Source organism: Arachis ipaensis, chromosome B9 (assembly GCF_059453495.1).
Source record: "Arachis ipaensis isolate K30076 ecotype BB chromosome B9, ASM5945349v1, whole genome shotgun sequence".
Classification (NCBI taxonomy): Eukaryota; Viridiplantae; Streptophyta; class Magnoliopsida; order Fabales; family Fabaceae; genus Arachis; species Arachis ipaensis.
Window position 1 is genome coordinate 99,831,117 of NC_142444.1, and position 72,089 is coordinate 99,903,205.

General features: G+C 35.2%; 4 protein-coding genes and 1 non-coding gene across 9 annotated transcripts; 4 read left to right on the forward strand and 1 right to left on the reverse strand.

Moving 5' to 3' along the window:
• The first annotated feature begins 7,171 nt into the window (after positions 1–7,171).
• Positions 7,172–7,279, forward strand: LOC148545616 (small nucleolar RNA R71). The gene has a single exon (XR_015901523.1). It is a non-coding gene; the product is annotated as a small nucleolar RNA R71 (small nucleolar RNA).
• Positions 7,280–20,731: 13,452 nt separating this feature from the next.
• On the forward strand, positions 20,732–25,629 carry LOC107619026 (Glycosyl hydrolase superfamily protein). Of its 2 annotated transcripts, XM_021111600.2 has the most exons (6): positions 20,732–20,975; positions 21,196–21,239; positions 21,349–21,758; positions 21,942–22,667; positions 23,983–24,156; positions 25,359–25,629. In XM_021111600.2, exons 1-5 carry the CDS (start codon positions 20,818–20,820, stop codon positions 24,058–24,060), a joined length of 1,416 nt encoding a protein of 471 aa, XP_020967259.1. In that variant the 5' UTR covers positions 20,732–20,817; the 3' UTR covers positions 24,061–24,156; positions 25,359–25,629. The 2 variants fall into 2 exon arrangements, with proteins under 2 accessions (XP_020967259.1, XP_088356671.1); XM_088500545.1 differs by having other exon boundaries at positions 20,787–21,239.
• Positions 25,630–26,049: 420 nt separating this feature from the next.
• On the reverse strand, positions 26,050–34,324 carry LOC107618026 (ubiquitin carboxyl-terminal hydrolase 10). Of its 4 annotated transcripts, none has more exons than XM_016319948.3 (14): positions 34,013–34,324; positions 33,736–33,924; positions 32,525–32,779; positions 31,293–31,437; positions 30,828–30,887; positions 30,603–30,698; positions 29,955–30,320; positions 29,714–29,854; positions 29,267–29,437; positions 28,631–28,888; positions 28,401–28,546; positions 27,194–27,736; positions 26,820–27,090; positions 26,050–26,708 (listed from the first exon to the last, which is right to left on the reverse strand). In XM_016319948.3, the coding sequence occupies exons 2-14, from the start codon at positions 33,885–33,887 to the stop codon at positions 26,544–26,546; spliced, it is 2,769 nt and encodes a 922-aa protein (XP_016175434.1). In that variant the 5' UTR covers positions 33,888–33,924; positions 34,013–34,324; the 3' UTR covers positions 26,050–26,543. The 4 variants fall into 4 exon arrangements, with proteins under 4 accessions (XP_016175434.1, XP_088356670.1, XP_020967257.1 ...); XM_088500544.1 differs by having other exon boundaries at positions 33,736–33,912; positions 34,013–34,320; XM_021111598.2 differs by having other exon boundaries at positions 28,374–28,546; positions 34,013–34,305.
• Positions 34,325–41,422: 7,098 nt separating this feature from the next.
• LOC148545617 (uncharacterized) lies at positions 41,423–42,034 on the forward strand. Its single transcript, XM_088499074.1, has one exon. The coding sequence runs from the start codon at positions 41,423–41,425 to the stop codon at positions 42,032–42,034; it is 612 nt and encodes a 203-aa protein (XP_088355200.1).
• A 4,506-nt stretch (positions 42,035–46,540) lies between these two features.
• Positions 46,541–46,906, forward strand: LOC148545618 (uncharacterized). Its single transcript, XM_088499075.1, has one exon. It carries the CDS (start codon positions 46,541–46,543, stop codon positions 46,904–46,906), a length of 366 nt encoding a protein of 121 aa, XP_088355201.1.
• Positions 46,907–72,089: the final 25,183 nt, after the last annotated feature.

Here is a 72,089-nt window from a genome sequence, read left to right on the forward strand (position 1 = left end):
CTAAACTTGTTAATGGCATAACCCACTGTAAGCAACTACTTTTCTGTGGTTGTGTAATTCTTCTGTGCATCATTCAGAACATGGCTAGCATAGTAAATGACGTGCAGAAGCTTGTTATGCCTCTGTCCCAATACTGCACCAATGGCGTGGTCACTGGCATCACACATTAGTTCAAATGGTAATGTCCAGTCTGGTCTAAAAATGACTGGTACTGTGACCAGCTTAGCTTTCAGAGTTTCAAATGCCTGTAGACACTCTGTGTCAAACATAAATGGCGTGTCAGCAGCTAGCAGATTGCTTAAAGGTTTTGCAATTTTTGAAAAATCCTTTATGAACCTCCTATAGAATCCTGCATGCCCCAGAAAGCTTCTGATTGCCTTAACATTGGCAGGTGGTGGTAATTTTTCAATTACCTCTACCTTAGCTTGATCCACCTCTATTCCCTTGTTTGAAATTTTGTGCCCAAGGACAATTCCTTCAGTCACCATAAAGTGACATTTTTCCAGTTTAAGACCAGGTTAGTCTCTTGGCACCTTTTCAAAACAAGTGCTAGATGGTCAAGACAGGACCTGAATGAGTCTCCGAATACTGAGAAGTCATCCATGAAGACTTCTAGAAAATTCTCTACCATATCAGAGAAGATAGAGAGCATACACCTCTGAAAGGTTACAGGTGCATTGCACAGACCAAATGGCATTCTTCTGTAGGCAAATACTCCAGAAGGACATGTGAATGCTATTTTCTCTTGGTCCTGAGGATCTACTGTAATTTGGTTGTAACCTAAATAGCCATCCAAAAAATAGTAGTATTCATGACCTACTAGTCTCTAGCATCTGGTCTATGAATGGTAAAGGAAAATGATCCTTTCTGGTGGCTGTATTGAGTCTTTTGTAGTCAATACACATACGCCACCCAGTAACTATTCTTGTAGGAACCAGTTCTTTTTTTTATTATGAACCACTGCCATGCCTCCCTTCTTGGGGACAACTTGGACAGGGCTCACCCAGTAGCTATCAGAAATAGGATAAATAATCCTAGCCTCTAGTAACTTAGTGACCTCTTTCTGCACCACCTCCTTCATGGCTGGATTCAGCCGCCTCTGTGGTTGCACTACTGGCTTGGCATCATCTTCTAGTAGGATCTTGTGCATGCATCTAGCTGGGCTAATGCCCTTAAGATCACTTATGGACCACCCAAGAGTTGTCTTGTGTGTTCTTAGCACCTGAATTAGTGCTTTCTCTTCCTGTGGCTCTAAGGTAGAGCTTATGATTACTGGAAAAGCGTCATCTTTTCCCAGAAATGCATATTTCAGAGATGGTGGTAGTGGGTTGAGCTCGGGTTTAGGAGGCTTCTCCTCTTCCTGAGGAGTTTTCAGAGGTTCTTCTGTTTTCTCTTATTCCTCCAGATCAGGCTAAACATCTTTAAAAATGTTCTCTAGCTCTGATTCGAGATTCTCAGTCATATTGACCTCTTCTACCAGAGAGTCAATGATGTCAGCGCTCAGGCAGTCTTTTGGTGTGTCTGGATGCTGCACAGCTTTGACAGCATTCAACTTGGACTCATCCTCATTGACTCTCAGGGTTATCTCCCCTTTTTGGACATCAATGAGGGTTCGTCCAGTTGCTAGGAAAGGTCTTCCTAGAATGAGAGTTGCACTCTTGTGCTCTTCTATCTCTAGCACTACAAAGTCAGTGGGAAAGGCAAATAGCCCAACCTTGACAATCATGTCCTCAATTATGCCTGATGGAATCTTAATGGAGCCATCAGCAAGTTGGAGGCATATCTGGGTTGGTTTAACCTCATCAGTCAAACCAAGATTTTTGATAGTGGATGCAGGTATTAGATTGATACTTGCCCCAAGATCACAAAAAAGATGTCTTGGTACAGGCACCCCCTAATGTGCATGGTATCATAAAGCTTCCGGGGTCTTTAAGCTTCTCTGGTAAGCTTTTCAGAATGACTGCACTGCATTCTTCAGTGAGGTAAACTTTTTCAGTTTCTCTCCAATCCTTCTTATGACTTAAGATCTCTTTCATGAACTTAGCATAAGAGGGTATTTGCTCAAGTGCCTCTGCAAACAGAATCTTTATTTCAAGAGTCCTAAGATAGTCTGCAACGCGGGCAAATTGTTTATCCTGTTCCGCTTGGCAGAGTTTCTGAGGATAAGGCATCTTGGCTTTATATTCTTCAACCTTAGTTGCTGCAGGTTTATTTCCTACAGAAGGGGTTGGAGAAGCTTGCTTAAGGGGGTTGTTATCAGCACTTGCAGGTGTCTGATCCCTTATTGGCGTTTGAACGCCAGAATTGGGTGCTGCATGGGCGTTTAACGCCAGATTGCCACCCTTTTCTGGCATTTGGACACCAGAATTGGCCATCCCTTGGGCGTTTAACGCCACTTTCTTTCCCTTTTCTGGCGTTTGAACGCCAGAATCATTCCTCTCTGGGCTCTTACTGTCCTCAGAGAGATTTTGGGCAGTGGGTTGGTCATCCTCTGTCAGTTGTTCCTTTCTTGGCTTTCTGCTACTTTGAGTTGAGACATTCAATATCTTCCCACTTCTTAATTGAACAGCTTGGCATTCTTTTGTTATCTGTTTAGATAGCTGCTGTCTTGTCTGATCCAATTGTGCTTCCATATTCTGGTTAGCATCTTTAGTGTCTTGGAGTATCTCTTTGAATTCTGCAAACTATTTTGTTATAATAATCAATTGCTGGTTGAGTTCAGCAACTTGTTCTCGAGGACTAAGTTTAGTGGATGCTGCTTTAGCTTATTCTTTCATGGAGGACCCACTACTTAAGTATATATATTGATTTCTAGAAACTGTATCAATGAGCTCTTGAGCCTCTTCAATTGTCTTTCTCATATGTATAGATCCACCAGCTGAGTGGTCTAGAGATATTTGGTCCTTTTCTGTAAGACCATAGTAAAAGATATCCAACTGCACTCATTCTGAAAATATTTCAGAGGGACATTTCCTTAGCATCCCTCTGTACCTCTCCCAGGCATTATAAAGGGATTCATTATCCTCTTTTTTAAAGCCTTGAATGTCCAGCCTTAGCTGTGTCATCCTTTTTGGAGGGAAATATTGATTCAAAAATTTTTTTGATAACTATTTCCATGTTTTTATACTTGCTGTGGGTTGGTTATTTAACCACCTCTTAGCTTGATCTTTTTACAGCAAATGGAAATAGCAAACAGGAAAACTTTGAATGTCAAGATGAACACCAAGAACAAATTTTAAAAATTTTTAAGAAAATAGAAACACAAAGGACACCAAACTTAAAAATTTTTATATTTTGGACACTAATAATTTGAAAATGCACAAGAAAAACAAGAAAAGACACAAAACAAGAAAAACTAAAGATCAAACAAGGAAAATAAACAGGAACAACTTGAAGATTAAGAAAGAACTAGGAACATATAATTAGAAAAATTGAAAGAAAAATAAAATCATGCAATTGACACCAAACTTAAAACATAAAACTAAACTCAAACAGAAGACTAAATTATGAAGTTATTGGGTTTTTTTTTTAAAATTTTCGAAAATAAATTAGAAAAAAAATAAGGGTTTTAAAATTTTTAACCAAAAATAATAATAGAAGACTCAATTTTAGCAAAGCTGAGTCAAAAACTTGGTACACGGAATTGTGATCCTACACTTTTCTTCACAACTCCGTGTAACTTACCAGCAAGTGCACTGGGTCGTCCAAGTAATAAACCTTACGTGAGTAAGGGTCGATCCCACGGAGATTGTCGACTTGAAGCAAGCTATGGTCATCCTTGAAAATCTCAGTCAGGCAGATTCAAATGGTTATAAGGTTTTGATAATTAAAAGATAAATAAAACAGAAAATAAGAATAAGCTACTTAGGTAATTCATTTGTGGGAATTTCAGATAAGCGTCCGGAGATGCTTTGTTGCTTCTGAACCTCTGCTTTCCTATTGCCTTCTTCCAACCATGTGTTATTTCCTTCCATGGCAAGTTGTAAGATCCTCTCAGTGAAAATGGTCCTCTACAGTTTCTGCACGGCTAATCAACTGTCGGATTTCTCGTCTCGGATGAAAAATACCAGGTACAGCTACCGCATGGCTAATCATCTGTCGGTTCCTACTAGTGTCGGAATAGGATCCATTGATCCTTCTTCACACTATCACCTGTGCCCAACATTCACAGGTTTGAAGCTCGTCACAGTCATTCCTTCCCGGATCCTACTCGGAATACCACAGACAAGGTTTAGACTTTCCAGATCCCAGAAATGGCTGCCAATAATTCTAGCCTATACCACTTTGATACTAATCTCATGGACTCGGTCTGTGTATTACATATCCAAGAGAATATACTCTATCTATCGTCCAATGACTACGTTGAACATCATGTAGACCGCTTTGTGGTTGTCAGGCACGCGATCTTGGCTAAGCACGTAACGAAGATTGGGTGATTGTCACGGGTCACCCCTTCATTCTGACTTAACTGAATTAAGAACGAGAGTATATCTTGGAGAAGTAGAAGTGATTGAATAGAAAAACAATAGTACTTGCATTAATTCATGAAGAACAGCAGAGCTCCACACCTTAATCTATGGGGTGTAGAAACTCCACCGTAGAAAATACATAAGTGAAAAAGGTCTAGGCATGGTCGTGAGGCTAGCCTCCAAATGTGTACAATGGTCTAAAGATGGTAAAGTGATCAAAGGATGAAAAACTGGTCAAAGACGTAAAATAAATCTCTAAAAGTGGTTTTTATACTAAACTAGTAACCTAGGGTTACAGAAAATGAGTAACTAAGTGCAGATAGTGCAGAAATCCACTTCCAGGGCCCACTTGGTGTGTGCTTGGGCTGAGCATTGAAGCTTTTTCGTGCATAGGCTGTTCCTGGAGTTAAACGCCAGCTTTGGTGCCAGTTTGGGCGTTTAACTCTAATTCTGGTGCCAGTTTGGGTGTTTTACGCCAAGATATTTTAGGCTGGCTTTGGATGCCAGTTTGAGCCATCAAATCTCGAACAAAGTATGGACTATTATATATTTCTGGAAAGCCCAAGATGTCTACTTTTTAACGCAATTAAGAGAGTACCGATTGGGCTTCTGTAGCTCCAGAAAATTCACTTCGAGTGCAGACAGGTCAGAATCCAACAGCATCTGCAGTCCTTTTTCAGCCTCTGAATCAGATTTTTGCTCAGGTCCCTCAATTTCAGCCAAAAAATACCTGAAATCACAGAAAAATACACAAACTCATAGTAAAGTCCAAAAATATGATTTTTGAATAAAAACTAATAAAAATATAATAAAAATAATTAAAACATACTAAAAACTATGTAAAAATAATGCCAGCAATAAGCCTGTCCTCCAGGGTGTGATATTTTTTATGCTGTTTTTCATTCTGTTTTTTATTTTTCATTTGTTTTTGTGACTTCACATGATCATCAACCTAAAGAAAACATAAAATAACAATGGAAAATAAATAAATATAATTAAATATCATTGGGTTGCCTCCCAACAAGCGCTTCTTTAAAGTCAATAGCTTGACAGTGAGCTCTTAGAGAGCTTCACAGAGACTCAGAGCTTGATGTTGGCCTCCCAACACCAAACTTAGAAGTTGAGTGTGGGGGCTCTGTTTGAGTCTGTATTGAGAGAAGCTTTTCATGCTTCCTCTCCATGGTTACAGAAGAAGATCCTTGAGCTTTAAACACAAGGTAGTCCTCATTCAATTGCAGGACTAACTCTCCTCTGTCCACATCAATCACAGCTCTTGCTGTGGCAAGGAAGGGTCTTCCAAGGATGACGGATTCATCTTCATCCTTCCCAGTGTCTAGGATTATGAAATCAGCAGGGATGTAAAAGCCTTCAACCTTCACTAAGACATCCTCTACAAGTCCATAAGCCTGTTTCCTTGAATTATCTGCCATCTCTAGTGAGATTCTTGCAGCTTGTACCTCAAATATCCCTAGTTTCTCCATTACAGAGAGTGGCATAAGGTTTATACTTGACCCAAGGTCACACAAATCCTTCTTAAAGGTCATGGTGCCTATTATGCAAGGAATTAAGAACTTTCTGGGATCCGGTTTCTTTTGAGGTAATTTCTGTTGAACCAAGGTATTTGGTTCATTGATGAGCAATGGAGGTTCATCCTCCCAAGTCTCATTACCAAATAACTTGGCATTCATCTTCATGATTGCTCCTAGATACTGAGCAACTTGCTCTTCAATAATATCTTCATCCTCTTCAGAGGAAGAATACTCATCAGAGCTCATGAATGGCAACAGTAAGTTCAGTGGAATCTCTATGGTCTCTATATGAGCCTCAGATTCCTTTGGTTCCTCAATGGGGAACTCCTTAGGGGTCAGTGGACATCCATTGAGTTCTTCCTCATTGGAAATCACTGCCTCTCCCCCCTCTGTGCATTCGGCCGTGTTGGGTATATTGATGGCCTTGCACTCTCTCTTTGGATTCTCTTCTATATTGCTTGGGAGAGTACTAAGAGGGATTTCAGTAACTCTTTTAATCAGCTGACCCACTTGTGCCTCCAAATTTCTAATGGAGGACCTTGTTTCAGTCATGAAACTGAGAGTGGTCTTACTTAGATCAGAGACTATGGTTGCTAAGTCAGAGTGGCTCTGCTTAGAATTCTCTGTCTGTTGCTCAAAAGATTATGGAAAAGGCTTGCTATTGCCAAACCTATTTCTTCCACCATTATTATTATTGAAGCCTTGATTAGGCTTCTGTTGATCCTTCCATGAGAAATTTGGATGATTTCTCCATGAAGGATTATAGGTGTTTTCATAGGTTTCTCCCATGTAATTCACCTTTTCCATTGCAGGATTCTCAGGGTCATAAGCTTCTCCTTCAGAGGAGGCTTCTTTAGCACTACCGGATGCAGCTTGCATTCCAGTCAGACTCTGAAAAATTATATTGACTTGCTGAGTCAATATTTTGTTCTGAGCCAATATGGCATTCAGAGTATCAATCTCAAGAACTCCTTTCTTCTGAGTTGTCCCATTATTCACAGGATTTCTTTCAGAAGTGTACATGAACTGATTATTTGCAACCATCTCAATGAGTTCATGGACTTCTGCAGGCGTCTTCTTCAGATGAAGAGATCCTCCAGCAGAGTGATCCAATGACATCTTGGACAATTCAGACAGACCATCATAGAATATACATAAGATGCTCCATTCTGAAAGCATGTCAGAAGGACACCTTCTGATCAATTGCTTGTATCTTTCTCAAGCTTCATAGAGGGATTCACCTTCCTTCTGTCTGAAGGTTTGGATTTCCACCCTAAGCTTGCTCAACTTTTGAGGGGGAAAGAATTTGGCCAAGAAAGCATTGACCAACTTTTTTCCAAGAGTTCAGGCTTTCTTTAGGTTGTGAGTCCAACCATATCCTAGCTTTGTCTCTTACAGCAAAGGGGAAAATCATAAGTCTGTAGACCTCAGGATTAACCCCATTGGTCTTAACAGTGTCACATATTTGCAAGAATTCAGCTAAGAACTGATGAGGATCTTCCAATGGAAGTCCATGAAACTTGCAATTCTGCTGCATTAGAGAAACTAATTGAGGCTTAAGCTCAAAGTTGTTTGCTCCAATTGCAGGAATTGATATGCTTCTTCCATAGAAGTCAGAAGTGGGCGCAGTAAAGTCACCAAGCATCTTCCTTGCATCTCCACCATTGTTATTGGGTTCGGCCATGTCTTCTTCTTTTTCGAAAATTTCTGTCAGGTCCTCTCCAGAGTGTTGTGCTTTAGCTTCTCTTAGATTCCTCTTTAGAGTCCTTTAGGTTCTGGATCAGCTTCAACAAGAATATTCTTATCCTTGCTCTTGCTCATATGAAAAAGAAGAGAACAGAAAAGAATAAAAATTCTCTATGTCACAGTATAGAGATTACTTTATGTGAGTAGAAGAATAGAGAGAGAGAAAAGTAGTTAAGTAGTTTTGAAAAAGATAAGAAATAGTAAAGCAAACAAAAACTCAAATAGTTAATTGAGAAAGATTTGAAAATCAATTTTGAAAAGATAAGAAGTTAGAAAAAGATTTTGAAATTAAGTTTTGAAAAAGATATGATTGAAAGATATGATTGAAATTTATTTTGAAAAAGATTTGAAAAGGAAATTAAAAAGATTTGATTTTTGAAATTAAAGTTAATTACTTGACTAACAAGAAACTAAAAGATATGATTCTAGAATTTAAAGATTGATCCTTTCTTAATAGGCAAGTAACAACTTGAAAATTTTTTACTCAAAACATTAATTGTTAGCATTAATTTCGAAATATGAAATAAAAATAAGAAAAAGATTTTAAAAATCAATTTTAAAATTTTCGAAAATATTAAGAAGAAAAATGAAAAAGATTTGATTTTTGAAAAAGATTTGAAAAGATAAAATTTTTAAATTGAAATTTTGACTTAACTAATAAGAAACAACTAAATTTTAAAAAAATTTTGACCAAATCAACTCAAAATTTTGAAATTTATGTGAAGAAAAAGGAAAAGATATTTTTTTATTTTTGAATTTTTAATGAGGAGAGAGAAAAACAACTAAATGATGCAAAACATAAAAATTCAAGATCAAAACAAACAATACATGCAAGAACACTTTGAATGTCAAGATGAACACCAAGAACACTTTGAAGATCATGATGAACATCAAGAACATATTTTTGAAAATTTTTAAGAAAAGAAAAACATGCAAGACACCAAACTTAAAAATTTTTAAACTATAGACACTATGAATTAGAAAATGCATATGAAAAACAAGAAAAGACACAAAACAAGAAAATCACAAGATTAAACAAAGAAAATCATTAAGAACAATTTGAAGATCAATGAGGAACACCATGCATGAATTTTCAAAAATAAAAAATGCAATTGACACTAAACTTAAAATTTGACACAAGACTCAAACAAGAAACACAAGATATTTTTTATTTTTATGATTTTATTATTTTTTTATTTTTCGAAAATTATTTTGGAAAAGAAAATAAAGAGATTCAAAATTTTTAATAAGAATTCCAGGAATCATGCAATGTTAGTCTAAAGCTTCGGTCCAAAAATTTAGACATGGCTTAATAGCCAGCCAAGCTTTATGTGAAAGCCTCGGTCCAAAAGATTAGACATAGCTTAGCAGCCAGCCAGGCTTCACATATCATCTGAAACTCTAGAATTCATTCTTGAAAATTCTGAAGAACAAAATATAAATTTTTTTTTTGAATTTTTTTTTTCAAAAATAAAATAAAATAAAATAAAATTACCTAATCTGAGCAACAAGATGAACCGTCAGTTGTCCAAACTCGAACAATCCCCGTCAACGGTGCCAAAAACTTGGTACACCAAATCGTGATCCCACACTTTTCTTCACAACTCCGTGTAACTTACCAGCAAGTGCACTGGGTCGTCCAAGTAATAAACCTTACGTGAGTAAGGGTCGATTCCACGGAGATTGTCGGCTTGAAGCAAGCTATGGTCATCCTTGTAAATCTCAGTCAGGCGGATTCAAATGGTTATAAGGTTTTGATAATTAAAAGATAAATAAAATAGAAAATAAGAATAAGCTACTTATGTAATTCATTGGTGGGAATTTCAGATAAGCGTCTGTAGATGCTTTGTTGCTTCTGAACCTCTGCTTTCCTATTGCCTTCTTCCAACCATGCGTTACTTCCTTCCATGGCAAGCTGTAAGATCCTCTCAGTGAAAATGGTCCTCTACGGTTTCTGCACGGCTAATCAACTGTCGGATTTCTCGTCTCGGATGAAAAATACCAGGAACAGCTACCGCATGACTAATCATCTGTTGGTTCCCGCTAGCGTCGGAATAGGATCCATTGATCCTTTTGCACACTGTCACTTGCGCCCAACATTCGCAGGTTTGAAACTCGTCACAGTCATTCCTTCCTGGATCCTACTCGGAATACCACAGACAAGGTTTAGACTTTCCGGATCCCAGGAATGGCTGCCAACAATTCTAGCCTATACCACGAAGATACTAATCTCACGGACTCGGTCCGTGTATTAGATATACAAGAGAATATACTCCAGCTATCGTCCAATGAGTACATTGAACATCATGTAGACCGCTTTGTGGTTGTCAGGCACGCGATCTTAGCTAAGCGAGTAATGAAGATTGGGTGATTGTCACGGGTCACCCCTTCATTCTGAATTAACTGAATTAAGAATGAGAGTATATCTTGGAGAAGAAGTAGGCATGATTGAATAGAAAAACAATAGTACTTGCATTAATTCATGAAGAACAGCAGAGCTCGACACCTTAATCTATGGAGTGTAGAAACTCCACCGTAGAAAATACATAAGTGAAAAAGGTCTAGGCATGGTCGTGAGGCCAGCCTCCAAACGTGTACAATGGTCTAAAGATGGTAAAGTGATCAAAAGATAAAAAACTGGTCAAAGACGTAAAATAAATCTCTAAAAGTGGTTTTTATATTAAACTGGTAACCTAGGGTTACAGAAAATGAGTAACTAAGTGCTGATAGTGCAGAAATCCACTTACGGGGCCCACTTGGTGTATGCTTGGGTTGAGCATTGAAGCTTTTTCGTGCATAGCCTGTTCTTGGAGTTAAACGCCAGCTTTGGTGCCAGTTTGGGCGTTTTACGCCAAGATGTTTTAGGCTGGCTTTGGACGCCAGTTTGGGCCATCAAATCTCGAGCAAAGTATGAACTATTATATATTTGTGGAAAGCCCAGGATGTCTACTTTCCAACGCAATTGAGAGCACGTGGATTGGGCTTTTTTAGCTCCAGAAAATCCACTTCAAGTGCAGGGAGGTCAGAATCCAACAGCATCTGCAGTCCTTTTTCAGCTTCTGAATCAGATTTTTGCTCAGGTCCCTCAATTTCAGCCAGAAAATACCTAAAATCACAGAAAAATACACAAACTCATAGTAAAGTTCAAAAATATAATTTTTGAATAAAAACTAATAAAAATATAATAAAAAGTAATTAAAACATACTAAAAACTATGTAAAAATAATGCCAAAATGGGTATAAATTATCCGCTCATCAATGGCCGACAGAGGGAAAGCCAAGGTCACTTCAAGAAAGAGGAAGAAACCTCAAGCCTTTACTCTTTCTCCTTTCTATGACTATGCTAAGAACCCTCTCAATGAAGAGGAGAAAGCTGATTAGCAGCTGCCTGCCACTGACATAGATAAGTTTCCTAACCTATACTGTGAGCTCTGCTTCCCGAACTATGTGGGGAAGAACTTGAACATTGAAAAGAAGCTAGCCATCCCCACCGACCTGAGACAGTCCATTGAGGCCCGGATTGAGGGGTTGGGCCTAGCCTTTATTGACAGGGAGCTAGGCAGAGTGAACACATCATGGGTTCAGGAATTCTACTGCAATCTTTTCAGACATAACCTTGATTTCGTTTACCTGCAAGGCCAGCAGATACTGATCACAGAGGCTACCATTGAGGATGCACTCCGCTGTAGGCCTAAGACCAATGAGAAAGATGCATTTTAGCTGGCTGAGGTGGAGTTGCATTGTATGACATTCGACTATGATGCTTTGAGGGAGATAGTTGCCACTCCGGATGCCCCTTGGGTGATGGATTCTAATAACAAGAAACCCAAGGGGGTGCATTTTGTTCATCTGAGTAGGGAGGCTAGGACGTGGCAGCAGATCTTTGCCCATTACGTCATGCCGACCACCCACTTTACCGAGATTCCGGTAGCTATGCTCGTCCTGATTAGTTGCATCATAGAGGGGAAGGAGGTGTATTTCCCCCAGCTGATCAGGAGGTTTATGTAGCGGACACACATTCATGGCACACTCCCATTTCCGACATTGGTCACTCGGATGGTTCAGCTGGCCAGACTCCCCTGGCTAGCAGATGACGTATCACCACCCCCTCCCGTCCCCAGGAAGGAGGAGTTCATTCCGTGGGGACATGGGTGAACGAGAAGCTCCCATCCTGGCGCCGGTCTAGAGCCAAAGCAGCAGCAGCCGGACCTTCTTTTTCATCAGCTGCAGCGGAACCGTCTACACCAGCAGCATCCATTGCACCACCATCACCAACACCCCAGCCGGCGTATCTCTTAGTACAGCATCTGATCCGCTTCATGGAGCATAGTGAGCACCGCATCATGCGACGCCTGGACAGAGTGGATCAGATGTTTATGGCACTCGGTGTTGAGTTACCCCCTCTTCCCGACTCTTCCGCATCCGAGGAGGAGGAGCCAGCTCAGATAGAGGCACCTTTACAGACACAGGCCATCCCAGAGGCTCAGCAGCCCCCTGAGTAGCCACAGCCTCAGCCCCAGCCGCCAAATTCAACTGTTGACCCCCCCCCCCCTCCCATTCTGAGCCTGAGCAGTAGCATCGAGGACGATGCTTCATTTTAAGTGTGGGGAGGTCACCGTCGTCACTGTCGGTGGATAGCAATTTTGGGTGAACATCTCCGGACATTTATCTCCTAGTTTATATTATTTTGCTTTATTTTGCATTTTTTTAGGATTATTATATATACTAGTATTACGGATACTTATATTCTAGTTGTTGCATTTTGCACCTTAGATTGGATACATTTCATAGTTTTAGTAGATCTTCTTTACATAGTTTTTTTGTTTGTTTTAGCCTTTTGGTTGTGATTAGAAAAATATTTTGGATTGTTAAAACCTAGTTGACCCTTTTTGTATATGAAATTTGTTTTGATTGAAAAAAGGGGTAAACTAAGAAATTTTTTTAAAAAAAAAATTCTCAATCACAACGTTACATCAATAAGCTTAGTCAAAATGATAAAATTTTCCAAAGAATTTATCTATAGGGGACCATCCCATTTGATTGAGAAAAATTTTTGTGGAACTTGCTTGAATTATATATTTTGTGAATCATGTTTTGAGCTAAGAACACAAGCTTATGAGATTTGAGCCTAATGGTGTGGTTACATCTTATAACCACTTATTTTCCTTCTTGTGTGTAATTGTTCTCTTTCTATGATTGTGATCCTTGATTTATTTAATTCTATATGTCCATCATCCCTTGTATACATGCACTTATATGATTGAGGCCATTGTTTCATTAGCTCACTTACCCAAATAGCCTACCTTCTACTCTCCATTGTTAGCCAATTTCGAGCCTATACTTAACCCAATTGTTATTTATTTTAGCACATTACAAGCCTAAAGCGAAAAAAAATAAAAGTCTCTTGTTTGGATCTTTGATTAGCTTAGGCTAGTGAGAGTGTTTATTATTCAAGATTGGGGAGAATTGGGAACATTGGTTGGGATAAAAGGGTGTTTTATATTTCTATATTTGGGAATTGGGTACATGCTCATGTATAGATTAAATGTATTAACCTTAGGCATTGATGTTCTTGTGTATAGTTAAAAAAAAAATGAAAAGAAAGAAAAAGAAGAAAAATAATAAATAATGGGACAAAATGCCCCAAAGTAAAGTTCAATAAAATCAATACATAAGTGTTGTAAAATGAAGAAAAAATGCATGTGTATATGAAAAGTGAAGAATGGGTAGTTAGGTTAGCAATTAATTATATAGGTTATTATATAGGTTAGGTGGGAAGTCTAGGTTAATCAAAGATTCAAATTTTAGTCCACTTAACCATATATGACCCTACCGTGACCCTAACCCCATTACAACCTTATGAAAAGTCCTCATGATGATTGTATGCATGCATTGAATGATTGTTGATTGTTAGATGAAGAACAAATCTTGGAAAGCATGATTAGGAAAGAATTGAGTGAATCAACCCCTAAACACTTGAGTGATTAGAGCGGATACACATCTGGTGAGGGTTCGATCGCTCAATTATATGGTTTCATTATGATCATTCTTCTTCATGCAAGTTTGTAAATCTTTTTGATAATTCAATGCAATTGTGGGTTTGGTTTGGTTTGGATTGATTCCTATTGCTCTAGCCCTTATGCCTACATATGTTTTCTTGGAAGTTGAGTTGTTTTAACTAAGTGATTACATTCATATAGATAGTTACATTTAGAGGTTACATTTAGGTAGTTTACATTGAATAAATGTTAATACCCTTTGTCTCTTTCTTGATTTTAGCATGAGGACATGCTTAGTTTAAGTGTTGGAGGCTTGATAAACCCCAATTTTGTGATTTATCTTATATTTATTTTAGGGAATTTCATCACCTTTTCCCACATTTATTCAATGAAATAGCATGGGTTTGTAACTCTCCCTTAATTTGTGCTTAAGTGTAAAAACATGCTTTTTAGGCCCTTTAAATTGGTGATTTTAATTCACTTTAATTCCATTCGATGCCTTGATAGGTTGTTGAGTGATTTCAGGCTCATAAGGCAAGTATTGGATGGAAGAAGTGAAGAGAAAAGCATGCAAAGTGGAGAATGCATGAGGAAACAAGGATTGGGAGTACATCAATGGACGCGCACGCGCCGCAGACGCGCGCGTGGAAGTGAAGTTGCATGGCGACGCGTACGCGTCGATCTTCGCACGTGACCCACTTAAAGTGAAATCGCTGGGGGCAATTTATGAGCTGGCCAGGTCCAATTCCAACTCGTTTCTGAGGGTATTTGATGCAGAATTGAAGATTGAGCAAGGGGGAGCACTTAGTTAGTCATGATGAGCCTTTAGTTAGTTTTCTAGAGAGAGAAGCTCCCTCTTCTCTCTAGAATTAGGTTAGGATTAGGTTAATTTTTCTTAAATCTAGATTTGATTACTTGATTTCATCTTGTTTTCTCTACAATTCCTTATTCTAATACTTCAATTCTTCTTGGTGCTTTTGTTAATTTCTATTTTCATGCTATCTTTTATGTTGATGAATCATTGTTGGAGCTTGATTTCTTTTAATGCAATTTTAAGTTTCCATGTTCTTTTATGTCGATCTTGGTTGCTATTATTGATTTCTTGCTTATGTTGGTTATGAGCTCTTTTAATTCTTGCATTTTGTGATGTTTACTTTGATTGCACACTAGGTGTTCGATAGAATGTTTCCTCTAGTTTTTGAGTAGTTCTCTTTACTCTTGGCCTAGGCTAAAGGAATTGAGTGATCTTGAGTCATTGGGTCTCATTGGATTGGTGATTTGAGAACCCTTAGTGGTCAATTTGATAACCATTGACTCTAGCCTACTACTAAGTCAATTAGTAGTTAGGTTAGGACGTATGGATTGATGTTGATCAAGCCTATTTGACGTACTTCAAGCTTAGGAGTAGACATTAAATGTACTTAAAGCTTTAGAAGTAGATTTAATGGGTTGGTCCCTCATAATTGTCAATATTTGGTTTGTAGACAAGGATGGTGATCTCAATTTTCCATGTCTTAACCAAGAGTTCTTTTCCTTTATTTTATTAGTTCTTATCATTTACTTTCTTGTCATTTATTTTCTTGCCAAAATATAAAATCAAACTCCCTTGCACCTTCATAGCCAATAATCATTCACTCTATTGCAATTCCTTGTGAGACAACCAATATTTTTGCATGTGAGGATTCTTTGTTGGTTTAGAACTATACTTGCAACGAGCTTTTATTTGTGAAATTCTAAACTATACGAAAAATTCAAACATCAAATACCTCCCAACTATCCCAATTCACTCCTTTACTATCAACCAAGTTCAGGCCTACTTAATTTACACATTACAACTCTAGATCATCATTTTCACACCTCAATTTTATGCATAAACATTCAATGCATTTCATCAACTTACCAAGCTTACCTTTCACGGCCTTCGGCCCAAAATTCATCAACATAACTCAAAATTTATCAATGCACAATCACCAACCAAAATCAATTTCAACAATGTATCAATTTTAACATAACAATTCCATCTAATCACACAATTCAAGCTTATTTCTAGGGTCATCTAGCCTCAAATTTCATATCACATTACATGGTATTTAAGTGAAACTTAAACCATACCTCTAGGAAGCCAAGATTAAACCCTTAATTCTTGAATTTCACCAAGTTTAGGCTCCAAGTTCACCTCCACCAAGCTCAAGCACTATCAATTATCAACTTAATGCCTCTAATACCAATCTACACTATTTTCACATAACATACACAATATTCAATCACTAGGGCTTCATAAAATTTCATGAACACATGGAAAAAGTGGCTCTTATCTTTATCCACTGAAATTGGTAATGAAACCTAGCTAGAACTCAAACTAGAGCTTCCTCTAAACACAAGAATCACCAAGTTCCATGAACACACAATCCAAAAATATGATTCTCATGGGAAAAATGAAACTGGATTTTGGTGAGGGAGATTCTTACTGAAATTTTTGGATAGAAATGTAAAGGAGGAGACAGGTGATAAACCCATATTTTATGATGTATTTTGTGCTCAAATTAAGTGATTTATTCAATCCTTCACCCACTTATTCATGTAATTTGCATGGTTTTACTTTTCCTTCCTTATTGAGTGATATATGTGAAAAACATGTTTCCTATGCTTTAGAATTAAAATTAATCATCCTTTATTACCATTCAATGCCGTGATTTGTGTGTTGAGTGCTTTCAGGCTTTATAGGGCAGGAATGACTTAAAGGATGGAAAGAAAACATACAAAAATAGAAGGAAAGCACAAAAATGGAGTTTTGAAGAAAAGGGCAATGACGCGAACACATGGACGAAGCGGCCACGTGCCCAGTACGAAAAGGCAGCGACGCGGACGCGTGACTGACGCAGACGCGTGCCTTGAGCAGAACACAAATGATGCATACACGTAAGCGAAGCGAACGCGTGATAAGAAAAACTCCCAGATGACGCGACCGCGTGAACTACGCAGACGCGTGACAGACGCCACGCACCAGAAACTGCAGAAAACGCCCCCAGCGACTTCTGAAGCCCTTTTGGCCCAGATCCAAGACCAGAAAACACAGATTAGAGGTTATAAAGTGGGGGAATACATCCATTCATAGAGATTCAATCATCATTCACTTTTCATAATTTAGATGTAGTTTTTAGAGAGAGAGGTTCCCTCCTCTCTCTTAGGTTTTAGGATTAGGATTCCTCTTAAAAGAATTAGGATTCCTTATTATTTCAACTTCCTCTCAGGTTCAATATTCCTTTTACTTTATATTTCTCTTTTACTTTCAGATACTTTAATGCTTTTATTTAATTACTTATGTTGCCAAATTGGCTTATGAACCATTCATGTTAGGATTTTCTTTATTTGATATAAATTGAGGTATTTCAGATTTATGATTCTTATTTAGCTTTTTTTATATTCTTGGCTTTAATTGATTAACTGGAGGTTCTTGAGTTATCAAACTTATCGTGATTGTTAATTAATTTCTCTAATTGAATTGAATCCCACTAACTCTAGTATTTCTTTAGGAGTTGGCTAGGACTTGGGGATCTAACTAATTAGTTCACTTGACTTTTCCTTGCTTTTGTAAAGGTTAACTAAGTGGGATTGAACTCAATTCTCATAAGAGTAACTAGGATAGGACTTCTGAATTTTCATACCTTGCCAAGAGTTTTATTAGATATTGATTTATTAATCCCTGCAACTTATTTTCCTTATTCAAACCTTTCAAAACCCAAAAACACTGTTTTCCTTAACTAATAATAAGAACACCTCCCTGCAATTCCTTGAGAAGATGACCCGAGGTTTGAATACTTCGGTTTATAAATTTTATTGGGTTTGTTGCTTGTGACAACTAAAACGTTTGTAAGAAAGGATGATTGCTTGGTTTAGAAACTATACTTGCAACGGGAATTTATTCTGAATTCTAAACCGTCAAGCATCCGTTCTTTAACAGGCTTTGCGTGGCCGCAAACGATGCGGCGATCAGAGCTCCGGAGAGAACATTATGAGGGATTGAAGATCAAGGAAGTTAGGGTTTGTCTTCTTCTTTTCTCTCTTCCTCTCAACGTGCTCTCTGATGCTGGGTTTATCGTTGGTTCGGAATTTTCACACAATAATTCTGTTGAAGTATAGATCAAAACCAACAAACAACCCTCAATCAAAGTTTAATTTTGGTTGTCACAAGTTCAACCCAATAAAAATAACCAAGAGTATTACTCCCGGGTCGTTCTCCCTAGGAATTACAATCGAGTACTCAATTATTGGTTATGAGTTTCACAAAGGTGGGTTGATGATAAAGAAGTAAGAATATTAAATGGCAAGAAATTTAAATGACAAGAAAATAAAGCAAACAACTAAAGAGAACAAATGCTAAAGAGGCATTCATGGCAAGGATTGAGAATCAAGGTTTTCTATCCTAGTCATTAATTATAATGCAATAATTATCAAGAGATAATCCTATTTCGTTATCTCCAACATCGAGAGAAAATCAAATAAGACTAGTTAATCTCAATCCATAAGTCCTAATCCACTTACTAATTGAATTAGCAAAAGATTAGCATTAATGGAAACAAGATTAACTAACAATCCTAGATCACCAATCCAAATTGGGTATTAATGACTCAAGACTACTAAGCTTCTATTTTCGAGCCAAGAATGCTCAAAAACCTACTCTAAGCCTAAGTCAAGCATTTTATCAAACACTTGGTGTACATAGAAAGAAAAGCATATTAAATTGCAAAAATAATAAAATCTATTACTACCAAATGCAAAAAAATAACAACAATAACTCAAACAAACATCAAAGAAACATAAAACATCAAATTGCATTAAAGAAAATTGAAATTAACAAGAGTGTTCATAAACTAAAAAGTAACTTAAATGAGAAATTAACAAGAAGAACTAAGAAAATTAATACAATAGAACATGAAAATATAAATGAAACTAGACTAAAACAAGAATTAAAGAGTGAAATTAAAGAGAATCTTAAATTAAGAACCCTAATTCTAGAGAAAAGAGGAAGCTTCTCTCTCTAGAAAACTACCCTAAAACATGTTTCTAACCTAATCTAATTGCTACCTCCTTCATCCTTATTGATTTTGGCCTCAAATACCTCAGAAATGAGTTGGATCTGAGCCTCCTTGAGCTCAGAAATCGTCCCCAACATGTTCCTTTAATGAGGTCATGCGGCAAGTGTCACGCGTACACGTAACCAAGGTTTCTACCAAATCCTTATTTCTTCATGTATTCTCCATCTTGCATGTTTTTCTTCACTTCTTTTATCCAATTCTTGCCTTCTAAGCCTGAAATCACTAAACAAGTATATCAAAGCATCGAGTGGAATCAAAGTGAATTAAATATAGCAATTTAAAGGTCTAAAAAGCATGTTTTTATTCTTAAGTGCAAATTAGGAAAAATTCACAAAACCATGCTATTTCATTGAATAAATGTGAGATAAGTTGATAAAATCTACTAAATTCAACACAAGATAAACCACAAAATTGGGGTTTATGGCTCTCCCTCTCTCAAATGTTAAAATGTGTTGAACTTGGTTAGGTTTAAGGCTTTGTAAGTCTTAGACTTGGGCCTAACATGGGTTCGGTTCACTTGTTTTAGTTCATTGGCCTAATTTTGGACCAAAACTTTAAAATAAGTGTTCGATTTTCTATTATAAATATTTTCTTGAGTAATTCAGCAGTTTTATTTTTCTCATACGCAGTACTAGGCAGACTTAAGCTGGTACTCCCGGCTAAAATACCAGCACGTGTTTTTACACATTTTTTCACTCGAAAAGTTTTTTAATTGTGACACATAGTTTCTCAATTTTGACATCGAAATTTTTTAACTGTGACATAAGATTTTATTAAGAGAGTGAAACAAGAATTATGAGAATGTAAAAAAGGAGGAAGAGAAAAGAGAGTTTTAAATTGTGCAAAAAAAATAACATAGAAAATTTTTTAATAATAACACTGAATTTTCTTAATTTTGACCCTAAAATTTTACTATAAAAATACAGAAATGCCTTATTTAATGCTGTATGTTTTTACTTTTTATATTCTTTTTTCTTTCTTTTCTGTTACTCTTATTTTTTTTTTAAAAGCATTACTTCTCATATTAGACTTGAATGAACATGTTTGTACTATACTACAATTTTATTTAGTTAAATGAATGTATGTTCATATTTATTGGATTGAATTATTGTCAAAAACAAAAATAGTGCAGAAATTTATTTAAAATGATACCGGAATTTAAATACAACGATACAGAATATAGAAAATAAATTGCATACTAAAAAGTAAAAAAAGAAAGATGAGGAGAAAAAGAAAATGGAGGTAATGATAGTGACGATGACAATAACAAAAGAAAAAATAAAATAAAAAACAAAGAATAAAAAACTGCAATAATATAAGAAGAAAGAGGAATGCTTTAAATAAATATTTTATTTAATTGTAAAATTTTACTCATGTCATAAATCACAACACATTTGTGCTCCACCCATACTTATTTCTTTTGATACTTTCTTGCATGTCTTTAGATTTAATTTACACGACTATCTAATACTTACACATATATAATTAGGTAAACTTTCAGGTATAGTCAATTTTACGTGAAGTTGATAGTTGACTGCACATGAATTAATTTGATCGATTTGACCAAATTTTTATCTAACAACTTTCAATTATTAACTTCACGTTGACTGCACATGAATTTTTAATATATAATTATTCAAAAATATTAGCAAACAATTTGAACTCACGTCGGTTGACTGAAATAATTAACACAAGTGAATGCAACAAAAGCATATACATCTCATCTCAAGTTGTAAAATAAAATCTCCCCAGGAGGAAGGGGCGGATATTTTCATGGCCGGTCACTCTCAGCGCAACTATAAATCTTCTCCTTCCAACTTTCACTCTAATAAAAGTAATAGCATAGACAGATCACACATAAACAAATGTATAATCCAATAAATCATATGATATGATACATTATTCTATTTTTGGTTTGTTGTTTTTTTATTTGTAATTTTCTTCTTTGTGAAAAAGAAAATAAAGCAGATGGTAGTTTATGGACATGACCCTTCCTAATCGCCATTCCGTAATGAAGCATCTTATTCCCAATGTTTTGCGGCCACCTTTCCGCGTGTCCATTTTTCTTATTTATTTTCTAACGAATCTTTTTCCCCTTATCTTATTCTATTTCCCTATGAAAAAAATAAATACCATGTAAACATCACTCACTCTTTCTCTACTCTCACTTAATTTGTTGTATTGTGTTGTGTTGACGAAAACGGTGGTAGCAGAGTGACACTTTCATCATAATTGTTATCCTCATCACTTCATTGCTCCCACATTCAACACAATACTATTCTGCGTTATTATTGCAGATTAAATTAAATACTACTCTAATACTCATTGCTTTTTTATCTATGGATTATTTATTTAGATTCCGCAGCAGCTACTGTTGGATGCTTGTAATCTTCATCACAGGTGAGTGATTAATTTATTAGCTAACTAACCAACAATGTCAGTCCTTTTTTTTCACATTGTTGCGCAAATTAAATGATTCTGTGGTTAATTATTTGTAATCGTTAATTAGGACAAGTAGAATTTGGTTGGACCAATGTGGCGGCGATCGGGATCAACTACGGGCAGATAGCGAACAACCTGCCGTCGCCGGACGAGGTGGTGCCGCTGGTGAAGTCGATCGGAGCAACAAAGGTGAAGCTCTACGACGCGGACCCTCGCGTGCTGCGCTCGTTCGCGAACACAGGGGTGGAGATCATGGTGGGGCTGGGGAACGAGTACATGTCGAAGATGCAGGACCCAAAGCAAGCACAGGCATGGATCAAGTCCAATGTCCAGCCTTACCTCCCGGCCACCAAGATCACCTGCATCTTCGTTGGAAACGAAGTCCTCACCTTCAACGACACCTCCCTTACTGACAACCTCCTCCCAGCCATGCAGAGTGTCCACACGGCCCTCCAGAACCTCGGCCTAGACAAACAGGTCCGTTACAGTAGGGCACTCATTTATTTTGCTTTCCCGATCCACATTTGCAGTGTTGCGATTCCAAATTTGTACTTTGTTCTGGCGATCTACTGAGATCTGAGGGTCATTTGTTGCAACATTTTAAATTTAAATTTGTGTTTGATGTCATGATCCACTGAGATTTGGCTCCTGTGTAAACAGGTGACTGTAACGACCACACATTCCTTGGCAGTTCTGGAAAAATCCTATCCACCGTCTGCCGGCGCGTTCCGTCCAGACCTGGAACCGTGTCTGAGTCCAATCCTGAGCTTCCAATCAAAAACAGGATCGCCATTCCTGATAAACGCATACCCATACTTTGCGTACAAGGACAACCCAAAGCAAGTACCGCTGGAATTCGTGTTGTTCCAACCGAACCAGGGCGTTGTGGACTCATCCACCGGGCTCCACTACGACAACATGCTGTTCATGCAGATCGACGCCGTTTACTCGGCGCTAGCGTCGTTAGGGTACAACAAGCTTCCCGTTCACATCTCAGAGACGGGGTGGCCTTCCAAGGGGGACCAAGACGAAGCCGGAGCCACACCGGAGAATGCCAAGAAGTACAACGGTAACCTCATCAAGTTGGTGGCTCAGAGTACTAAGAAGGGCACGCCAATGAGGCCCAACTCCGACTTGAATATTTATGTCTTTGCCTTGTTTAATGAGAATATGAAGCCCGGGCCCACCTCAGAGCGGAACTATGGCCTTTTTAAGCCCGATGGAACTCCGGCATATTCTCTTGGCTTGGCTACCACGGCTTCTCCGTCCTCGTCCAGTGACGGAGTTAGTGGTAACAGCAGTAACAGTGGCGTTAACGGTGGAGCGCCGCCACTTCCTCCTAGCTCTTCCACCGGATACTTGTCCATTTCCTCTGCCACCTCACCGGTTAGTCATACTAGCACAGTAGCACTGCTTTTCTATTTTTCATTTTTCATTTTTTTTTTTCAGTCTTATACTATTATAATATTAATTATTGAGTTTAGTTTATGTCATTTAAAAACTCTTAAGAGTGGTTTTAAGATCTAGGAATTTAGAATTTAGATACACATGATATTGAGATTAGAAGACTTTATGTCACATGACATGAGCTTAGGTTGCTATGCTATTCAAGACATTAGCTGTCATATATCTTTAGATTATTTAACGTATTGATGTTGGATGAGAAATGAGGTTGTTATAGTTTAATGAATTAAGTATCAGCTAGCACATCACTAGTCAGATCTAACGAACGCGTCTTATAAATGAAGCTGCGGTATAGTACTACTCGTTATCGTAGGAATAGATATGTTTATATGAAACTCAGGAGGAGCAAATATCTTAGGGTGTGTTATGTATGTTTCATTTGGTTTGCATTTTTATTTTTATTTTTTTTTAGTATTTTTTGTTTTTTAAATTTAAAAAAAATAAAATTTTATTTTTTGTTTTTACGTTTTGTTTTTTTTTTTTACAAAATCTAAAAAATACTAAAAATAAAAATACAAATCAAACGTAACTTTAGGATTCCATTTCCGTGTAAGCTAAGGTGTAGCTTCACAAATCAAGTGTCTAGCTCCTTTATTGGTCCCAAATTTCATTATATATTGTTGCCCGTTACACCTTATAATAATTGTGTAGAGAGGATCTTAGATGGATGAGGGAAGAAGGTACCTGAGTGCATATGAAATAAATGGAGACTACATTTTCATCTAATCCAATAATACCATAATGGATTAAATGTACAATTGGCATTATTGTTGTCTATTGAATTTGTTAGTTAAGATTACAAAATATTTGTTTGACATTATTGAACTCCATTTAATAACCCCGCCTATGTTACATTTGCAGAACATAACTAGTCCCAAACTTGAATAAATGATGAGGGTTGTGTTAAATTTTCGACAACTAACATAAAAATTTAGTCAAATTTTCATGGCATGAATCAAAGATTGAACTCCATTTAATGATAATATATGTTTTATGATGGTGTTCTTAGATTAACGCCCAACTTTTTAAGTCATTCTGTTTTCCGCTGAGTTCCAAATTATAAATATTATGGGTAATAAAATAATGGTTCATTCGTAGTATATTGAATCACACCACATGATTAACGAACTGCTATAGTAGTAGTTTAGCCGTTTTGAAATAAAGGACAAGAGTTGTTACTTTTGGTTATGGAAAAAGAATGAGTGTAACTTTGATATTTTGGTTTGTGTGAATTCAGGACCAAGAGAGATACCGTTTCCTAGGAGCATCATTATGGTCGTTGGTGGTGTTGGTGACGGGGGTTTTAAAATTTTGAGGATTATTTTTTAGTATCAACCAAAGGAAGAAAGACACCATGGTAATATGGTATTGGAGAGAGGAGTAAAGGCGAACGGAATAAAAAAGAGTAAAGGTGAGTAACACCAATGACACAAGCTAAGTTATATTATATTATATTATTTAGTATTTAGTATATTTGTCTATTTGTCACTTTGCTTGTCCATTACTATTGGAATTATTAGTTCTTAGCATAGCTTGTCAAAAAGGATGCACCAATATCTGCCGTTCAAAATAAAATAATATCTTGATCGGTTCTTAAAAATTTTTGAATTTAATTTTTACTCAAAAAATTTAATTTTAATAAATTTTAACTATTAAATTAATTATTAACTTTTTATTTTTTTTAAATAAATCAATTTTCACTACAAAAATTTTGGTAAAAATCAAACAAAACAATATCTATTATTATTTAATAAAGATATACTCGTTCTTAAAAATTTTAAATTTTTAGATTAGTTTTTTTTATATAGACAAATAATTTGATGTAAAATTGATCAAATAATTAAAATATGTTAAAAAATAAAGTATCGAACTAAAATTTTTTCAAAGAATGATTTAGAGTATTGCTCTTCAAAAATTGAATCTTGAGATGAGAGCTAGAAAAATAATTGCGATTTGATAAATGTGGTGGTGTTGGTTGGCCAACTCGGTTCACACTAGATTGAGTAGATTGTAAAGCACTGCCAGTACGGGTTGCCAACTGTCAGGAATATTTGTTTGCATGAAATTACACAAAATTCTTGAAATTCCATTAGCTACTAACTTTGATAAACATGTTCTCTTTTATATTATTGAATAATTATGTCTTTCATATTGCATTTAAGATCAAGTTAAAACAATATTTCTACATCAATAGTATAGATTAAAATTGAGTTAACAAAAAAGGTGTAAAAACAATGAACCATGATCATTGTATAAAAAGGATAATCCCATATCATATAAAAGTTTCGAGAAGAGTCTTACTCAAAGGATGTAATATAAGGTTAGGAGTTTAGTACCAGTTTTATTGTATAAACTTCAAACAAAATTTTCTGGAATTGTCTGAATTGTTTTTCAGTTATATACAATCTTTATAGCTCCTACTATTTTTATTCACGCTCAAATTATTACTAGCTGGTTCCTGGTTGCGAGTTGCACCGATTGGGCACCCAAATGACAAGTCTGAAAAGGTGTGATGGTTGGGAAACAGACAGCATCATGCACTTTTTTGTAGGGGTGGTGGAACTTTGCTAGTTGGCATAAAAAAGAAAGTTAACCCTTTTTTCCATGTTCCAGGGATGTGACTGAATTCATTGTCTTTATGTATGGCTTACCGGCTTAGGAAGGAAAGCTAGTTGTCCACTTGTCGTCAAAGATCAAGAGCCTTATCCCTCCTATTTGTTGTGTATTACATAATTAGAGATGAATATTATTTTTGCTATTCTATTATATCCTACTGAGATATTCTTTCATAATATGCACTCTGCTCACATTGCTAATTCAATTGTAGAACGCAACCTCGGAGGCTCATACGTCCCAAATAGTAGTTGTGTAATAATTGCATTCACATGTCTATTTCAATGACTAACACGTACCCCAAACAAATCATGTTAGGTAGGTAATGGTGCTCTCCAATATTTGGCATCTGCCTAATGTCTCGTTCAGCGGATAATTTTTATTATTCATTTTATTTGAGCAACCGAAACAAAAACAAACACAAAACCTAGGTTGGAGAATTAAAAAACCTTTGAGCTTTAAGATCACAGCACTTAGTCGGAAGCTATATATTGCTAAATAACTGCAAACAAATCAAGCTTAATTGTGAACAAATAAAATCACGAATTGGAGAACGCCGAAATATGCCTACAGAAAATCGAAAGTACCTTTGAGAAAGAAATTTTCCAAAAATACGAGCATGTTAAGTAACGCACCAGATGTAGGGAAGAACAATAAAACAGGAAGGAACTACGAGCAATTACTTAAAAGATTAAACAAATATAATCAGCTGCTTTCTATATCTCTTCCACGCATTTTATGTAATTGTCGCAAGATATTGGGTTTAAGGCTCCTAACAACATGATAAGACAATGGCTAAAATTTCTTCACAAATTCAAATGTAGCCCTATTAGCAAATTATGAAAACAAAAATACCACTATCAAACGGCAATTATGATTAATTCATCGGTATAACATCCAATGAAATTTAATAGCAGAAAGAAATACCTAAGCAAGTTCATAGGCTGCAAAAACTTCTTGATCAAAAAATGATATATCGTGTGGAGATGAAGAGCCAATACTATTGACATGTTTTCCGGAGCCTCAAACATCTGCTTAATTGCTGTCACCAAACAGCAACATTTTGTCTTCAATTTCAGCTTGCATGTTTTGCAGGGCAGGGGAAGTACAGCTATCCAGGATATAAGCTCTGCCTATTGTGAAGCATATAATCCAGACAAAAAAAGGAAAAAGCCTCGTCACTGCCTAAAAAGAACCTGTATGAGCCACAGATGCCTCTCCTTCCATCTGCGGTTTACTCCTAACTCTCTGATAAAATAAGACATATGCAGCTGAAGATTTAATTTCGGCTTCAGTAACAGGACTGACATGACTGTCATCAAAATGGTACCATTTATTGTCATCGATCAACTGCATAAAATTGGAAGAATAAACGAGTTCAGATATTACGGACTGAAAGTTATGAGCTTGTAGCATGATTGGATGAAAAATCAAATATAATTGTGCAAGTTATGAGCTTACCTTAGCATACGCAGTGTAGTGCCCACCCCCGAGACCACCATAATGATTGCTTATAGCATAAAGTTCGTACATGTAGGATTGTCCATCCTTGCTTATAACGTACTTGGTCAAATCAAGATTGTGAATGGGAAAATTCACAAAAGTGTCAAGTTTGTTTTTCAGATATCTGCTGTATGAGAATCGTTTCAAATGAAAAACAAGAATCTCTGGCAATTTCCACAAATCTAGTTTTTTGGTTGCTTGTCTGTGTTCCTTGCATCTAGGGCAGTACCTAATTAAATTTTTATAAAGTTAAACTAAAGCGTAAATATTTCGCAGAGTAAGCATGGAAGTCTAGTATGAGGCGCATTTTAAGATTATTAAAGGAATCTTACCACATATCATCAGGCCCTAGAGGTTCTTCAGTCAAGAATGCCTCCAGGCATGAAAATAAAGAAATGGCTTCTTGCCGGGTTTTTTTCACAGTAAATCCAGTCTTGTGAACCTCAGGGAGATCCCTCAGGTAGTTGGCATCATATAAATCATGCTCTTTGTCAGTCCAGTCAAGAAAGACTCTTATATGTTGACTTTGTTTTAGAAGAGAATCCTTTTCAATGGGTTCACAGCCCAAACCACTACTGTTAGTGACGAAAAGTTGGAAAGATGAATCCCCACAAGCGGTCCCATCTTGTTCTGTGCTGGTAGTTGTCAGATTACTTGGTTCACATTGGGTATTGGAGATGTGCGATTTCTCGTCAGTGTCAACTGAGACGAAACCATTTTCCTTTCCATCATGAGACTTAGTTGAAGCAGATGCTCTTCTTAAAGGCAACAACATTTTATGTACAGATGTCTCAATGTTGGCTCCATATAGTGTGTCTTCCACCAAATAAGTAACCAGAGGAGTTCCAAAAAGCTTCCTCTCTCCACCCTTTACACTGTCCAGCAAGCATCAAAGGTAATTGTAAGTTTGAAACATCAAATAAACCAATAATAGAAAAATTGAAGTATTATCATATTCCAACTCAAATGCAACAGGAACAGTACAGTTATATCTATAGAGTCAATTGTAAATCTTGCCATGACAAACTTCCCTACACCAAGCTAATATAACCAAACGGTTGTGCATATCATCCTATGTGACAACCTGTGTAACAAGTATCAACTTGAATGGCATCTGCAAGTGTTTGAGGAGAAATTATCTAAATCCTTGAAGAAAATTATTTTCTCCTGCCTTGGGTTATGAATAAGAAAATGAGTAAATAGAGTTAATGTACTAAGTGGTTGGCAGAATTCCAGATAATTTCCAATTTCAGGAGATCATCCATTAAAGACTAGATAACATTGCAAAAATTCCAGTCCCTAATCAGTTAATTTTAAGGAGGGGGAATTCATTTAACCAGAATTTATTTCAGAGGAATTTATATCACCAAGTGGAACACTTCCGGTTGAAAAGAAACCACATGAAGAAATCTATTAAAGGCCTATATCACTCATCTTATGCAAAAAGGAAATTATCATGTGTAGGTATCCTGAATCAACAGAGATTGGTCCATTCCATATTAAGAGTATAACCTAACAGAAACACCAAAAGTGGCATACTTATCCAGCCATCGATGCATTATTTCTAGTTTCGTTTTCCGGGCTCCACTTTTCAGTCGATAGGCCACAATATGTTCATCGTCCTTTATTGATGCCAGTGGTTCCAAAGGGGTCTCTAAATATCTGTAGATCTTATGCTCATAAACCTGCAAAAGTTAGAAATACACACAAAATCAACCACCATAATAAGCCAAGGAAAGCCATCTTTAAGTTCTCTGTGAAGCACTTACCTCTGCCAGCAAAAGCATTTCATCACTCTTTAAGCAGCATGCAGCGGCCAATGCATTGGAAAGATCTCTACAGCAACCATGCTTCAGAACTGTCACAGTGTATGGCATGGGAAGACCACTCCCATCAGAATAAAAGACAGTTACTGTCATTGACCGCGTGACAGTGGAAGGCAGCGGTAATGATAAGTACATGAAAGGATCGAAAGTGATTGAAATTTTGCCACATACTGGACAAACCAATGTTGACTTGTATTGACCCTGAACATTTTGTTGCCAAAAATTCAAAACGTTAAACTCAGTAATGAGAAAATACATCCTTTCAAGCTTTAATAGAAAATCAAGTTCAGCACGATTGATAGATGGCCTTTGATGCAATTTTAAAACTCGAGATCGTATACAGAAAAAGTACTAAATGTAAGAGACTTAGAGTAAAACATATCTGAATAAACATATCAATTAACAAATTTGGGGTTTCCCCTAATTTGCTTTTCAACCCATTTTATTTTTTGGGTTGCAAAGCAGTTGGGTAGGGACACAGGGCAAAGCTAACTTTTAAGCATTTAGCTACTCAGTTCACTACTTGCATTTTAAAGGCAAAATATGTGAAACAAAATGGACATAAATATAAGTTCTTACCTGGCACACATCAACAATCAATGAATCATTCCGAGCCATATGATTTTTCCAACACTCATATGCGATTTCCTCATCTGGCCTACCATCCGAGTCCTTCATTTCAATATAAGGTTTTTGTTTCACACGATTCAAATCTTCATGCAGCCCATCCAATAAAAACGCAAGCAATTCCTAAATAAAATAATCAATCCATCACTCAATGCACATTCAACAACCATAATGTGCAAAGTTCAACAACTTTTCAATATGTTACAGAAGGCAATCATAAAAATTTAAATACACACACACACAAGCTGTCAGACAAAGAAACGGAAAATATTGCATGTGTAAACAAAGTTCCACTAAGAAATAACACCAATAATGTTTGCTTTTGGTCTTCATCAATAGTGTGTTTAATTCACAGCGCATTTCAAATATTAAGAACTTTGACAATTTAGAGAAACTAACTTGAGAATCATGCTGGTTATAACCACTGAATTGTGGGGCAAATCGAGCCAGCTTTCCCTTGAATGCACGAGGAGCAACAGCAGTTCGCCCTGCAGACCACAGTTTCCTCAACAAGTCACCAAAAGCAAGTGCTAACTCACCCTGCACATGAGATATATGTTCATTTCCTTCAAAAGTATTACCAATATATTACAAAACAGTAGAACACTAGGAACTACAAATCATGGAATTTTCTACATACACGCATTCCCAAGGGATTGTCCATGTTGATATCCTCACTGTAATCTTGTAAGAAATATTCAACAAGAGGCGGGGTGTGGACTAAACATTGAATAGAACTATTCATGAAGCAGGTATTCCCCAAGTTCTGCAGTCCTGCCAAACCACCCCTTTCACCTCTATAGTTGTCATATTTATCATCCACAGTAGTCAATGACGAACTCACAGAACTTCCCTGATACGAATTAAAACTTGACACAGATGCATGACCATTTGACAACGTAGGCCCCCCTGCAATCGACATAGATGATCTTGGAGGCTCTAATGGTACCAAAGCTAACTCGTTTCCAAGCGAATGATCTCCATCAAGTGATACTTCTAGAAGAATCTGTGATGAAGAGATGAATCAGGAGCATCCATAGAAGAACCAATACCGAGCAAAAAGTTAGGATAATTAAGTATAAATGAATGCCCCAAAGATATTCATTATGTCTCTACTTAACGACAGCCACTTTATCAAATTGGACATGAGCCTCCTAACAAAAGATCATAATTGGACAATCGGAGTACTTCAGAATATCCACTCGGTTGGTAAAAGATCGTATTGAAACTTTCTACTAATTTTAACAACATATCAACTAAAATTTCTGCACAGCTCGAGGTTACTTACATCTTGGTCCATCACCAAGTTTGCCTCCTCCAATGTCTGGTCTGACACAGCTAGCATTGTATGTTTGTTTAAATTGAAGTAATCCCAAATACAGGCCTAACATAATTTTTAACAAGCAAAAGAAAAGAAAGACAAAAGGGGAAAGCATTATTGATTACAGATGAGGGAAAAAGAAAGCAAAACATAACCACATAAGAAAAAATATAAAAATAAATAAATAAGCACCTTTTTTTGTTCTACTCCTTTGATTTTGCACACCAGTTCATATAGTTCCCTTATGTTCGCCTAAAATATATCAGAGAAACAGAAAAGCAATAATCAGAACTACGTTGGTCTAACATTTCAATTATCACATTATGCCATGTTAGAACCAAAGTAGATGGCCTTGGAAAATATGCTAATAAGAAAGAATAGAAGAACTTTACATATAATAGCAAATCATGTTCTTAACTTGCAATAGGCTATCAAGTAATGTCAGTGTTCCAATGTCTTCCTCACACTAAAATACTCAACAGTATTTTTTCTATTTGGATAAAAGATGAATATCATTGACATAGTAATGCCAATGTGTATTACATATGTTTTTAAAATTGAATAGGTTCGTACTTTAACGGATTCAATACTCATCTGTACTTAGTGCAACATAACTGCAAAACCAACAAGACAACCCCATATGAAATCAATTGGTACCTTTTTGCTTAATTTCACAGTTGACACACTGTTATCTCTGGCATCAGTCAACTTTAAAATGAGTGGGTAAACCTCAACACTATATTGCTTCTGTGCAGCACCCTGCGAGATCAACCTCCTCGGTAATGCTGGTCCACCTTTATACCTAGACCATGGTAGACAGAAATCTGTTACATATTCTAATCAAACAGTAGTGACCATCAGATGACAAAATTGAAATATAACCTTAACCGCCCAAGTTCCAAGGCTTCTCCATTTATATGTTAACTTCATGATGTCAATACTAAACCTATTAAACTAACCAGGCAAAAAAAATGAGTATACTGCCCTTGAGGATTCAGAGGAAAGTTTAAGATTACCTTAGAGGAAATACTTTTAAAATAATTGAATTGTATTTGGTTTGAGTATGTTAAAGGCAAGTCTATGAAAATAGTTTTTTATTTTTATTTAAATGAATAAAGTAAAATTACTTTTAGAGGTATAAGTTCCAAAAAGAACAAAATAGAATTCAAGAGTGAATAGATGGATGATTGTGATCTTGTGGGTAAGAGTGCCATTATACGTCAAGTTCTTTGGAAAAATAAAATGCAAATCAAAGTTTACTTCTTTCAAATCTTCCAAAATTAATTCTAGATACCGCAAAATTAATTCTGGGAGAATGGAAAAACAGATAAATAGATTGGCAGATCTCTAGAATTAATTTTGACCATCCAGAATTAACTATGGCCTTGAAAAATTACTTGTGTGCTAAGCCAAACAGGCACTTGGTATGTTTCAGGCTGGTGTTGCATGATCCATTAGCAAGTTTCTTGTGAAATTTTATGATAGAAATCTGTGTCTAAAAGAATATCACTCTGCATAATTGATTAAACGTATAGAAGCATGGGTATCTATGGCTATATGGCTCTTTCTCCAAATAATATTTGGAGGATCTAGATAATATACATTTATGTAACTTTTCCTTTATAGTTTACATATAGAACCACCAGTCACTCTCGAACCTCTGGACCATTTAAATTTCCCACAGCCTATTAAACCAACTATCGTTAAACTTTGGGAGCACCGGTGTTATTTGACCTCTCTAGAAGAGTACCTTCCATAAGATTCAAACTTATGTACTCATCCCAATTGTTAATGTTACTTACCATCTCAAACAACCCTTTTGGGTGTATCTAATTCTTTAGGTTCTCCAGACTAGAAAGTAAAAACCATTTCGAAAATAAGAAAGTTACCATTCTGAAAGTCTTTCCCACACTTTCTGAGGAACTAAAACATAGTCTGTCCCCTCCACCAACATTCGATGAATATCTAAATCATTGCCTTCGTAATTATTTCCGTTTGAGACAATATCAGAATTATCAATTGGCCCAGGTCTATCTGCATTCTCTGAGTGAACCACACCGGCATTCTGGTCAATTGAAGATTGCTCACCAGTGGAAAGCATACCACCACAATCCCCAACATACCCCTGCCAACTTGAAAACCACCTGCATGGACAGCAAAAATATATATTGATTGATTAATTAATTAATTAAAATAATAAGGGATACAAATTAAGGGGAACGGCTGAAGTTGTCAGTCTATGACCCAGAGGTTACAAGTACAAGTTGTGGAATTAGACTCTGGCAAATGAAAGGTAGGGCTGCCATCTATAGACCAATATGTGAGGCTTATGCTCTCACAGACCCTCTGGCCTGTGCATAGCTGGTTCTTATAGCACTTCCATTATCAATACAAATGGAAAGTAAAACGATGTGACTGAGAAATGCTAAGTGAACAAGTTATTTTTGTAACCAAGTTCAACCTAGTCTTTCTTCTTCTTATGCCTCTCCTCCTTCTCTTCCTTTTACTTCAACTAAAATTTCTGGTTATCAATCCTCAAGCTATTGGACCAACTTGGTTGAACTTAGTTACCAAAATGACTTGGTCATATAGCATCACCGTATTACCATAGTTCAAAGTCAGTCGATAATGTTCGGTAGCATTGATAAAACCCTCCATACACATAAATTATATGTGCGGAAAAACACCATATGAATGTCAATGGAAAAAAGCAATAAAAAAGAAACAACAACAATAACAACAGCTTTTAGGGTGAGTAAACATAAAAAGGACATGAAAGCAAAAAGCAATACTGTTCGGATTTCCGTTTAGAACTACAAAACCACTAGCTTTATACTACACCATACCCTAGTTCTATAATTTCCCAAACAGGAAACCAAACATGGTCACAACACAAGATCCATTCACCCTCCATGCTAGTGAAGTAACTCAATTAAGTGTAACCAAAATCCCCGAGGCCAAGAGTATAATAAGTGTGTAACAATCCAACCAGTATCAGTCCTTTCCCCCACAAGATAACCCTATTCAAATAGTAACAGGCAGCTAAGCAAAAGATTCAATGAAAATTACCAAAAGAAAGAAAGAAAGATGAGATTAAGACCTATTGGAAATAACGTAGTACAAGTTGCCTTCTCTCAAATTAAGCTCCGATTCCTTGATCAACTCCGACACGATCCGATTCTCCTCCTCCGGAGGGAGCGGGACGCAGCTGCCGCCATTGTCCATCGGAAAAACCGAATCGGCAATCGTCATGGCGGATTTCGTTCAAATCAAGCACCTAAATCAGCACCTGAATCAGCGCCAATAATTTGAAAACACTTAGAAATCCGCACAAAAGAGAAACCAATTGAAGAAAGAGTGAGGAAGCAGTAAGGCACCTGAAATGAAGAGATCGAGGTGGAAGAGAAAGAGAGCGAGAATGGAATAGCGAAAGGGAAACGAAAGGAATCGAATGGGAGAAAAACAGGATATTCGATGAACCCTAGCGCCTAGATTGCAGGGACAGACAGGTAGAGAAGCGGGGAAGGTTAAGTAACGGAACGATCCCCAAAAGTCTATGCGTAAATCTTTACCGTCATTTTTCAACGACCTCTTCCTCCTTCGTCTTGTTTCTCTTTCTCTCTAATATGTGGAGTGCCACTCTCTCTTACTTTCCCCTTGCTTCAAGTTTAATTTTGGAGTAAACTATCAAGTCTCTACAATATGATTTTTTAAGATAAAAAATTAAAAATAATTTATTTCGATTTCTGTTTTTTATTTTGGAAAAGTCTAGGGCAGCACTCCAGCAGTTTTGTTAAATTTTGTCCAGCATGTAATCAGCAGAGAAAGGTGAATCATTAGATAAAATCTCACACCAATCTTACATCATTAAATTATCATTAATGACTATTTGATGGCTACCAATCACAAAAGTTGCTGACCTAATATTGCTCTTTTATTTTTATGACACAATATGATCTTTATGAGTATTTTAACTTTAAACAAAAAATATTAACATGTTAGGTTCAAAAATTGAATAAAAAATTAACTGTCTTTAAATTTAAATTAATTAAAAATTTATTTATCTTTATTTTTTAAATATTATTTTTTTAAATTATTTTTTATTTATTATATTAATATTTTTTAATAAATTATTAAATATATAGTATAATAAGTATAAATCAATTAATAAATTATTTAAATTTAAAAATATTATTTATTACGAAACTAAGTAAATAATTCTCAAATATATTTTTTAAATATATAAATAATAAACATTAAAATCAGTTAATGCATTAATAATATTATTATTAATGTATTAACTGATTTTAATGTTTATTATTTATATTTATATATTTAAAAATTATGTTTGAGAATTATTTACTTAGTTTCATAATAAATAATATTTTAAATTTGAATAATTTATTAATTAATTTGTATTTATTATACCATATATTCAATAATTTATTAAAAAAAGAATATTAATATAATGAATAAAAAAATAATTTAAAAAAATATTGTTTAAAGAATAAGAACAAATATACTTCTAATCAATTTAAATTTTGAGACCATTATTCTTAAACTTGACACATCAATTTTTTTTGTTCATAGTTGACAGAAAAATACCCATAAAATTTATATTGTGTTACAAAAATAGAAGATAAGAATCGAAATTAATCATTTTTATTTTAAGATATCACGTTATTATTCTGAAAAAATCGATAAAGACCAAATTAATAGCTCACTCTTTAATTTTGACTCGGTGTAGAAACTGAGCTATGATAATTTTTCAAAAGTGCTTATAGTAATATATGGTTTGGGTGAGTAGCTGTTCAAGTAAGAAAATAATCCGAAAATTCTGATTTTTAATTTCAAGGTGGAGACCCTCGTGCACCCTCTTAAGGGTGGGTGCTTCAAGTTCCATGATCTATGCCACCACAATTGATAACGGCATTATCCCCTATCATTAAATATAGTCCGTTTGGCATCTAACGTTTGGAGAGGGACAAAGAAAGGGTTGTCATGCTGTATCTTCCCCAAGACTGAAAGACTTTTTGACTTCTAATGGAAGGTATATGCATGGACCATATTATTATTGGTACGCCATAAAATTACAATGAAACGATGTTTTCTTTTAGAGATAACTACCAATTTAGTATCTAAAAGATTTAATCACTAAAAAAAAAATTAAAAATATTATTAACAAAAAAATCCTTAAAAAATAATTAATTTTAATAAAAATGACCAACTATCAATTAAATTAATTAACGTAAACATTAAAAATTATTCATACTTTTAATTTTTATAATATCATAAACACTTTCATTTTAGTTTATTAAAATTCCTAATAATCATTTTCTTTTTGGGATAAGTACTTTCTTCATTCTCAAGATTTGGAGTCAAAATCAAAATCAACTTTTTTTTTTTATTAAAATCATCCTTAACGTTACAAAACGTTATAAATTTTTTTTACCAAATTATTCTTATTAAATAATAAAAATAATTAAAAAATTATAAAATAAAATAAAAAAGAAAAAAAAAAAGAAAGAAAACAAAGAGGAAGGGGAAGGGGGAATCGGGTGGGGGCAGGCAAAATGAAAGGGGAAGGGGAAGGGGGGAGGTCGTGCACCCGCCGCCGCTCCTGCGTCCAACCCGCAGCCACCGGCCGTCGCAAGCTTGCATGGAGGCACCGCCGCTGCCGTCCAGCTCCCGACCCTCCACTGTTAACTGTTCGAGTTTTCCCTGCCTCTTCCCAAAGCCGCCATTTGCCCCTGCCTTAGCCCACCGCCGCAACCCTTTCTCTTTTCTTCTTCCTCTACTCTTTTGTCTTCTCCTCTGTCCACTGACCCATGGCCGAACCACCACCAGCGACTACCTCAGCTGCCTCTAGCAGCTGCTGTCCTCACCACCGCCGCTAGTCACCGCCGCTGCAACATCCACCTCTCCCTTGATTTCTTTTTGCTTTGTTCTTCATTACAGGTTCATGAACCAACCCACTTTCAGTTCCTCTAATTTTTGTTTAATTTAACTTAGGTTTAATTCCCGAATTGTAAAACATGTATGATTCAACTTGAAATTTCAGATGATAATCAAGATCCATTTGCATTTGATGAGGATGACATTGCACCTCCTAAGTGGGATTTACCATCAATCAAGCAAAGAAAGTCGCATGCTAAAAAATATGAGGTAACAAGCAGAGAATTTGAAGAAGGATGTTTATCATAGACTAGTTTGAGCAATGGGGATGTCAATTGTTCCAGTTCTTACGTTGATGGTGAAGAAGGTTCTAGTCTTATCACTGATTGCCTTCTTACTGCTATTAAGGTATCTTTATGATTTTCTCTGATCTATTGTTTTGTGTCTTCTCTATATAATTCTTTCCTTAGTTTTGGTAAGTTGGGATTTCTATAAATTAATATTGTATAGTTGTATGATTGTAGGTGCTGATTAATTTGACTAATGACAAAACCCTATTGGCTGTCATCAAATTGCTGAATATGGAGGATTGGAGATTATGCCTCTGTTAATTGCTCAGCATTTTCCTTACGATGAGGGGGTGGGGGGTGATGGAGTGGGGTGAGGGGGTGGGAGTTACGGTGAGGGAGTGAGGGGGTGAGGGAGTGGGACTAATGAAGGAGGAAGGGAAATTGGGGGTAGGTTGGGGTGAGGAGAAGAGACGAAGAGATGCTGGGTGTAGGTGGGGTGGGGTTTTATTTTTTTTTAATATTATTTTTATTAATAGTTAAGGGTAATTTGATTCAAAAAAATAGAAAATGATGATTTTATAACGTTTTGTAACAATGAAGATCATTTTAATAAGAAAAAAAATCGGAGACGATTTTGATTTTGACCCTAAATCTTAAAGACGAAAAAAGTACTTATCTCTTCTTTTTTCTAAAACTATCATTCTTCTTTTTCATCATTATTATCATCCACCATCTCTTTTTCTTCTTCTCCAATTTCCTCATACCCTTAATTTTCTCCGCCATCCTCCTTTTCTTCCTTTACTTACAACTTTTAAATCAAATATGTATTTTAAATTCATTATATATTTTATTAAGGCTCGGTGTTGTTGGCATTGAATCCAACTTTATTGTTGGTCATCATAATGTTCCATTCTAAATTTAATGTTTTAAGCGAAATAAAATCTCCATTCAGCATTCAATCAAATCCCCTTCAAGTTCATTTACAAATTAGTTAAATGGATTATTATCTAGCAAGCAAATCTATGATAATAGAACAGGAACAAATAGAATATGAAAAAAATCAAATAGAATAAAAAAAAGAGAAGTCTATGAGAGACCATAGAATGAGAAAAACATAATAAAAAAAAAATCCAAACATGAAAATTGAAACTCACTTACCTAAGTTTCCTATTTGATAAAATAGAACTAACACTAAAGCTGTGAAGAAAAAAGAGAAGATGTGGATTCAAGGTATGAGTGATGATTGGTGGTATCGTGGTAGCAAAACCAAGAAAAGAAGGTGAAGGAAGATCTTTCCTTGTAGCGTGGTTAGAAAATGCGACACTAGCAGCAACAGTAGAGACAGCAAAAGGGATTAGAATTAAAATTTGAGTGTTTTTGAAATTATAAAACTTAAAAGTTTAGGTATTTTATAATTATAATAATTGCTAACTGTCACGTCAATATTTAACGTTAATTTCAGTTAATTCAATTGACAGTTAATTAATTTTTTGTTAATAACATCTTTTAAAATTTTCTTTGTCAGTATTTAAATTTTTTGGATATCAAATTAATAATCATTTATTTTCTTTATTCATCCATCATGTGCTTGGAATATCTATTATTTATATCAAGATTTTGAGAATCAGATTAATAAAACTAATCAATAAATTAGTCCAAAAATTCAATGATCTAATTGTAGTTAAACCGTAAATAAATAAATAATAAAAATTATTTAAATTATCAACATAAATTTTTGAAAAGCTAAGTTTACTAATTCGATATTAAAGTCTAAAATTTTACCTTTTTATTTACCAAATCATGAATGCCATAAGTCATAATATAGTAAAAATAACAACATATTAGATTAATATAACTACAAAAGCAACATAAGCTAAAAATTATAGAAATATTTAAAGGAAGTGACCATGATAGCAAAAGTTCACTGTAAAAGAACAAAAACATACAAAAAAAAAATAAAAGAAAAAATTACAGAACCATTAATGCAATATTTAGTTTTGAAAGGAAAAAAAACAAAAATTGATATAAAAAAAACATAAATAACTAAAAGGTACATAATAACAATTCCAATGATAAAAAAATTTGGAACCTCATACACTGTGCGTCAGCAAAAGATAAGAGCCTAGTGTTGAAGTAAACAAAAAGAGAGTTTCTTCACGTGTTTTAAAGTAATAAAAGCCCTGCTTAGAGGAATTCTTTTTCTTTCAATTTAACTAATAATATATAGACATCTGTTTACTAAATTAAAAAAATAAATAATATTTTGTTAATAAATTTAATACTTTATATACATATATGAGCTCATCGTTAGATATATTAACGTTATATATATTATACTTTACGTATATAATTAATTATTATAATTATTAATAAATTAAATATGATTTAATTATTTTATATAAATATTTAAATATTTATATAAAATAATTAAATCATATTTAATTTATTAATAATTATAATAATTAATTAGATCTCTATTTAATTAATAATTTATATTAATTATTTAAATTATAATTAATTAAATTTGTTTACATAAAAAAATAATTTTAATTTTTTACACATTATAAAATAATTTTTTTAATGAGTTGTTTATTTTTATTTATAAAATTTGAAATGCTAGCCACATTACAAAATTAGCCGACGCAAAACTAACCGTTACTATATTACCGTTATTATTAATAAATTAATATTTTGTTATTCTATATATACTACTTACATACACTTCTATTCTCACACTTTCTTCTACTCTTCTTCATCTTCTTTCAAAGTTTACGAAATCAAAATTCTATTACTATTTTTTTGTTCAAAAAAATAGATCCAAACCAACTCAACTCTTTTTTCAATTACTTACAAAACTTTTCTCAAACTCCAAATACCCAACAATCTCAAACCTCAAATTCTCAAATTCCAAATCAAAACTTCACACTATCAAATACATTTAAAAATCCACAAAATCTTCCTAATTTCAATTTTCAACCTCTTTATAACAATCAATTTCCTATGTTCCAAACACAAAATCAAAATTCACAAACACCACATTTTTCATTTGCATCCATATTTAACCCCTCTATTGGAAATGTTATTTCAACATCCTTACCATTTTCAATTCAATTTAGTGCATCGAGACATAGCTCATTTGGTGTTGGTGGCTCTTTTAACCCATCCCCTCAGACTCCGATACAATCTAGTTCAAATTCGCAATATTCATATTTTACCAACTCTCGTGGATTAGATGCTATCGACCTCAATGAAGATGACATTGAAAATCGTAGGTAAGATAGTATTTAACACTGACAATGGGAAGAGGATGTGATGTTGATTAGTGCATGGTTGAATGTTTCAACCGACCCTATAGTTGGTACCGACCAAAAAGGCGAAATATTTTGGAGTCGAATTCACAGTTATTGTGTGGAATTTAGCTCCAACATAAAAAAGGGGGACAGTTACATGTAAGAAACGATGGTATAAGATCAATAAGGCAGTTGCACAATTTGCTGGTTGCTACGATCAAGCTAGTCAAAATATAAGGAGTAGTTTGAATGCTGATGATATAAAGGAGTTGGTCTATAAACTTTATTCCACAAATTATAGTAAAAAAATTCACTTTTAAGAGGCATTAGAATATGTTTCGTTTGGAGAAAAATGGAGAAACTAACTACCTACACAGAGTGGAGGCTCAAAGAGAACCAATGTTAGTGTAATTGGAGCATACTCATTATCATCAAATTCAGAAACACCATTGGCTGACAAAACCGGTGTGGACTCTCCCGTTCGCCCATAAGGATCAAAGATGAGCAAGAGAAATGGTAAGGAAAAAACACAAATGTATGAAGATCTTAGCGAAAAGAAATCATTGATTGCTAAGAAACTATCTCTCATGGAAGATATTAAGAATATTAGAGAAAATGAACTAATGGATAGGAAAAAAGAAAGAGAAGAAGAAATGGAACATAGAGAAAAGATTATGGCAATCAAAGAAAAGGAGTTACAGATTCAAGCGACGATGAATGAATAAGAATTACAAACTTAGAGGTATATTAAAGAAATGGAGATAAATGCAAAGGAAAGGGAAATGGAAAGGATGGCTAAGGAAAGGAAAAGAGAAATGGATATGCAAATACTTAATGCTGACATGTCTACAATGAGTGAAAAACGACGAGCTCTTCATGAGATTGCATGTGAGAAAATAATCAATAAGGGGTTTACTTAATGGTTCCTTGAATTCATAGAGTTAAGTAGTATATTTTTATTTTTATTGCGTATTACTAGTATATGATGTAGTCTGTTTCATTCATTTCTTATGTAACTTTTTAAATTAGTCAATATTATTGTGCCGTTATTGTTTATGAAAGTGATTATTGCAAAACTAGCCGTTTTAAACTTAGACAAGAAAAAACTAGCTGTTAAGTAGTCGTTGCAAAACTAGCCATTTTAAACTTAGACAAGAAAAAACTAGTCGTTAAGTAGCCATTGCAAAACTAGTCGTTGAGAAGTAGCTACTTGTTGCGGAAACACTTATAAATATCAACTATCTATGATTCAACAACTCCATTCCAAATATCGTTTCTCACCTCAAAAGAATACTGAAAAGAACCTCAAGCTATGGCTAGAAAATTTGATGATATGTTTAATGAGGCTTTATATAGTAAAAGAAGACGGCGAGATAATACACTCATAGATAATTGGATCGATGAGTGTTTATTTGATAATTCAAAAGAAGAAGATATCGATAGAAGCTCTATCCCAACTCTTCGTAGATGGATCAATAGAGATCGAGAAGCAGGACATGATCGCCTTTTCCAAGATAATTTTGCAGATGAGCCGGTATATAATGCTGACATTTTTTTACGGAGATTTCGAATGAGAAGACATGTGTTCCTTTGGATAGTAGATGCTTTCTCAAATGCCTATCCGTATTTTCAACAGAGGGTCGATGCAACTGGGAGAAGAGGCTTGTCACCACTCCAAAAATGCACTGCAGCGATACAGATGTTAGCATATGGCGTAGCTGCTGATGCCATTGATGATTATGTGCACATAGGCAAGAGAACTACAATTGAATGCTTGAAAAAATTTGTTGAAGGTGTCATTTCGGTGTTCGAGGATAAATACTTGCGAAAACCAAATTCAAATGATATACGACGCCTGCTACAAATGGCGAAAGGTCGTGGCTTTCCTAGCATGTTGTGTAAAACCCGCGAAATTAGTAAATAATTAGCCAATAAATTAATTATTATTTAAAAAATTAAAAAATTAAATTTAATAGTTAATGAGGTACAAATAATTAAAATATGAATTTTAACACTAATTTTAAAAGATTTGGTCCAAAATTGGACTAAACGAGTCGAATCAAGCGAACCGGGTCCATATTGGGCCCAAGGCCCAACCTCAATCAGCCTTATTTATGCATGCAAGTCCCCCTTTCATAGGGAGAAAGAAAGAACACGGTGAGAGGGTAAGAGAGAGCTTAGGTTGGAGGTTACTATTCACTTCCAACTTTAATCCATCTTATCTTTCAATCTGGAGCTTTAATTGATGAGTCGTTAGTGGCCACGCGTTCGTCTCGAAATTCTCTACAAAGTCAACTAACCAATTTGGTAAGGAATTTAATTTTTCTTACCCAAATCTTCCCTTCTTAGTTTCGAATTTAGGGGGTATTGGAATTGAGAATTTATATGATTTTGATATTTTAGGTTCGAATTAGCTCGCAAAAATTAGCGAGTTTTTGTTCATTTGAGACACGAGTAAGGTAAGAACCTCAAACCTCTTGTTGATTAGTGAATTAGAAAGCTTGGATGTTGATTATAGTGACACGTTGTGGAATTAGATTGAATAATGTTGAATTGGAGTATGTTGATGATGTTGGGAGCTTGATTGTGGGACCTTGGTGGTTAAATTTCTGTTCAGAAAGGCTTTAGAGCTGTGGACTCTTGAGAAACGTTGACCTTGAAGTGTCTCTGGGTTTTTTGAGGAATCAGCCAAGGTATGATTTTGGTTTCTCATAGATAATATATAATGTCTTGTGAAACCTTATGCTAGATGACCATAATATAAGTTGTATGATATGGAAGATTGAGGATTAGTGACTTGTTGTTTGTATTATTGAGTTGAGTGGTTGGATTGTATGTTGAATATATATTAATGTGTGTTGTATGATGGGGCATGATGATGATTGTTAATGGCACGAAACGCGATGTATGACGATTGTGATATTGAATATTGGTGAGATTTGAGCCAAAGGCCGTGACCAGTAAGTCCGGGTAAGTATAATGAATTAAGATTGGCATGGTTTGCATGTTGTATATTGAGGCACGGATATGATCTATGTGAATGTGAGTGGTGTTGATTTGGTTGAGGTATTACAAAAAGTATGTATGGAAATTATGGTATATAGTGGGGGCGGGGGGTTGGAAGTTAGGACTTTTGGAAGTTAGTATGTTGTGAGATGAATGTTATGGAATGAATGAGAAGTGTTTAGGTACGTTTTAAATATGGTTAGTGTGAGATGGAACTTGAAGCTTTGGTTTTTTTGAAATGTCCATTGTGAAAATAGGGGTTTGAGATTTTTAAGCAAAACTTGATTTTTAATGAACTTTGACGATCCATAACTTGAGCCTCGAATTTTGGAAATGAAATCTATTTCAAATTAAAGATATTTTCAATAGCTTTAAAATGGTATAAATTTTGTGGAAAATAGAATTTTGAAGAGGAACTTATGAACGTCGGAAGTTATGTACAAAAAACTGAATTTTCTTAAGTTGCAGCAAAACTAAAACTTCTGGTTTGTGTGCGGGCGTACACTGCTGTGCGCACGCATCGAACAAGGGCTGCGTTTTAGCTCGTGCGTATGCACGAGCGGTGTCTGCACGCACACTAATGGAGCCGATCGTCGGTCTAGAATTTATCAATGAGGATCACGTCGAAGTATAGTTCCAAACCTACAACTAGCTCTCGATCGAAGTTTAAATTGGTTGTCACAAGTTCAAACCAATAAAAATACCGAGAGTATTAGATCTCGGGTCATCTCTCAAAGAAATTGCAGTGAGGTATGCATGTTATCGATTATGAGGTTCAAGGGGGTGGTTTGCATGTGAGAAGACAAGAATTTAAATGACAATAAAGTAAAGAAAACAACTAAAGATAACAATTACTAAAGAGGCATTCATGGCAAGAATTGAGAATCAAAGTTTTCTATCCTAGTCATTAATCATAACACACTAATTACCAAGAGTTAAGCCTATCACGTTGTCTCCCTATTGAGAGAAAGTTAAATAAGCCTAGTTAATCCCAATCCATAAGTAGCATCAATGGAAACAAGATCAACTAGCAACTCTAGATCACCAACATAAATTGGGTATTAATGACATAAGATTACCAAGTTTCTCTTTTCAAGCTAAGACTGCTAAAAAATCTACTCTAAACCTAACCCAAGTATTTTATCAAACACTTGGTGTGCATAAAAAGAAAAGCATATTAAATTGCAGTAATAATAAAATCTACCACTATCAAATATAAGAAAATTACCACAAAAACTCAAACAAGCATAATAAACATAAAAACATAAAATTGTATTAAAGGAATCAAAATTAACAAGAGTGTCATAAACTAAAAAGAGGCATTAAAGAGAAATTAACAATGTAAACTAAGAGAACAAAAGATGTAGGAACAAGAAATTGCAAGAAAAACTAAATCAAGACAAGATTAAAACCTAAATCTAAGATGAAATTAACCTAAATCTACCCTAATTCTAAAGAGAAGAGGGAGCTTCTCTCTATAGAAAACTACCTAAAGCATGTTTCTACACTACCCTAATTGCTCCCCCCTTGTTCCATCTTGAATTCGGCTTCAAATACTTCAGAAATGAGTTGGATTTGGGCCTGAGTGACTCAGAAATCGCCAGCCACAATTTTTTTTAGTGACTCACGTGACGAGTGTCACACGTACACGTGGGGCACGCGTTCGCGTCACTTGACGAAATTTCTGGTCACGTGTACGCGCGGGTCACACGCATGCAGAACTGGGCAGATTTTCGAACTTCATTTCTTCATAAATTCTCCACTTTTACATGCTTTTTCTTCATTTTTTCAATCTAATCTTTGCCTTCTAAACCTGAAATCACTTAGGTAGCGTTTGTTTGCAAGACAGAGACTGAGATTGAGAGACAGAGACCGAGAGACAGCGACAGAAATAAATATCAGTATTGTGTTTGGTGTAGAAGTATACAAGACTGAATTATGTCTCAGTATCATGTTTGGTTTGAAATAAAAGTAGAGACTAAAAAACTTAAAATTACAAAAATGCCCTTAATTTTAAAATACAACTCTAACCCCCAAATCCAATTTGATTTTTCTCAGAATGTAACCCTAACCCCCTTTCTCCTCTCCTTTCTCGTGAAGGAATCCTCTGGTCTTACCCACCGCCGGTAGCACCTCCAAGGATCCCTCTTCATGCCACTACTCCTACAATCGCACAGAAATCCCATGGCCTCTTGTGCACCGAGTATTCCATTCTTTCCTTTTTTTCCCTCTTTCTTCATACTAATTTTTCTTACACATGCTCCTTCTGTATATTTTAAATTAAAAGTATCAAATTTTGTTTGGGTGCAATTTCTTGAAATTGTATAATAAGGATAGCATCCACTTGACCGGCCTCGACGATGCAGCTTTTTGATTAGGTATTTTATGACCCTTCGATACTTATAATTTCTAATTATTGGCTTTCAATTTTTAATTCTTTTTTCCGGGGGCAAAATCTTCAGGTGTTGAGAGGCGGAGAATCTATGATATAGTGAACGTCTTAGAGAGTGTCGGGGTGAGGTTTCTTGTTATATTTATTTAGTTGAGTTATTTCTTGAAACAACCTTAATTTTTGTTTCAAAACCTTGTATTAATGATAATAATTGGTTCTTAGTTGTTTGTTTGTTTCGCTTAATGTTGGTTGACTTATAGGTGCTTTTTAGAAAATCTAAGAATCAGTATACTTGGAAAGAGTTTGCTGCTATTCCACCTTCAAGTATCTTGAGCTTATCAATATTTATAAATTTATTTATGATAATTACTATATAAAAAAACAAAGAAGATTAATTGAGAACTATTCATCATAATTATGTTGTTATTATCATTCTTTTTCCTTATCAGAATTAGTGCACACTTATTATGGTATGTTATCTTGAATTATTGTGGTTGTATACTTTTCTCATACACATATGAAAAAACCCAAAACTTGTTATCTCTAGTTGAGTTTCTCTGTTAGTAACCTAGCTATGTTAAAGGCAGACATATGAATTATGCTTTGATGATTTGGATTGCTGTTAACTGTGTTTGGGAGTGTTTTATGTTTTTATCTTAAAGCAACACTTTCTCCCCCAACTTTGTGAGTTATGATATTAGTTAGTTTGCTAGTAAGTGTACTTGGGAGTGTGTTTCTCAAAACAGCAAGGTGGAAGAATGGAGGAGGTAAAACTGTAAAAGCATTGGGATATTTAGAAGATTGGAATTGGATTGAATTGGGAATGTATTCTCTCAATTTGATTTGTCCGATTGACAAGATTAAGTATGATGTTATACAATATTCAATCTGAAATCTGCAAGAAAATTTGTTTTGATTAGCTATTAAATAATTTTATTAAGACTAGTTGATTGATTCTTGTGTTGTATTACTATTTCTTGATCGTTGTTTTTATTTTTGGTTACTCTTAATTGTATAGCAGCCTGGTTAACAATGGCTTCTACAAGTAGAAGATCTACAAGTGGTTCCTATAGCAGTGGTAATGTAACAGGCGAACGTTTTTGTGAGTGTGGTTTAAGAGCTCCGTTACAAGTCTCAAATAGCATTGCCAACCCAGGTAAAAAATATTATGCCTGTCCTGTAAGACGATGTGGATGGTTTAGATGGGCAGGTCCAAGTATCCAACATGCTGAAGTTGCAGATGATCGCTCTTGTCATTTGAATTCCAATTTGAAGTCAATCGACCGAGTTGAAAATCTGCATAATAATGTTGTATTTCTGAAATTATTAGCGGTCTTTCAGTTTTTTGTATCTGTAGTCTATATTGTCCTGGTCATAGTATTGTTGTTTAAGCTGTAGTTTGACATTTGAATTGAAATAGAAAAATGACAAATTGTGTAAATTAGTTTGAGTATATGTTTCAGTATATTTTTTTAAATATAAAATGAGTACATAACAATAAACTTCATGTTGAATTCACCAACAAACAAGCAAGGAAGACTTAAAACAAATGCTTGTGTTTGACATAAGTCTTAATAACGATCTAATTAATTAAATAAATTTACAATTGTAAGGATTGTGATTAACAGAGAGACTACTGTCATAAAATATTAAGCCATCTAAATTTCTGGATATGTAGGTTATGTTCTATAGCTGAAAAATGAGCAATTGCTGGTCTAATAATCATACATGTTATTCCACTCCCTTTTCAACTCTAAGTCATACTGTAATCTTACTCCTGTTGAATTTAATCATATAAGAAAAGTTCAATGTTGCTTGTTATCATTGAACTTATGATTTTCTTAGATTAATTAAGCCATCCAAAACAAACAGTTTTCAAATAAGTAAAGTATTCAAATAAGTAAAGTATTTAAATACAATGTCATCCATGGATAGCAAGATCAGTAACTATTCTTAAGCAAACTTCAGAAATGGAACTTAATATAAGCATCTAATTTATAATAAAACCCTATAGTGAAAAACTTAATACCCTAAGCCAAATCCACATAACAAGTATAGATCAACAGTCAACTTCAAATAATGGAACACACAAGGACAATCTTCTGTGAATCTGACAAGCCCTAGAAGTGTGCACACACATTCAAACTTTCAGCAAACTTCAAAATTGCCTTCACCAGCTTGTCATCAGAACCCAAGCTGTGTAAGCTTCTCACCGACCTTAAACTTCTCGTTCACACCAACAATGGCATCAACAAGTAGTTGGGCATTCTTCCTTTGGTCAGCGAAAGATTGTTGGATATTGTCAGCCATCCTCTTTAAAACATCAGCTTGCTTTCTCTTCCTCCCATATCGCCTTGTTCTTCCTCTACTTGCACCAGCTTCAGAATGTGAGGCTTGTCCTTGCACTGCTGGCCCTCCGTCGATGCCTAGATGTGGAGACATCTCAAAGTCATCAAATCCAAATGCTGTGTCTTCAGTCTCTTTATTAACATGTTTCTCTGCATCAAAGCCACTAACTGCACCTGCTCCCGTCGCTCTATCCCTATCGAATATACCCTCCAGCCGGTGAAATAGAGGAAAGGGCTTGCCGGGACTATAGAACTTGGTTGGATGTGCCTGTGAAAATATAAACAAGATTTTACAAACATATCTAAACAAAATATTCCAAGAAAGCGAAATAATGAAAAGCATGATCCATTCAACACACACACTATTTAGCTAAGAAAGGAAAATGATCCAATAAAACCTACATTAATCATCTACATTAGTCCATACAACCATACCAAAACAAACACACATACAAATTTGAAAGTGGCTCAAACTCAGAATAGACCGTATAGTGATGAATGGATTATTGACGGTTTAGAATTTCACAAATGAAATCTCATTGTAATATAGTTTCTAAACCAACAAATAATCCTTTCATACAAAAGATTGTTTGTCACAAGTACAAATCCCTAGAATTATAAACCGAAGTATTTAAACCTCGGGTCGTTCTCCCTAGGAATTGCGATAAAGTGTTTTGTTATTAGTTATGAGGTATGTTTTGGGGTTTTTGAGATAAGAGACATGAAATGTAAATGGCAATGAAAATAAACTAAGATCTAACAAAGATCTTGGCAAGGTATGAGAATTGGAAGTCTTATCCTAGTCATCCTCCTCAATTGTGACCACAAATTGTCCATTGCTCCCACTTAGTTAACCTCTAACCATGGAGGAAAGTCAAGTGGATGAATCAATTTGATTTCTCAAGTCCTAATCAACTCCTAAGGAAAGACTAGCTTTAGAGGCATTCAAATCAACTAGCAACTTTTAATCTTCAATCAACAAAGGCATTAGATAACTCAAGAGTCACTAATTACTCTACCTAGGCCAAGAGGAACAAAATCTATACTAAAATCCAACTAAGCATTTCATCAAACACATGAAAGGCATAAAAGGAAAGTAAAACAATTCAACAATAAAGGAACATGAATCATAAATTGCATTAAAAGAGAAATAGAAGAAACAAAAGTGCATCAACATAAAAGTAGAGAATTATAAGAATTAAATGCTGAACTAGAGAGAGGAAAGGTAGAAGAAGAAGAATTACAAAAGGAAAAGTAAATCAAAGCATGAAATTAACCTAGATCTAAGAAATTCTAATTTAGATCTAACCTAATCCTAATCCTAGAGAGAAGTGAGAGCTTCTCTCTCTAAAACTAACTTTCCCTCCAAAAACTAAAACTAAAAACTAAAATATGAAGTAGTGTTAAAAGTAAGTTGATTCCTCTTCATTCATTGGGTTAAATAGCATCAGAAGTGAGTTGGATTTGGGCCTGGGAAGCCCAGAATTCGCCCTCAGCGGATTCACTTTAAGTGGGTCACGTGCGAACATCGACGCGTACGCGCAGGTCACGCGTACGCGTCGCTTGACAATTTTTCATCCACGTGTACGCGTCATGTACGCGTACGCGTCGCCATGCGACGTCAGAATCCACGCGTGCGCCTCTGCTGCGCGTGCACGTCGTTGATCTCATCCCAAATCCTTGCTTTTCCATGATTTCTCCATTTTGCATGCTTTTCTCTTCATTCCTTTGATCCATTCCTAGCCTTCTAAACCTGAAATCAGTAACACACACATCAAGGCATCTAGTGGAATCAAAGGTGAATTAAATTTAGCTAATTAAGGGCTTAGAAAGCTTGTTTTCACACTTAAGTACAAATTAGGAGACAATCATGAAACCATGCTATTTCATTGAATAAATGTGGGTAAAAGGTCATAAAATCCCCTAAATCAAGCACAAGATAAACCCTAAATATGGGGTTTATCATATAGTTTTCTACAAATCCAAAAAGAACGATAAATAAAGGGAGCCAAATGCTTATATGCTCTCTTAAAAAGTATGAATCACACTGACCTTCAACCATGTATCAAGGACATCTTTGTTGTCAACCTCAACACATTGTTTTTCATGATTCCAGCCAAATCCACTGCATCCAAGCATGTCAGCGGCGTACTGATACTTCTCCTTCAACTGCTTATGCTTATTCTTGCAGTGTTTCACAGTTAGGGTACACCTAGGAAGGCCTCTAGCATCTTCAGAGCTAGTTTCTCAAATGTTTCGGGTTTGAATTGACCACAGTCAGCCCTCTGACCATCTACCACAAACTCCTCCATGAAGCCAACGAAAGCATTAGTCTCCTCATCACTCCACATGCGTTTGTTGTCCATTTTCACCTAACAAAATGAACATAATTAATCATAAGCAAATACAACAACTGTAACTATCGTAATTAACATAACTAAATCTTAAACCACAAAATTAACATAAATAACCAAAAATTAACACAAAATTAACATAAATAACCACAAGTAAACCACAAACCACAAATCACTCTATAAGCAAATACAAATATTTTACCATAAACCACAAACAATTAGTTGCTATTATAAATAAAAAGTTGCTATTACAATGTTTCCCTTCACAACAAGTCTTACAAATTAAAATGCAGCTATTACAACATGTCTTAATTGATTACAATGTTCATTACTCTGTTACAAATTAAGCTATTACTACTCCATACGACTTGTTCGCCACTCTTCATACATCTCAGTTACTATGTTGTCACACCTGTGTGTCCACTCGTTCATGTTTTCAACCACATCAATCATTTCGTCCTGTGCTTCATCTCCATCAGGCAGAAATTCCTCCAATATGCTACCTTGCTCCTCCGGATCCATATCAATACTCTTTCAAATAAAGTTTTGCAGCAAACAACAAGCAATAATTATTTGAGTTTGTATCTTTAGAGGGTAAAAGCTAGGGCTTCTTAAGATTGACCATCTCTTCTTCAGCAAACTAAAGCATCGCTCAATGATATCGAGTACCTCTATACGGTGCTAGAAACCCCGGACCATTTGTGTAACCAACATCAACTAAATAGTAATTACCTATAGACAAGTAATGCAAACAACGTAAGCTTAACTATGGTGAACTCAAGCTATATTTATAGGCTTAAGTCCAAAGATGGCATAATTACCATGGGGTATCTTAAGACTATTACGATGAGTTATTGCATCTTGAAGTATCCGTGAATCAGATGCCGATCCCTTCCATCCATTGAGTACATAAATGAATCCCATCTCCCGGTTACACACTCCTAAGACATTGGTGCAGATTTTATCCTTTCTTATTCGATATCTTGCCTTTTCAGACTCAGGGACTATTACCTCTATATAAATGCCATCTAATGCTCCTAAGCAACCATATAATCCATAGAAAGTTATGATACTCAGATATAGAATCCTTCAGGAAAAACAAATCATACATATAATCGAGTAAGCTCTACCTTAAACCTTCTCCATGTAGGGTTAAGACAATCCTCTTCAATTGGTGTAGCCTTGGCAAACAAAATACTTTGAATACATATAACAGGCTTTAAAATCTTATTGAAATACTTACTAACTATTTCTCCAGACCTACAAAATCTAACCTGTAGACTATGTTTTTTTTTGTGATGCGCTAAGATAATTAAGAAAGTTGCAACTTGCTCCGACAAGCTTACATGACCATCCTCTTTAAGTCCTCCTTGAACTTGGAGCAACTCACACAAATTAGCAAAGGTATTTGTGTTCATTCTCAACTCCCAAATACAATTTCTATCACCCTCACCAACAATACACTCTAAATCCTTACGTCTAATTCTACTATTCATTCTTCTGCCTAACGATAGTTGGCCACTACTTCTATCCCTAAAGTAAACAAATAACGTAAGCACAAAGAACAATATCAAATCTTCATGCTTGGATTTCATCTCTTCATAAAAACACACGCATCGCTTAATAATTTCTGACCGCTCCATTTCTTCCTAGCAAAGTCATTACATTAAAAAACACATAAACATTCAACTTAATCTAACACTTCTTCAGGAAAAATCTGCTATATCTTCTTAGAACCAAAAAGAAGAATAAGAATCTAGAATCAAAAGACATGTAACTCTATTTACATCTCAATTTTATTTTAGTTTCAATTGGAAATCAAAATATGAAACACAATAGAAACACATTAGAAGTGATAATATCGATTTTTCTCTCTCATTTCATAAACTGAAAGTAAATTTTTCAGTTACTTTAAGCAAATCAAAGTCTTCCAAAAGCTGTTGTGGTTGAGATTGAAAGAGTTGTGTTAAGAGTTATTACTTCGAATCATCCATGATTATCATACAAACTATATTAATGTGGTTGAGATTATTCATCCTAAGAAGTTAACCAATAAAACGTGAAAAGACTATTAGAATTCATTGATCTAAACTGCAAAGTCTCATTGTAATCAGATGACCAACTAAGGAGTGTAAAATTTAGTTAGTTACACTAATTATCAAGGCCCCAATAAATTAACGAATCAGATTCTGAAAAATTAGTTGGAGTTATACTAACTAACAAGGTCTTAACAAGTCAAGCAACTAAAAAGAGAAAAGTTAATTAGACTTGTGTAAATTAAATAATTCAAATTAACTTAATAATCATTAATTATGAAGATTTAGTAGACTCAAGACTCTCTTAGTTTTTACCCTTTAAGCTAAAATAAAAATTCTACTTCATTTGATAAGAGAGGGGTTTAGTAAAGATAACAGCAACTTAGTCAACTCCTGAAATATGCACACTTTGCAAAACTGATGCTGATTAACACGTTCCCCTAACAAAGTGCAACCTAATTTCAAATAAAGTGCTTGGTCCAATTATATAAAATTTGATTAGCTATAGTTGGATAGCGTTGGCATTGTCATAGTATATTACTGGAGTGCCACTATTCTTAAACTACAAGTAAGCTAATAAATTTTTCATCCATAAGATTTCAGAAGTTATATCAAAGATGGCCTTAAACTCAATTTCAGGCATCTAGCACTAGATTTTTTTACACAATGCTGTTAAGAGTAATATGAAAAAGCAAGTAAATTGATATAAATCAAGCATCTAAACCTGAACTACATTACAACACCTGTAACATTATATAAATCAGACAGTCTACTCTATTTTTTCAGCAAAGGAACAAAATCTAAACTACATTACAACACAAGGCAAAGAATTTCTTTAACTTTAGTGCTACTACTTCACACCATTAACAAAATAATGACAAACGAAGCAAAATAGTAACTTGTCTCATTTTAATCTTCAACTTCAGTGCTACTACTTCACACCATTCAAATTTTAATCTTTCCAAATCAAAGTAGCCAAACAAAACAAAAGCTTAACAGGTTCTGAGTACAAATACACCTTTCAAACACAAACAAATTTGATTTAAGCATTACACAACAGTAATGGTTAAATCCATAGATCAAATTGAATATCAGAAGAAGAGAAAAGTCCTATTGCTAGGTCACGAACAAATACACAAATTAGGGCCCGACCGAAAAAATGAAAGGAATCAGTAAATTAAACAACATTTGTATAGAATTAACCTGGGTCAGAGCAGCTAGGATGACGAGTTAGTGGTTGACGTCGACAGCAACCGGGGAGAGGCGGCAGCTTCGTTCTTCGACTGTCCTGTAAAGGAGAAAACGACGAGATGAGAAGGAGGGGGCCAGAAGCGACGAGATGGTCGTTCTTGAAATGGTGCTTTAGAGGCTGTAGTGAAGAAGATGGAGAGGATGGAGTCACGAAGGTTTGCTTAACAATTCAGCCCTGATTTACATTAGGGTTAATGTTGGAATTATTAAATTAGAATGGGGTAATTTAGGTACAAATTATAATTAAAATTTCTGTCCCCTTCTTTAAAATTTTCTGTCTCCAGTGTCCCTACTTTTTGGAGGTACTGAAATACTGAAATTTTAAAGACGGAGACAGAAATTTAAGTACCAATCTCTAGCTCAACAAACATAATACTGAGTCTCTGTCTCACAGTCTCAGTTCCAGTCTCTGTAAACAAACGCTACCTTAACAAATATATCAAGGCATCGAATGGAATTAAAGTAAATTAAATTTAGCAAATTAAGAGCCTAAAAAGCATGTTCTTACTCTTAAGTATAAATTAGGAGAAATTCACAAAACCATGCTATTTCATTGAATAAATGTGGGATAAGTTGATAAAATTCACCAAATTCAACATAAGATAAACCCTAAAATTGAGGTTTATCAACTTCCCCACACTTAAACCAAGCATGTCCTCATGTTAAACCAAGAAAGATGCAAGAAAGGGGTAACAACATTTATTCAATGCAAGTAAACTATCTATATACAATCTATCTAAATGCGTGCAACTACTTGGTCAAAATAAATCAATTTCCAAGAAAGCATGTATAAACATAAGGGGCTAAAGCAATCATAATCAAATCAAATTCACAATTGAATTAAGTTATTGAAAAGAATTTAACAACTTGTAAGAAGGAGATAATAATCGGTGGAACATAGAATTGAACAATTGAACCCTCACCGGATGTGTATACGCTCTAATCGCTCAAGTGTATAGGATTAATTCACTCAATTCTCCTCTAATCATAATTTCTAAGATTTATTTTTCATCTAACAATCAACAATTATTCATTGTATGCATGCAAATATCATGAGGGCTTTTCATGGGTTGTAATGGGGCTAGGGTCAAGGTAAGGATGCATATGGTCAAGTGAGCATGAAATTTGAATCTTTGACTACCTTAAGCTCTCACCTAACATAATAACAACCTATACATTTCAAATACAAACCTAACTACCCATTCTTCACTTTTTCACATACTCATGCATTCTCTTTTTAATCACCACACATATGCATTATTATTATTACTTTTTTGGGGGCATTTTGTCCTCTTTTTATTCTTTCCTTTCTTTTTCTTTTCCTTCTTTTTTTTTCCTTTTTATATTATATTTTTTCCATTTTTAGTAACATAATATACACAAAAAGATTAATCCATATGGTTCAACATTTAATGCATGAGTATGTATCCAACTTCCAAGATTTTTAATGAAAACTCAAAAATACACTTTTATCTCAACTAATGTTCCCAAACTTCCCACATTTAAATGATGCACACTCTCACTAGCCTAAGCTAATCAAAGATCCAAATTGAGAACATTTATTATTTTTCACTTAGGGGTAGTGATGTGCTAAAATTAAGAACAAAAGGGATTAAAATAGGCTCAAAATTGGTTAACAAAGGTGGATAAAAGGGTAAGGCCATTTGGGTAAGTGAGCTCAAATAAAATAAAGAAAACTTTTACTCAAATAAATTAGGGTGCTTCTATAGATAAATTCCTTAGAAAATTTTATTATTTTGACTAAGCTTATTATATATATGCAAACCATAAAAATACAAGTAAAAATTCTAAAAGACATAGTAACAGAAGAAAAATAAATAAAATGTGAAAGTGTTGGGATTAGAAATTTTCATCCAAAAAAATCGGCCGATCGGTCGGACGACCTTCCCACACTTAAAATTTTGCATCGTCTTCAGTGCATTCAGAGATTAGCAAGGGGGAGACGGCGACTACACAGACTGCCACCTTCAGCTGGTGGATCAACCTGCTACTGCATATTTTTTCTTCCGCTTCCTTTCTTTTGCTTATGGTGAATCATCCTAAAAGATAGAAAACAAGATAGTAAGATGAGTAAATACAAAAGTAAGGAAGCACATATTGCTGGAATGAGGCAATGATCCTTAAAATGAAGTGAGTTAATAAGGTTGTGACATTGATGAAAATAGTGCGTGAATTCTAAGTTGCATGCGAGATAGAATTCACACCTAGCATTTAAAAATTATGTCACGACTACACAAAAGAGGAAAGTACTTCACTCATTTTAGTGTGCTTGAGATACTTCAAAGGAAACTTGTAGGTTCAGATAAACAAACAAGTAATAAAGAAGCATGAAAATACTCAAGCAAGAGTCAAGCAATTATGAAATGGATAATGAATGAACATTGTTTGATGTGCAAGAGAACTTAATAGACCAAGTGAAATATAAAATTTGCACATCAATCAATGATACACTTTGAAGTTTGTTTGCATCACCTAATTGACATGAAGTAGGAAACATGGTTGCTATGCAACTTATGAAAAGAAAGATAGAAGTAAAAACCACTCACATAGCAAGCATGATCCATATAGCTTAAAAATTTCAAAAAGATGTCCCTAGGTGAGCCTACAATCTAATTTCACAAACAAAGCATTATGCTAAAATGACTAATTTCAAGTATGTGTAGAGCATATAGTTAAACAATTAAGGGTCAACATGTCATTAAGGCATAAGCATGACCTTGTCATGAAAGTAAAAATCAATATGGATGCATATGATCAAGCAACACAATGCATTAAGATAAATGTACAACATCAACAATCATGAAATTGCCTAGTCATAGTTAAAGAATTTAAATCACATGGTGGTCAAATCATGCAATTCAAAAGATGTAGAATGCTTTGAAGGCAATATCATAAGTACTTGGTATTCACAAATGTTAAGCATAAAAAAATTCAATACCAAGCAACGAAGTATAACCTCAAAAAAGAAATCCAACAATGAATATCAACAACAACGATGCTAAAATAGCATTAAGTCGGTAAGCATCAACAACATTTCAGCAGAATCAGCAAATCAAATTAAGAATGCAACACTTATCACCAAAAACAGAAAATTAAACTAACTAACTAATTAACAAATTAACTAACTAACTAACTAACTAACTAAAAGAAATGATGGTGGATGGTGAATGATAGTGGTGGATGGTGGTTAGAAGAAGGAAAGAGGAGGAGAAAAGCGAAAATAAGAAAAGAAAATGGAGGAAAGAGAAGAAAAGAGGAGTGTGTGAGATAGGGGAGGTCACGCGTAAGCGTGACTTCGAATAAATAGGGGTGACGCGTACGCGCCCGGCATCCGTACGCGTGAAGTGGGAAAATGGGGATGACGCATATGCATCGGGCACGCGTACGTGTGCATTGGAACTGTGCTAAACGCATTGTTTCTGCACGGTCATGGCACAACTCTTTGTTTGGACTGTGCAATAGCACAGTCCACGCACAATCCTGGCATGTTCAGATTCTGGGGGTCATGCACACGTGGGACATGCTTTTTTTTATTATTTTTTTAGACAAGCCAAACTCCAAAATCAACAAAATCTGTAAACATGCAATGCAAGACAAAAAGGCAATTCAAGATAAGATTATTAACTATTCAAATATGCAACCTAAAAGAAAATTTACCCAAACAACTAACATATAAGAGTAATATATTCAAGAATGATATAGAGAGAGGAAGGTACCTAACAATGGAAACTCAATTTATTCATCAACTATATACAAAAGAGAAAAGTGGAAAGAGTTTATCATGGTGGGGTGTCTCCCACCTAGCACCTCTATTTATTGTCCTTAAGTTGGACAATTGATGGGGTCCTTGTCAAGGTGGCTTGTGCTTGAATTCTTCTTTGAATCCCACCAATGTTTGCATTTCCAAGCCTCCAGGATCCCAAACTAGGCGCACCAAGCTTCCAATAGATCTCAAGCAAGTAACAAGATCCCAAGATTGATGATGGTTGATGTGTATTCTGGGGTCCCAAACCTTGTTTGTCAACACCCTTTCCTCTTGATCTTTACGCTTCCATTTGGGTGACAAGGTTGAAAAATTCTCATTCAAGCACCGAAGCTCTCCTCTAGATCCTTTCAATTGAGTACTATACCACCCTTTGCACTTAAACTTTGATGACTCAACCATAATGATCCTTGAATTATGGTGCCAACTACTAACCAACTCTTTCTTTCTTTCCACTCCACAAAGAGCTCTAAGTTGACCATCAGTTTCAGCAAACCATATTCAAGCGGAATAAGAAAGCTTAGAGATATAAAGTTTACCTACTTGAATGATGTAATGGATGATGGTGACTTAGGAAGGGATGTTTCCAATGGTCGTGCAAGTTCCACTCCCCTGTGCTCTTCTTTGATTACCTCCACCTCTTAACAAGCATCTTCTATGTCCACTTCTTGACAAGGTTCTTCATATTCAATCGCTTCCTTACCAACCTATTCTAACTCTTCTCTATCCTTCATGTCAAAACTCGGAGGTAATGTAGAACCTATCTCAACATCAAACTCAATTTCAATGGAAGAGGACTCCTCAAACTCAAAAGGATCATGCGTTGGTGTGGAATCATCATCAAGATAAGGATTTGTTGCTTGCTCAACTTTTTCCAATTCTTCATCATTCACCATATGATTTGGAGGTTGTGCACCCTCCTTAACATCACCTTTATGCTCAACAAAAGAAGGTTCGACACAATCATCGAGGTGACTAGTTAGTGTGGACAAAAATTCATCAATGATTGAGTCCATTTCTTTATTAACCTCTCCTAATTCTTCAACCGCTCCTTCTGACTCAATTATCTCAACTTCCTCCCTTGGTTGCGATTCTTGCTTTAACCCTTATTCTTCACCTCGAAGCTCCAAGCTCTTTTCCTTACTGCGCTCCTTGGTTGATCTTCCACATTCATCAATGGGAGTGTCTTGGTTTCATGAGCATAGGTGGGAGACTATGCAGTTAACGGCTTCAGTCATGGTAGCCACGATGGTTTCCAACCCCTTCCACTCCTCTTCTTGTTTTTGAAGAAGAGAGTAAATATCTCTTTGTTCTTGCATAAAAGGTTGGAAAACTTCATTCAATGAGGGTAATGGTGAGAAAGAGGGTTCATTCTTTGGGAGAAAGGTGTCATAGTTAGAAGGTGGATCATATTGGTGAGAGTCTTAAGGTGGTGTATATGGAATTGGTGGTTCTTGGGAGTATTAATGTTGAAATAGTGGTGGCTTTAAGTATGGCTCATATGGTTGTTGGTATGGTAAATATAGTTTAGGATCATATGGAGGTGAATGGTGGTATGGGGCTTGTGAGCAAGGTTGTTGAAGGCTATGTTGAGGAGGAGGTTCATATGCATATGGTGGTTGTAGTTGACAACCACAAGAAGGTCCACCACATCCAAGTGGTTGGTGTGCATTAGGAGTTGGATTGTACCCATAAGAAACCAGGAAAGATTGTTGCCAAGAAGATTGTCTATATGATTGAGGCTCCTCCTACCTTTGATTTCTAAATGATGTAAACCCTCATTGAAGTTCCCATTTTCACTTTCTACAACATAGTTTGAACCAAACATATAGACAAATGGGTGAGAATTCATAGTAGAAAATGGAAAAACAAAAACAAAGACTATTAAGAGATAAAGAAAATAAACTCCTAAACCAAAATAAGCAAATAAACAAAAAGCAAACTATTCACAATATTCACATATGAACAATAACCAATAACAAGAACACATTTCAATTCCCCAGCAATGGCACCAAAAACTTGATGGGAGCCGATCATCGGTCTAGAATTTATCAGTGAGGATCACTTTGAAGTATAGTTCCAAACCGACAACTAGCTCTCGATCAAAGTTTAAATTTGTTGTCACAAGCTCAAACCAATAAAAATACCAAGAGTATTAGATCTCGAGACTTCTCTCAAAGGAATTGTAGTGAGGTATGCCTGTCATTCGTTATGAGGTTCAAGGGGGGTGGTTTGCATGTGAGAAGACAAGAATTTAAATTACAAGAAATTTAAATGACTATAAAGTAAAGAAAACGACTAAATATAACAATTACTAAAGAGGCATTCATGGCAAGGATTGAGAATTAAAGTTTTCTATCCTAGTTATTAATTATAACACAATAATTACCAAGAGTTAAGCTTATCACGTTATCTTCCTATTGAGAGAAGGTCAAATAAGCCTAGTCAATCCCAATCCATAAATAGAATCAATAGAAACAAGATCAACTAACAACTCTAGATCACCAACATAAACTGGGTATTAATGACACAAGATTACCAAGTTTCTCTTTCTAAGCCAAGAATGCTAAAAGATTTACTCTAAACCTAACCCAAGTATTTTATCAAATACTTGGTGTGCATAAAAAGAAAAGCATATTAAATTGTAATAATAATAAAATCTACTACTACCAAATACAAGAAAATAACAACAAAACTCAAATAAGCATTAATACACATGAAAACATAAAATTTCATTAAAAATATCAAAATTAAAAAGAGTGTTCATAAACTAAAAAGTGGCATAAAAGAGAAATTAATAATGTACACTAAGAGAACAAAGATGTAGGAACAAGAAATTACAAGAAAAACTAAATCAAGACAAGATTAAAACCTAAATCTATCCTAATTCTAGAGAGAAGATGAAGCTTCTCTCTCTAAAAAACTACCTAAAGCATGTTTCTACACTACCCTAATTGCTTCCTCCCTTGTTTTATCTTGAATTTGGCTTCAAATACTTCAGAAATGAGTTGGATTTTGGGCCTGAGTGAGCTAAAAAATCACCAGCCATGATTTCTTTAAGTGAGCCACGTGCCGAGTGTCACGCGTACGCGTGGGATACGCGTACGCATCGCTTGACGAAATTTCTGGTCACGTGTACGCGCAGGTCACGTGCACACGGAACTGGGCAGATTTCCAAACTTCATTTCTTCATGAATTCTCCACTTTTACATGCTTTTTCTTTATTTCTTCAATTCAATCTTTGCCTTCTAAACATGAAATCACTTAACAAATACATCAAGATATCGAATAGAATTAAAGTGAATTGAATTTACAAATTTAAAGCCTAAAAAACATGTTCTTATTGTTAAGTGCAAATTGGGAGAAATTCACAAAACCATACTATTTAATTGATTAATTGTGGGATAAGTTGATAAAATTCACCAAATTCAACACAAGATAAACCCTAAAATTGGGGTTTATTACACACCCTGAGGTTTTTGAAAATCGTGCGTACGCTCACTATGGTGCATACGCACACACCCTATTTTTCAGCAACTTATGTTTTATGATTTAAACATGGTTTTGAACCTCTAAACCTCTATTTTTACTCTCTGAGATCACAGAATTAATGTTATAGTAGTAAGCAAAGGGGATTGAACTAGGAATATGAGGTAAATTGGAAGTGAAGAAAGGCAGTGAAGTGGTGAGTATGAGCTTGAGAAGTGACTGATTGATTTGATGATATGTTGAAAGTGATGAATAAGACATGATTGAGGACAATGCGATGTTAATGGACTACGATATTATGAGATGATGATGAATGAGTTTGATGAGAAATTATGTTTGAATATATTTTTGAATGTTGAGATGATGGATAATGGTCTGGAGGATAGATGAGTAATCCCTATCCGAGTTATGCTTTTGTAGATAGATGCGTAATTCCTATTTGAGATGAGATTTTGAGGATAGACAAGTAATTCCTATCCGAGATGCAATTTTATGGGTAGACGAGTAATTCCTATCCGAGGATAGACGAGTAATTCCTACCCGGGTTATGGTTTGAGGCACCCACCTGAGTAGACGAGTAATACCTATTCTGGGTTGGGTGAAACACCGGCATGGGAAAATGAGTAATACCTGTTCCATGTTGTGGTGTTCTGTCCAGGGTTAGCTACCAGACATGTCGGGTTGGCTTATAACCAACAGATGAGACTCATCAGCCATAGGGCAGGCATACATGATATGCATATATTTAGTTTGCTTATTTGTGCATTAATTGGGAGTGTCTTTGTGATTTAGTATGCCTAATTGCTATACTTGTTACTTGCATTACTTGTACTCTAATTATGTTTGCTATTGTCTATTTGTCTTTTTGTGTATTTCCACCGGAATTGGAGTATTTGGAGGAAGGCAGATGATAGGGGGAGGGGGTTGGATAGATTTTAAGTTTAGGAAACTTAGAGAACCACCCTACTTATGGCTTTCGTTTTAATTTTTTAAGTTTTATAATCTAAGTGTCGGAGTTCTAGGATTGTCCCTGGCTTTCCCGAAACCTTATATATTATATATGTGGGCACCTTAACTATACTGAGAATCCCCGGTTCTCATCCTATATAATATTGTTTTTCAGATGCAGGTCGAGATGTGGCTCGGTGAGCGTCTGGAGTTTCCTGTTGCAAGCAAAGCTGGGACTTTGTCCATTGTGTTTTGTTATGTATATTTATGTTTAGACTTCTCCTTAGTGCACATTTTACTTTTGTACCTCATAGAGGCTTTATGGAGAACTAGGTGTTTATTTTAAGTATTTTTTGGAGACTTAGGGATTATATATATATATATATGAGCTCGAGGCTTGAATATTTTGTTTTATTGACCCTCTACTCTTATATGTATATATATGTATCTCTTTGCTCTTCTTACACTAGTAAATGTTACTTTTGAGCGTTGCGCTTTTAATTTTCGCGATTTTGATTTAACCACCTTTCAAGGCTCCTGAAATATTACATCCTTTCTAGTATATTATACATGTATATTTTATTTTTAGAGGTCGTAATACCTGGCCACCTCTGCTTTACAGCCTAAGCATAAGGTTCTCTGTGGTAAGGTGTTACATTTTGGTATCAGAGCAGTTCGTTCTCGTAGAGTCTGAGGGACGGATTAACTATGCTTATGGGCATTGATAAACCCCAATTTTCTGGTTTATCTTGTGTTGAATTTAGGGGATTTTATCAACTTATCTCACATTTATTCAATGAAATAGCATGGTTTTGTGAATCTCTCCTAATTTGTGCTTAAGAATGAAAACATACTTTTTAGGCCTTTAAATTGCTAATTTTGATTCACTTTGATTCCACTCGATGCCTTGATATGTTTGTTGAGTGTTTTCAGGTTCATAAGGCAAGGAATGGATGGAAGAAGTGAAGAGAAAAGCATGCAAAGTGGAGAATTCATGAAGAAATGAGCATTTGGAGAACTCAAGGCCACGTGCACGCGTCATCCACGCATACGCGTGAGGAGAAAATTTGCCAGTGACGCACATGTGTCAGCCACGCGCGCGTGACCTTGGTCACATGACCTCATTAAAGTGAAAATACTGGGGGCAATTTCTGAGCTTTCCAGGCCCAAATTCAACTCATTTCTGAGGCTATTTGATGCAGAATTTAAGATTGGACAAAGGGGGAGCAATTAGATTAGCTAGGATAATGCTTTAGGTAGTTTTCTAGGGAGAGAAGCTCCCTCTTCTCTCTAGAATTAGGTTAGAATTAGGTTAATCTCTCTTAGATCTAGGTTTTAATTCTTGTTTTCATCTAGTTTTCTTTATAATTTCTTATTTTTACATCTTTGTTCTTCTTAGTTCTCTTGTTAATTTCCCTTTTTATGCCTCTTTTTATGTTGATAAACTCTTGTTGGATTTGGATTTCCTTTTAACGCAATTTAATGTTTCTTTGTTTATTGTTGTTTATTTGAGTTGTTATTGTTAATTTCTTGCATTGGGTAGTTGTAGATTTATTATTCTTGCACTTTTATGATGCTTTCTTTTTATGCCTACCAAGTATTTGACAAAATGCTTAGTTGGATGTTAGAGTAGCTTTTTGAGCATTCTTGGCTTGGAAAGAGAAATTAGGCAATCTTGAGTCATTAATACCCAACTCATGTTGGTGATCTAGAGTTATTAGTTAATATTGTTTCTATTGACTCTAATCTCTTGCTAATTCAATTAGTGAGTTGATTAGGACTTTTGGATTGAGATTAACTAGTCCTATTTGACTTTCTTCCTATGTTGAAGATTACATTGTACCTTCTTTCGATGTTGAAGATGACTTAATAGGATTAGCTCATGTTAATTTTTGTATGATAATTAATTACTAGGATAGAAAGCTTTGATTCTCAATCCTTGCCATGAATGCCTCTTTTTAGTATTTGTTATCTTTAATTGTTTGCTTTATTTTCTTGTCATTTATTTTCTTGCCCTTTTATCAACCCAACCCGTGAAACTCATAACCAATAATTGAGCACTCGATTGTGATTCCTAGGGAGAACGACCCGGGACTAATACTCTCGGTTATTTTTAGTGGGTTAGACTTGTGACAATCAAAATTAAATTTTGATTGAGTATTATTTGTCGGTTTGGAACTATACTTGTAACGAAGTTATTTCCTCTAACCAAGAAGAAATTCTAAGTCGACGGTTTTACTCTTTCAAGTTTTTGGTGCCGTTGCCGGGGAATCGTATTGTGTGCTTGTAATTAGTTATTGTATATATGTTAATCTTGTGAATAGCTTGATTTTGGTTTGTTTGCTAGTTTTTGTTAGTTGTAGCATCTTGTTTTTCTTGTTTCTTATTAGTTCTTGTTTTTATTTTCTTTTGCTATTATGAACTCTCATTACTTTGGCTAAAAGTTTGGTTCAAACCTATGTTGTAGGAAATGGAAATGAGAACTTCAATGAAAGTTTTCATCAAGGATTTGGGAATCAAAGATGGGAGGAGCCTCAAGTATATGGACAATCTTCTTGGCAACAACCTCCTTCGGTTTCTTATAGGTATAATCCAACTCCTAATGCTTATTAATCTAATGGATGTGGTGACCCTCATTGTGGTTGTCAACCACAATCACCACATACATATGACCCCTTCCCTCAACATAGTCCCCAACAACCTTACTTACAAGCCCCATACCCCCATTCATCCCCATATGATCCTAACCCATATCTACCATACCAACAACCATATGAGCCATACTTAGAGTCACCACCATTCTAACATCAATATTCTCAAGAACCATCAATCCCATATACATCACCTCCATATTCTTACCAAGATAGACCACCTTCCAATTATGAACCCTTTCCCCCAAACAATGAACCTTCTCTTCCACCACCTCCTTCAATGAATGAAGCTCTCCAAATCATCATGCAAGAACAACAAAGAGATATTAGCTCTTATATCCAAAGGTAAGAAGAGCAGCAAAAGGAGCTAAAGAAGATAGAAATCATGGTGGCTACCATGACTGAAGCCGCTAACCATATGGCGTCCCTCCTAAGCTCATGTATTCAAGAAACTCCCATTGACGAATGTGGAGGATCAACCAAGGAGCATAGTGAAGGAGTGAATTTGGAGCTTCAAGGTGAAGAAGAGGAGTTGAAGCAAGAATCGCAACCAAAGGAGGAAGTTGAGACAATTGAGCTGGAAGGAATGGTTGAAGAATTAAGAAAGGTTAACCAAGATATGGACTCAATCATTGATGAGTTCTTGTCTTCATTAATGAATCACCTCGAAGATCCCATTGAGCCTTCTTCCATTGATCTTGAAAGCAATGTCAAGGAGGGTGCGCAACCTCCGAAGCATGTGTTGAATGATGAAGATTTGGAAAAAGGAGAGTAAGCAGCAAATCTTCCTCTTGATGATGATCCCACACCAACACATGGTCCTTTGGTATTTGAGGAGTCTTCTTCCATTAAAATTGATGTTGACGTTGAAATAAGTTCCACATTACCTCCACTACAAGAAAAATACCCATTCAGGTACACTTGAAAAGTGTAGCCAAAAGTGAAAAAAAATGATGCCTTAGGCTATGGCTACGCTTTTTAGGCTATGACTACGCTTTTTGGGGGTGATTCCTATTCGGCCATTGCCTATTCTCAAAGGCTACGCTTTTCTGCACCAAGGGCTACGCTTTTGGCGTTTGGGAATAAGGTGCGCTTTTCAAGTGATGCTGTCCAGGACCAAAGGCTACGCTTTTCAGCTTTCATTTTTCCAGAATAGGCTACGCTTTTCAACGCTACTGCATCACCTGTAAAGCGTAGCCACATTATATACCATAGCTACTTTTTATAAGCGTAGCCTTAGGTCTCTCTTTTTTTTTGTATACTATAGCTACTGTATATAAGTGTTGCCTTAGGTCTCTTTTTTTTGTATACTATAGCTACTGTATATAAGTGTAGCCTTAGGTCTTTTTTTTCTCTTATATATATATATATCTAATAATTATTAATACAACATAATAGTTAATATGATTACATGTATAATAATTCTGCATTTTTATTTAAATGAGTTGAATATTATAAAATAAAAATAAATACATAATTATACTAAATAATTTCTTTAAATAATAAAAATTATCACTAACCAAAATATATTTATAATATTGATCCAAAAGTACTAGAATGAAATTAACTGTAAAAATTCATACATCTCACACTAAAGTAAGCATAGCCATATCAAAACCATAATATCACTTAGCCAATAAAAGTATCTTCTAATAAAAGTCATTAGTCAACCATACATGTAAAGATTCTAAATAGCACTCTATCTTAGCCAATAAACCACAATAGTTAGCTTAATCTTCATTGTTATCCTGCATAATTATATAGAAAAGTAGTTAAAAAAATATTCATAATGACATTCGTAATTATAAAAATTAAATGGAACACGTAGACATAGTAAACCAAGAAAGCATATACTAAAAAAAATAACATGGTTACGGCAGAAGAGGTAAATTCAATGAATTATATATTATCTTGTTTCATTCAAACCATGAAAATCTGCAAGTGTTTCTTTTTTCCATTTCCTTTAACACAATCCTGATATGTCCCTATAGCATTTTTCATGCACTAATTAACCATACTTTCACACTTAAATTAGATATAGAGACAAATTCATATGTACCAAGTGCACAAAATCAGAAATACAACAACCAGAATTGCATAAACAAATTTCAGCCATAGCAATACAACTTCAGTGTTAATAAAGCCAACAAACATTTTCAGCCATAGCAATTAATGTAAATACAAGTAAAAAACTATGGAATAAGGAATAGATAAGGACATACCACATCTAAGTTCGGAAATGTTTATAGAATAAAGAGAAACATAGAATTTATAGTACAAATATAATAAGTTAAATTGCAACTTCAAAACTAACAAATCAAAAGAATTAAAGTATGTATTGTACCTTGCCATGACACGATCAACGTTTTTACAAAATCTGCTTGGAAGACCTTAACCAAAAACTTTCGCCTTCAATCTTTAACTGTAAAAGTTACAGACAAAAAAATTGTCATTTCCATATGCAACCATTTAACCACAAATTCAGCACAATCATCATTTAGCAAGAATTAAATTGATATAATCAAACAGATTTGGGACCCAACAGCAGCAGCAGTAATTAAATCATTCAAGAGATAACGGCAAAACAACAAATTTTTTAGTGTATAAATATGGCTATTAATTAGAATTTCGTTTATCAATGGAGAATTTGTGAATAAAGGAAAACAGATGAAAAAGGGCATTGGGCTATATGAAGAAAGTGATAATAATAAAAAAATATATGCTATACTTCGGCTCAGATCTTAATTTTTTTAAAACATATATTTCGTTTGTACTATATAAATATTTCGTTTACATTTATTAGTAAATATTAGATTTACTTAAAAGAAATTGGGATCCAATTGAAATTCTGACTTGTTGCTATGTACAAAATATAGCACCATTTAATGTGATAAAATCATAGCTCTAGTTTCTGGGGATGCCTCTCAGCTGGGGTAGAAAAACTTAAAAGGCAAGCATTATATGCAGAAGCTCATGATCCAAGCCAGCCTAAGGCTATATAGAATTATAGATAGTTTCATTTCATTTATATATTTATTCTGATTTCTTGAAAGAGTGATGAAAACTGTCCCATGTTCTATTATATAAGCTAAAGGGTGCAAAAAATTAAAAACAAGACAAATGCACAAGACAGGTGCACAAAATTTATTGTTACATATATTTTTTATTTATTAGACAAATTATTCTTATTGCCAACAACAAGATCACCGCACACAAGTAGATAGTGATAGCATTATTTTCGACAACAAGGTAGCACCCAAGCTTTTAACTTAGAATTGTACTTAAATTAAAGCAGGGCCAGAGGGTCTTTAGGCAGTGTTTGGATTGTGTCAAATACAAAAAGAAAGAGATCTATTTAAAAGACATTCTCTCAGTCTCTGTTCCGTTGTCTCCATATTTGCATTCCAGAACACAATCCAAACAGAGCCTAAGGATGCACAATGGCTCTCATCGTTTTCATGGAAGCACCAGCATTACCAAAATCAAGGGGGAAGAAGAAGGGGTAAAGCTCATATCTAACATAACAAGAACTATATAGCACTCTACAGCCTTTACAATTGTCGCAAAATGTAGGAAAGTTGCTCACTGAAATAGCCAAACACTGGGCACAAGATATCTCAGACAAGTCCCTTGTGCATTGCACCAACGCATAAAAGATATCTTAGACAAGTCTCTTCCTGTTTTGGCACACCATCCTCTGATCTAATAGCCCCAGCCGGATAGAAGATGATGGTAGAGGTTGGGTGGGTGGCGGTGAGCACTGACTTCTTGTGATGTTTCTATAATCAAATGACTAAAAGAAGTAAAAATAAAAATAAATAAATAAGTTCTTCATATATTTCAAGTAATCAATGGAGCAACTTTATTCTTGCTCTAAAAACAAATAATAAATATCTACATAAATAAGGGAAGACAAAGAATGGAGATGATAAAATGCAGTATTAAGGCAAGAGCAATTATTTTCGCTGCCAGCATAACATAATTAAAGCACCAATACTCATTGAACAGACAAGAAAATGTTGAGATAATGGGTCTAAAAAAGGGAAGGAGGAAGAAGGAAATTGAGTATATGTATATATTGGCAATTTATTTATATCAATGTGATATGATGTGTTCTATGTGTGATATAAAAGAGACAGCACTAATTGCTATGTACAATAACAATAGAGTATTAATCTTAATTAATAAGGAAATAAATCATAGACAGAATCTTTCTCTGCCCATTAACAAGAATTGCTTCGTGATCATATGTAACAGAAGCTGTCACTGCATGAACCTAGCACAAACATAACACCATTACACAAAGCTTTTTCCCATGAATTTAAATTTAATAGTCTTGGCATATAGTCTAAACAAAGAATCAAGCGATTGTTGCATGGAAAGAACAAAAATAGATAAGACTAAAATAATCAGTCTATATGAATATTAAAATACTAACATGTGAAACCAAGTGATATAATATACTAAAAATATGTAGGATGATTAGTCCCTCTTCAAGAATCACATTGAAAACATCAAACTCTGAGGCTCCTGACATTAATTTAATCCATAAACTATGCATTGGAAAACTAAACTTAAGTAGAAAAAGTAGAGAACACAAGAGGCTTCAATTTTCAAAAGGATTAACAACTAAATTTCTATGCATTTTCTTTCACAGAATAGAATATAGATCTTCATAGAATAGAATATCAAAATAAAGAGCAAGGCAACACACTTGTGATAGTGTCCAAGTTTTCTCATTCCATAGCAAGGAGGAGGAAGAATATAAGGAACAAAAACCAATCTTTTTTAGATAAAAAGCAAACAATTTTGGACTGGAATATACACAGACAATAAAGGACACCAATTTATAATATGTAGAAATGAGAAACAAAATACAAGCAGAAATAGCCATATGCTTAAGTTATAAGTTATAACTGAAACGAATGGGATTGAAAATGAAATAAATCATTAGTAACAGAACTCTTGATTTTTTTTCTTATCCTGGTTTACCTTTACCTTAGCATTATTAAAAGGAAAAAAAAGAAGTTTGGTAAATGCACAGTTTTTGAAAGCGAGAGAGAGAGAGAGAGAGAGAGAGAGAGAGAGAGAGAGTAAAGAAGGAAAACAAATACAAAACTGTGATTTGCAGGTGCAGAGAAACCCTGAGAAAAATGCAAAAAGAAAGCAGAAAAAGACGAAACGATGGGTTAAGATATGGTGGCATCAACAAAGAGTATAGCTGATCAATCAAGTAAAGTTAATTATCGTGAATTCACAAATTACTAAAAACGACAAAACTTGGAACAGTACAAAATAACAAAGTCACCCAAGTATTTCTCTCCATAAGTCGATCAAGGAAAAAAATCATATTTTTAAATAAATATCAGTTAAACTAACATTAACCAATTTTCAATTTTTTACTAAAAATATATAAGAAAAATGTTTATGGATGAAAAACTGATTCTTGATGTGTTGAATCACTCACTGACCATAAATATAAAATATATAAGTATATAACCTATTATAAGCCATCACAACAGTGGAATAGCAACTGGACTAGTTGAAACTCGGACCAAGATACACAACAAATGCAAGAAAGTATAAGATAAGTTACTTTAATCCATTTATTTTCACACTGGTGAAGGCCACAAAAAATCAACAATTTCTAGTAATAAGGTAATCTACTAAAAGCTTATTTGATTTCAATCACGAATACCAGGTCATCAATTCAAAAACCCTTTACAACAAAGCACATTCAAGTAGTTACTTGCAAAGCTTCAATATATCTCACAATGTACAATCAAGTAGCTAACCTCACAACACAAATTTAGGATTAAATAGTTCATCAATTTTACTCCATTGACCAATGGGTCACACACAAAACCTAACTTACATGGAATTTAGGCGGTTCTAAGGCTTCAAATCTAGTATTTTTATAGCACAAAGCTCAAATTTCCAAACCCAAAACCAATTTCCCGAACTAACAATGAGCTAGGATCAAGCAAAAATGAAAATTAACATAGCAACAACACCAAAAATCATTTCAATTAATCCATAAAGATTGGAACTTTAAACAGCAAGACAATAATTTTGCATGCAGAATTGGGTATTCGATGGAATCAACTTAAAATGTCACCGGACCCAAATACAATTTTAGCAACAAAATGGCGTATCTGGCTCATGCATCAACTTGATTACTCTCAGATTTAAACATTCTAATTGAAATACAAGAAATAAATAAGAGCATAGTTGTTGTGTTTCTGATTACCAAGCGATTGAGAAAGCGGCAGGCCCAAAGAGTACTACAGTAGCGCCTTGCGAGAGAGGGGAATTTCTGCGTAGATGGACTTGCCAAGCTAGGGCTTCATATCAACTCGATACAATCTTCAGAGAAAGAAGAGGAATTTATAACTCGGTACATCGATCTCAATAGTTTTCAAAAATCAGAACCGTAAACCCCTCAAATTTCAGAATCAAATGGAAATGAATACTTACCTAATCGACGACGTAAGCACAGAAAGGATGACGAGAAGTGCAGAGATCGACGATGGTATGGGCGGTGCGCGACGATCAGTGCAGGAGGGTTCACGACGGTGTGAGCTTCACGATCTTCACGACGGTGTGGTGCTGAATGGTGAGTGGAGACTGGGGTGCGATGATCTTCGAGATGGTGAGGCTTCAAGATCTTCACACGGTGCAGGAGGCAGGGTTTTCTTCGCGCGGTGTAGGAGTGCAGGAGGGTTTTCTTCTCTACTGAAAGGGTGACTTCATTCTGAGCTTTGGAGGGAATGAAAATTTTCACTAAGTGTGAGCTTTACACTGGGAAAAAGTTAAGAGGAGGGAAAAAATTTACTAAGTGTCAAATTTTTTGCTCTAGACACATTAGGCATCACTTTTAAAATGCACCCAAAACTTAATAAATAGGCTACTCTCTAAAAGCGTCCCCTTTGATACGAAAAATGAAACTATAGATATCAACCTACGGCTACGCTTTATAAGTGATTTCTAAAATACCTAAGGCTACACTTTTTAAATGATGCCACAATTGTGTATCCTTTTCTCATATAAAAAGGCAACGCGGATTTTCAAATGTAGCTTAAAAAAAGTGTGGCTGAATAGGTATTTTTCTTATAGTACTCCAAGTTGTGACATGAAGGATGGAGAAGAGCTAGAAGAGGTTGGTGAGGAAGTTATTGAATGTGAAGAACCTTGTCAAGAGGTGAACATAGAAGATGCTTGTCAAGAGGTGGAGGTAACCAAAGAAGAGCACAAGGGAGTGGACCTCACATTGTCAAAGTGTGGGGAGGCCTCTCTTCTTAAGTCACCATCATCCTTTACACCATTCAAGTGGGTAAAATTCATATCCCTTAGCTTTCTAATTCCACTTGAATATGGGTTGTTTGAAACGGATGGCCAACTTAGAGCTCTTTGTGGAATGAAAAGCAAGAAAGCGTTGGTTAGTGGTAGGCATCACCATTCAAGGTTCATTATGGTTGAATTATCAAAGTCTAAGTGCAATGGTTGGTGTAGTGCTACATTGAATGGGTCTAGGAAGGTGTTTGGATGCTCAATTGAGAATTCACAAGTCTTGTCACCCGGATTGAACTATGGTAGTCAACAAGAAGATGGGTGCAAGAACAAGGTTTGGGACCCCAGAATTCATTTCAACAATCAACACTCTTGGGGTCTTGTCACTTGATCAAGCTTACTTGAAGGCCTTGTGAGCCTAATTTGGGAT

Bases quoted from the DNA above. Each gene is read 5' to 3' on its own strand.
- LOC148545618 (XM_088499075.1), top strand. From the start codon at position 46,541: ATGGCTTCTACAAGTAGAAGATCTACAAGTGGTTCCTATAGCAGTGGT.
- LOC107619026 (XM_021111600.2), top strand. From the start codon at position 20,818: ATGGACATGACCCTTCCTAATCGCCATTCCGTAATGAAGCATCTTATT. The intron at 20,976-21,195 runs GTAAACATCACT...TTATTTATTTAG, and splicing joins ATGAAAAAAATAAATACCAT to ATTCCGCAGCAGCTACTGTT. The intron at 21,759-21,941 runs GTCCGTTACAGT...CTGTGTAAACAG, and splicing joins ACCTCGGCCTAGACAAACAG to GTGACTGTAACGACCACACA.
- LOC107618026 (XM_021111598.2), bottom strand. From the start codon at position 33,887: ATGACGATTGCCGATTCGGTTTTTCCGATGGACAATGGCGGCAGCTGC. The intron at 31,438-32,524 runs GTAACTTTCTTA...ACCATGGTCTAG, and splicing joins TGGGAAAGACTTTCAGAATG to GTATAAAGGTGGACCAGCAT. The intron at 26,709-26,819 runs GTAAGCTCATAA...AATTTTATGCAG, and splicing joins ACTACACTGCGTATGCTAAG to TTGATCGATGACAATAAATG.
- LOC148545617 (XM_088499074.1), top strand. From the start codon at position 41,423: ATGGCTAGAAAATTTGATGATATGTTTAATGAGGCTTTATATAGTAAA.